This window comes from Rhopalosiphum padi, chromosome 3 (genome assembly GCF_020882245.1).
Source record: "Rhopalosiphum padi isolate XX-2018 chromosome 3, ASM2088224v1, whole genome shotgun sequence".
Taxonomy (NCBI): Eukaryota; Metazoa; Arthropoda; class Insecta; order Hemiptera; family Aphididae; genus Rhopalosiphum; species Rhopalosiphum padi.
The window spans coordinates 77,972,929-78,040,945 of NC_083599.1; the positions used below are offsets into that span (position 1 = coordinate 77,972,929).

The 68,017-nt window shown below is 30.5% G+C and overlaps 7 protein-coding genes across 7 annotated transcripts; 4 read left to right on the forward strand and 3 right to left on the reverse strand.

Annotated features, from left to right (window-relative positions):
• Nucleotides 1-14,914: 14,914 nt before the first annotated feature.
• On the forward strand, nucleotides 14,915-16,053 carry LOC132925821 (uncharacterized). Its single transcript, XM_060990184.1, has 2 exons — nucleotides 14,915-15,157; nucleotides 15,232-16,053. The coding sequence occupies exons 1-2, from the start codon at nucleotides 14,915-14,917 to the stop codon at nucleotides 16,051-16,053; spliced, it is 1,065 nt and encodes a 354-aa protein (XP_060846167.1).
• Nucleotides 16,054-16,330: 277 nt separating this feature from the next.
• LOC132925822 (uncharacterized) lies at nucleotides 16,331-17,791 on the reverse strand. The gene has a single exon (XM_060990186.1). It carries the CDS (start codon nucleotides 17,204-17,206, stop codon nucleotides 16,331-16,333), a length of 876 nt encoding a protein of 291 aa, XP_060846169.1. The 5' UTR covers nucleotides 17,207-17,791.
• Nucleotides 17,792-18,223: 432 nt separating this feature from the next.
• LOC132925823 (general transcription factor II-I repeat domain-containing protein 2A-like) lies at nucleotides 18,224-20,023 on the reverse strand. Its single transcript, XM_060990187.1, has 3 exons — nucleotides 19,852-20,023; nucleotides 19,016-19,707; nucleotides 18,224-18,712 (listed from the first exon to the last, which is right to left on the reverse strand). Exons 1-3 carry the CDS (start codon nucleotides 20,021-20,023, stop codon nucleotides 18,224-18,226), a joined length of 1,353 nt encoding a protein of 450 aa, XP_060846170.1.
• Nucleotides 20,024-21,682: 1,659 nt separating this feature from the next.
• Nucleotides 21,683-22,597, forward strand: LOC132925824 (piggyBac transposable element-derived protein 4-like). The gene is made up of 2 exons (XM_060990188.1): nucleotides 21,683-21,772; nucleotides 21,947-22,597. The coding sequence occupies exons 1-2, from the start codon at nucleotides 21,683-21,685 to the stop codon at nucleotides 22,595-22,597; spliced, it is 741 nt and encodes a 246-aa protein (XP_060846171.1).
• A 120-nt stretch (nucleotides 22,598-22,717) lies between these two features.
• On the forward strand, nucleotides 22,718-23,491 carry LOC132925825 (piggyBac transposable element-derived protein 4-like). The gene has a single exon (XM_060990189.1). It carries the CDS (start codon nucleotides 22,718-22,720, stop codon nucleotides 23,489-23,491), a length of 774 nt encoding a protein of 257 aa, XP_060846172.1.
• Nucleotides 23,492-25,770: 2,279 nt separating this feature from the next.
• On the forward strand, nucleotides 25,771-27,770 carry LOC132925826 (uncharacterized). Its single transcript, XM_060990190.1, has 3 exons — nucleotides 25,771-25,837; nucleotides 25,920-27,092; nucleotides 27,523-27,770. Exons 1-3 carry the CDS (start codon nucleotides 25,771-25,773, stop codon nucleotides 27,768-27,770), a joined length of 1,488 nt encoding a protein of 495 aa, XP_060846173.1.
• A 33,906-nt stretch (nucleotides 27,771-61,676) lies between these two features.
• On the reverse strand, nucleotides 61,677-64,006 carry LOC132927671 (uncharacterized). Its single transcript, XM_060992251.1, has 6 exons — nucleotides 63,512-64,006; nucleotides 63,322-63,435; nucleotides 63,138-63,263; nucleotides 62,635-62,980; nucleotides 62,388-62,550; nucleotides 61,677-61,854 (listed from the first exon to the last, which is right to left on the reverse strand). Exons 1-4 carry the CDS (start codon nucleotides 63,894-63,896, stop codon nucleotides 62,913-62,915), a joined length of 693 nt encoding a protein of 230 aa, XP_060848234.1. The 5' UTR covers nucleotides 63,897-64,006; the 3' UTR covers nucleotides 61,677-61,854; nucleotides 62,388-62,550; nucleotides 62,635-62,912.
• Nucleotides 64,007-68,017: the final 4,011 nt, after the last annotated feature.

The following is a 68,017-nucleotide window of genomic DNA, read 5'->3' on the forward strand; positions in this document are numbered from 1 at the left end:
AAATGTGATTTTTTTAGAAAAAATGAATTTAACCTACTGTTGTACTAATGTTTAATAATAAAATAAATTTACTACTTGTAATAATACTTAGTAATGTTGGAAACTACTATTACCATTCCAGAGAGTGAATTATACATGGTTCTGTATGATCTCTTGCACCAACTTCCATCCGCTACTACTGTAATCAAAGGCATTCCATCAACATCAACATCTCCTTCTTTTATGGCTAATTCTGCCTCAACTTTAGCTGCTTATTTCATTGTTTGAATCACTGCGTCCTCGTAACCATTGCAAACTAAATTATGTTCAATTTTATATGTATTTTGACTCATTATCGGTATTTCCATGGTGCACATAATTTCTTCTAATTGACTGAAACCACCTCCAATATTCATCACACCTGCTACCGCTGATGTATTAATGTTCATTAATTCTTCACTTTCCGTTGAAATGTATTTTTTTATATTACACATCGAACATTTAAAATGGAAAATAGGTTTAAATCCGAATTTTCTTTATCCGATTAAAATCATGTCTTTAAATCCACAATCAAATGGTTCGTGATTTTCTACGTTTTTACTTTCATTAAATAAATGTAATATATTTATTATTCTCCTACCAGTTACATTAATTTCCATCGAATCATTTTTTTCTGTCCTAGTATAAACTTCATTGACAACTTTGATTGGTGATAAACTAGTTACTAATGATGAACTTGACGGTGTTTGTCCAATATTAGGGGATGACGTAACTAACATTTTTTTATTACTGCCTATGTATGAATTGTCATCGATTACGCAAGTTGGTGGTAAAGCTAAATCCATATCACTCGAGGAAAGAGGATAAGAAATGTTCTCCTGAAGACCTACTGTCTTCGGTACTTGGAGTAATCAATAACTCAGAATGGATTCTATTTTTGTAAATAATAAAAAATAATAATAATAATAATTTAAATATTTATTTTTATATTTTAAAAACTTACTGTTTTGCATCATTTTCATCTCTATTATTTTGTTGGTTCGTGTTAGTATAGCCTCTTACAGCGTTAATGAAACTTATATGTTTTTTTCTTTTAGATAAAGGAATTTTAGTTTTTACTTTATACTTGGAATTCATTTTTCTAATTACAATAAATATTTAAGCCTAAATATTTAGTCTTTACAGAAAGAAAGCTGAATAGTGACTAAATAATAAATTCAAAGCGATCCTAAATTATCAATTTATAAAATAAGTATTATAATTCAAGAAAATATAATAAAAACATCTAATGTATATATATATTATTATCAGGGCACTGATTATATAGTTTTTGCTAATATTGTTATAGGATACTACGAATTATACGTATCTATTATATTACATTGTATATTATTATCATTATTAGATGTATGCGCGACACGGCGGTAGTGGTACGGAGGGTTACGTCGCACGCACTCGCACGCGAATGTCAATATGTAATATTGTCATCGCAAAATTTTTTTTTTTCATTCTAACATACGATTCTAATTCTAACAACACGTCGCAACGATTACCTCGATTTGTATTCTGACAAAATATTCTTTTTTTTCACAATATGTACAAGGGGTCGATCGAGGCACATTTTTAAAATTGTACTTGGTTAATTAAATATTTAAGTTTGAAGATTTGCAATTTTTTTTTAAATTTTTACAATATTTATTGTAATTTAGATTAAAAAACTTAAAAATGTGGCTCGATCATTCCCTCGTACATATTGCGGAGAATTTGAATATTTTTTCAGAATGAAAATCGTGATAATTGTCGACACATATTGTTGGAATTAGAAACAGTAGTTTTTGACAAAAAATCACGTGGTGACGAGGCCCCTTAAATTATAACAGTCTTCATATATCATTCTACATTATGATTACATAGTAATGTTTATATTTTGCTAGTATAGGTAGCGCTAGTCATATTTAAAATTGGTAGAAAATGACTAAAAACAGAAAGACTACAGCTTTCCAAAATTACTACAAGTTATCCACTTTAGACAATTTTTTTGATACATAAAAAACAAATAAACTTTTCGAAAAAAATATTTCTGAATAGATTTATAATTTATGTTTAAGATAATATTAATTAAAACCGGTTTTGGTAAATGGAAGAATTTTTATAACGAGATTTGTTGATGGAAACATTTGGTGCCAGCCCGATTTGGTGGATGTATTTTTTCAATCAATTTTATGACGTTTTATCTATTTACGTACAAACTATTTCATGTCTCTACATGCGTCTTATTTTTGTTTTTATTTCATCTATGGATTTTAAATTGTTTCCATTATTATCAGTACGTTGTGTTGTTGTACGAGTAAAGTATTGTTTATTTGGTCTCGTAAATATATTTTAATTCAATAATTTGTGAAAATGTCTAAATTAAATGAACATACTATTGCGGATTTGTTGGATTTTGAAATGGATGAAGACGAAATGTCTATACCTTCTGGGTCTGAATTTGCTGACCAAGAAGAGGACGAAGAAAATTTTTTCAGTGAGTTTGATGTACCAAATTATAATACTGATAATAATTGCTTCGATGACATTATGGACTGGCCTGTAGAATGTGTGGAAAATACAGACGTTCTTCCCACATCTACCAATAACATTCACGTAGATCAAGATCTTATTATTATAAGTGTCATATAAATTTAAAATTGTAAGTATATTTCATTACTTGATAATTCACCTGTTAAAACTCGATCAAAAAGAAATAGTGCCAACTCTACCGTCTCTACTCCGTCTTCGTCAGATCAAACTACACCTGTTTTTCATACTATTTCGATACCCCGAGAACATGGATTTCCGGTAAAGATAATGATTTTTGTGAAAACCCACCACCGTTTTAGGAGATGATAATATATCATATGAATGCGAAACGCCGTTTGAGTTTTTTATGAAAATATTTCCAGAAAAATTATTTATGAAAATTGCAATGGAGTCTAATATTTATGCTGCGAATAACAACCGCTCTAATTTTAAATTAACGGTTAATGAACTTAAAACATATTTAGGATTAAACATTGCTATGACTTACTTACGTTATCCGCAACTCAGAATGTGTTGATCGTCTGTTGAAGGTATAAAAATACCTTTTATAGCTGATAATATGACCAATAATCGTTTTGAAGAAATAAAACGTAATTTACATTTTGCTTCTGACGAGGAACGTGTAAAAGGAAACGGATACTGGAGAGTTCGCCCAGTTCTTGACATTTTACATTAAACATTTCATGAGGCAAATGATAATTCAGAACACCAAGCAATTGACGAAATGATGATACTATTTAAAGGTCAAAATTCTTTGAAACAATATCTCAGAAATAAACCAAAGAAGTGGGGGTTCAAAGTATGGGCTAGAGCCAGAAACTCCTGCTTTGTTATACCTGCTGGTTATATTTATTGTTTTGAAATGTACCAAGGAAGTGATAAATCTAAACTAAGTAAATTTAGTCCAATTGGTGATTCAGTTCTAAGACTTTGCCATGACATACATAATTTAAATATAAAATTATCTATGGATAATCTTTTTACATCGCTACCACTCTTAACCCTTTCAGACCCAAGGGTCATTATAATGACCTATCTTTTCAATAAGTTTTAACTTAAGAACAAATAATGGTAGAATTAAAATGTTAGGTTTATTTGATATCTCATGAGGAATATGAATAAAAAAAAATATAAATAATTTTAATGATTTTTAATATAAATATATATACTTTTGTGAAAAAAGAAAAAATAAATAAATTTTAGTCTTTGTTTCCATATCTCATAGAATATCCGTCAGAGAGCGTTGTTTTTTTTTGTACTTATGCTACACGATCATTAAAAATAGATTTCATGATAACCAAGTGTCGCAGTTAATTCCCCCTCCATCAAATCGCATTGAATATGTGGTACATTATAATGACCCGCCGGTTATCGCGACAGTAGCCGTCGGCGACACTTTATTATTATTTATTACACATTTACACTATTATTAGTTTTGTGTAGCGTTGCGCACGCACTTGTTAGTTGTTTGTACATTATAGATAGCCGATTTCGCAAATTTTTTTTTTTATATTTAACGTATTATATTGTGAATATACAAAAATGGCTCATAAAATATTATCTAGCCAAAATATAATGGACTTGTTAGACGGTGAAGAATCGGAACTAGATTTTTCTTATGATGAAGATGAATTCCCAAATGATGAACTAGACGAACTTTTACAAGAATTTAATAGTAATTATACTCTTGATACCGAAATAGATAATTCTAATGTTAATAATATTAATAATGTCCCTACTGATAATAATATATTGCCTATGATCACATAAAAAAAAATATAAAATGGATACAACAACCATTTAATACTCCTAATATTGAGTTAGATGATCTTGATATTACTGATCCAGTTATTTTTTTACGTAATCCGATCGATTATTTTATGCACTATTTTAATGATGATTTTTTTGAAACTCTTGCATTCAATACTAATTTGTACGCTATTCAAAAAAATTTAACCAATTTTAAAGCAACAAATCAACAAGAAATACGAGTGCTAATTGCAATACATTTAATTATGGGTTGTCTTAAATTTCCTAGGGTTAGGATGTATTGGGAAGAAAATTTTAAAGTACCAAGTGTTTTCAATTCTATGTCAAGGGACCGTTTTTTTCAACTCAGACAAAATTTACATATAATTAATAATTTAGACATTCCAAATAACAATCATGATAAATTTGTTAAAATTCGTCCACAGTACGATCTAATAAAAAAAAATGTAATGAATTACCAAAAGAAAGAAATATCTGCATAGACGAACAAATGGTACCTTTTAAAGGTAAATTATCTGTTAAACAATATATGCGCGGTAAGCCATGCCAATGGGGTGTTAAAATATTTGTTTTAGCTTCAGAAAATGTAATGATTTACGATTTTATATTGTATCAAGGAAGTTCTACCGAATTAATTCAAGATAATTTAAATTTATTTGGTCTTGGAGCATCAGTTGTCTTGCATTTCGTGCACACTGTAAAAAAAAATTCGCATTTTTTATTTTTCGACAATTTTTTCTCCACATACAATTTATTAGAGCAGCTCTACAATCTTGGTATTTATGCGGCTAGAACAGTAAGACCAAATCGTTTCGCTAAACCTCCTTTATTACTTGATAAACAAATGGAAAAACTGGGTAGAGGGGCCACGTTTAAAATAAGATCTGACGTTAAGAATTTATTAATAGTGCTGCTCACGAAAAGTGAGCGTTCAAGGTCAGTGGGATCAGCGACTCCCGTGGCAGTTTTAAATAAGTGATTGTCAAACCTTTTTGCCGCGGTTTTTAAAATTGTTGATACCAGTATACCACTATACAGCTCATACATTACAATAATATTAAACACATAATTTATATGAACGTTACGACTTACGATTAGGAAAAATTGCATAAACTATTTTAAATACAGATATTAAACATTTTATTTACAAAACTAATCATGATTTAATCATATAAATATATTAAAATGCACAAATATAAAATAATTTAAATTAAAGTAATTAGGTAATATATACATTTTTTACACAAATAAATTATATTATGTCGTCTTCCTCGTCGTCTTCATCACTACTTGTGTCACCTGGTCGTATTGTGAGAATAATAGGCTCCAAAATGACTTCTCTATGTTTTTCTTTTTCATAATCTTCGTCCTGTAATTTTTCGGCATGACGTACGCAATTTTCCCAATTTTTTTTTTTCACTGAATCTATTGCTTCGTTCATTAGTGTTTCAACATCAGCCATCTTGAAGGTTGTATTTTTAGATGCAACCTGTCTCTTTGCTTGTGCCCATATCATTTCGATAGGGTTGTACTGGCAGTGATATGGTGGTAGTCGTACAACTTCATGTCCCATTTTAAAGGCAAATTCATCCAGTTCGTATTTTTTTTCGGTCGGTATTAAAACTTTAACTTTTTCACGAAGCTCAGCAACTGTTTCAAGTGGAGAAAAATTAATTTTTTTTTTTAGTCAACCATTCTTGAATATCGGCTTTTCGGGCATTGCTTTTCGGAAAATTATCTTCCAACATTGAGTGGTATGGAGCGTTGTCCATAACGATGACACATGGTTCTTCAAGGGATTGCAATAATTGTTCGAACCAAGATCTAAAAACGTCAGCATTCATTTGACTATGGTAGTCTTCTGTATTACCTGATTTGCTACGAAAAATTAATTTTCCTTCCTTAATAAAACCATGATGACTTGAACCTGCGTGGCAAACAATGAGTCGGCCTCCCTTACCGGTAGGTACCTTTAAACCTTCAGTTTCCTCTTCATTTTGCCATATATAATTTTTGGAATAGTTTTGATTCACCCAGGTCTCATCTAAGTAAATGACTGGACGGGAATCGTTATTTTTACGTAGTGTACACATAGTACGTAAAAATTTACATCTCAAAGCAACAATATCGTTTCGCTCCATTAAAAATCTACGTCCGTCGTTACATCTTTTGTACGTAAATTTTAATTTTTTTAACAACCTTTTCATTGAAGCAAGACTACCTTGATAATTAAATTTTTGTTGTACAGAATTTAAAATTAATTTCGATGTAGGATATTCACCTTTTTCATAAAACTCATGAACCGTTCTTCGTATAACATCGCTATCGAAATCGTCCAGTTCTGTGGCATACTTTCTATGTTTATATGTTTTTCGTGGTGAGTTAAATGATGGTCCAGCTTGTGGCGAGTCCGAGACATCGTCGGTAGAATATCCTTCTGCACACACTCGTCTTACTGTTGTATAAGATACACCACACGCGTCGGCAGTAATTTTTTGTGTTTGTTTAAAATATTCTCGTAAAGCCATGTCGTCGGAAGAAGCCAAACATTTAAAGTAATTATACACATTAAAAATTACTTTTTTGGTTTGACTACGAGTGTCATTATTTTTAAAAGTGCAAAAATCCAACGTGCTCAAGAAACAACAGAACACATTTTTTTTGCAAGAAATGTAATGTCCACCTATGCTTAACGAGAAACAGGAATTGTTTTGAAGAATATCATACTAAAGTTTAAACATAAGTTATCAAAGACAACAAATTTATTTTATAATGCTACAAAGGTTGATTTATTTTATTTTATGCTACAAAGGTTGATTCACTTTATTTTATAATTAAAAATAATAAATATTTATTTTACTGGTGTTATTAGTTTTAAGAAAATGAGGATCTTTACGAATAAAAATAAATTTTAGATTGTTAATACATTTAAGATTTTAGATTAAATTGTTTGAAAATTTAATAAAAAAAATTAAATAAAAGTATTCTTTTGTGTCCTGTGGGTCATTATAATGACCCACTTCAGATCTTGGAAAATGTAAGTGCAAAAATTTTGAAAATTTGCAAAATGATTACTTTTAGGATCCTAAATTTAAATATTGAAAAAAAAAAAAAAAATTATCGGCCAAAATGATTATGGGTTTGAAATGGTTAAAGTTCTGGTAAAAGTGAAACGTATACAACGCTCAAGAGATGGCGTTGAATTTCATATCGCCGCGGCGGCGGTCACCCGTAACCACGCCCACTTTTACCAAAGAGGGGCTACGCGCAATAGTCTCAGGAACGGCACATTATTATTTCACGGACCGCCGTCTAGAACGTTTCGCGTCAATGCTATTTTGTATTTATATTACTGGGGTAATTTGAAATTTGAATTTGATAAGCGCGCGCTCGCTTGCACGTTCATAAACTAATTTTATGATATTATTTATCGTATTATTGATTGAAGTTTCTGTTCCCTAAATATGTATGGAAATACTTAAACTAAACTATAAAAGATATTTTACAACATATAGTTATTATTTAAAAAACTATCAGTAACAATTTAATAATACTAATAATTTATAAATTATTGCCATCGATTAGTATAACGTTATGAATAAAATATAATTACAATTTAATTTATAGTTATAAATATAATAAATGTACATACAAATTAAACAAATCAATATATTAATCACTACATTCAATCATATAAATAAATACATACATTATTAATTTTGATGGTTTTAAACCATTTCATGCTACAAATTTGGATAATTATTGTTTTTTTTTTATGGCACTGAAAGTTTATTATTTCTAACGCATCAAACTCTTGATTTTTAATGTACGAGTACCTATAGCTGTGTTTATGAGACCGAAGTATTAAATTATATGGGTAGGTAATGCTAGAAAAAAGTCTTGCCAAAAAGTTTGATACAAAAATGTGTCCACAAGTATAGTTAATATAGCTATTGCAACGAAGAATATCCCCATCATTAGCCCCAACATGCCGTAAATCAACCCCATAATTTAAAAAAATTTGTCTTCCACCATTTTTCCAAAAATGTTTTTGTCTATCAAATATTTAAATTGAATACCTTGGTATTCTCTGATACTAAACCTAAGAAAATACATTTTATTTATAAATATATGACCCGGAAATTCATGTATTAAAAATTAGTTAAAAAAGCATGAACTAATACACACTTAAAATCCTCAAAACATGTAGATAATAATATGTCTTTAATAAATATAGATATCGAATCGAATTAAAAAAAAAATACCTTTTAAATAATACGATTTTACTTTCAATTTATGTTTATTTAAAATGCAATATAATAATATAAACATTTGACAATTTTATACTTTTTACCTCGTACATTTAAAAAAAAAACTAAACATATTATAGTTGAATAAAAAATGTATAAAATAATATAAATGAATGTACTATATGTATTCATAAATTTATCTCAAATATTGGATACCAATAGACGAAATTGGTGTGTATTTAAAATATATCAAATCCTATTTAAAAAAAAAAAATATTTATTTTTTCATTATCTATCGAAATTTGGTAACAAAAATTTATTGTAATTGCTGAAAAATAGATTACCTATTATATACACTAAACGATAAAATTATTGAAAAATATGCAAAAAATTCAAAATAAAATGTCGTATTACGATTATGTTTGTCGTTTTATTTATTTACAGTTATAAATCTAAGTAGGTATGTAAATTTAATTTTGTCACATTTATTTTCTCATTAAATTTTTATTTTATTATGTTTATGTACGTATATGAATGTTTTTATTATTTTTATTTTTGTGTCTGTCATCACGTTTTAGAGTAGTAATAGTGCTTTGATTTTTGACTTCAGTCCTTCTTTGAAAAGGAAATTGAATCTAGTTGGTACTTTGTGGTCAAAAGTAAAATATGCTGTGTAGTAGTTTTCAAAAGCGTTAGGAAAAACCTTGAAAAAGTAACGGAAAAACGGGAATTTTTTTCTTGAAATATCGATAAAACAAATTCGGCTTTCAAAAAATCTTTAAAATTTAATATAAGGTTTATTATAAGTTGTTCTTATGGAAGTAAAAAAAAAAAATCAAAAATCGTTAGTCACATTTTTTGCTTATAAGCATTAAAAGTTCAAATGTTTACAAAATATATCAAAATTGCGAACATTTGCAAGGCATTTTGAAGTTGAAAATTCATAAAATTTTTGTAATAATTTATATCTAAGGTTAAAAAAATACAACAAAAGGTTATTCATAACTTTTTCTTCAAATAACTATAAAAAAAATTCCAGCGTCAATATAGAAAAATTTTTATGAGCATATGAAATTAATTTGTTTACGAAATCAAGTAAAATATTGTACATAACAATTATTTTTTTTTTTTTTTTAAACGAAAAATATACAATCTATATCATATTATGGACATAATGAGTATATTTGCTAAGAGAAAACAAAGAGCATGAAATACATAATTTGAGGAAAGGAGCCACCCAATGATGACACTTTCAATTTTGGTTTAGTTTTTCATTTTTTTTTTTATTTTATTGTTAATGCAGTAGATCTCTGCACCAATTACGTTTAAGTCGTCTTGGAGGGATACCTGGGATTGTGAGGGATGATAAATTTTTGATGAGAGGATTTGAATGAGTAGATAGGCGGTGATGAAATTTTTTATATAAACGTTTGGCTTCGTCATGAATAGATTTTAGATTACAATCTATGTGTAGAGTATGGTTTGAAATATATGGAGGGGCATTTACTATTTTTCTTAATGTCATATTTTAAAAAGCTTGTATCTTATTTAGATTAGACTTTTTAGCATTTCCCCAAAGCTGGAGTCCGTATGTCCAGATGGGTTTTAATAAGGATTTATACATAAGGAGTTTGATATTGATAGGGGTGACCTTGTTACTAATTAAATGTTTCAGCATACGTAGCCTATTGTTTAGGGATAATCTTTTTTCACGTATGTGTTGAGCCCAAGTTAACCGTTGATCAAGCGTTAGTCCAAGGTATTTTACTGTGGGTAATGAAGGAATAGGAATGCCATAAAGTAGTACATTTGGACACGGAGTTTGCCTAAGTGTGAAAGTAGTGTGTACCAATTTAGTTTGGTTTACTTTAAATTTCCATTTAGTGTACCAGTTTTCCATCAGCCCAAGATGAGTTTGCAAATGTAAAGAGGCCAAAAAAGGGTCATCATTAATCGAGATAATCGCTTTATCATCAGCATAGTCTGCAACTGAGGTGTTTGAAGATGTTGGTTGATCAGAGACAAAGATATTGAAGAGTATTGGAGATAAAATACCACCTTGAGGAACTCCAGCATTTATACTTGCTATTTCAGACGTAGCAGTTCCAAAGCATATTTTAAATGAGCGATCTGTGAGATAAGATTTGATAAGTGAGAAATAGGATGAAGGAAGGAAAGATTTCAATTTAAATAAAAGACCTTGGTGCCAAACACGGTCAACTGCCTGAGAGATATCTAGAAAAGCGCTAGTGCAGTACAATTTTTTTTCAAGAGAGTAGGAGATTGCATCTACTAACCAGTGAACTTGATGTGTGGTTGAATGAGAGGTACGAAAGCCAAATTGATAATCAGGGAGGATTTGTTTTTCAGCAATTAATGGTACAATACGTTTGAGGAGTAGTCGCTCTAGGATTTTTGCAAATAAAGGTAGTAGACTTATTGGTCTGTAGGAAGAGGTAGAGTCAGGAGGTTTATTTGGCTTTTGGATCATCATTATATTTGAAAATTTCAAAAAGAGCTGGGAAGTACGAAAGTCTGAGAATCGAGTTGTATATATGAGCTAGATGAACAATTGCTCTTATTGGAAGATTTCTAGCAACTTCAGCAGTAATGAGGTCAAAACCAGACGATTTGTTAAGTGGGTATTTGTGTATGAGATATTTTATATCATTAGGTGAAAAAGACTTAATTGGAGGCGAGGGTTGAATAGGAGTATTAAGATTCAAATTCACAATATTTGTGTTTTCTATATCTACAATATCTGAGTGTGGTTGAAATATCTCGGAGAGATGTTGTCTGAATAACTCGGCTTTTTCGGTATCAGAGGTGGTAAGACTCCCGTCGGATTTTTTTAATGGTAAATTTGAAGCTTTATATCTTAAGACTTTCTTAGTGGCTTTCCAAAGGCTGCCGTCTTTTTGAGTAAGATTTGTTAGATTATGAGTGAGAACTGTGTTTTTATGTTTAGCGATCAGTTTTGACAGTGAATTTGAAAGTCGATTGTAACTTTGTTTGTGAGAGGGTAGTCTAGTACGTTGATAAAGGGCTCGGGCTCCACGTTTTTCAACTATCTTAATTCTTATCTGTTCTGGGATTTGATTGTACTGAGGTGGAGATAAATTTAAGTTTGTAGCAGACCAGGCAGCTGTTTGTATGATTTTGGTTAGATTATTAACTGCAGAATCAATATCGTGAGGCGTTTTTAGTTTGATATTAAGTTTAATATTTTCATTGATAGTTTCTTGAAATTGGACAATATTAGTGGATCGATTGAATAGATAAAGGGGAGATTGATGAAATGCAGGAGAAGCGTTTAGAGTTAATAGAACTGCTGAGTGATCAGAATTTAAGTCAAGCAGATTGGAAGTGTGACAGAATATGTGATTGGGAAATTTTGTTACGAAGATATCTAGTATGTCTGGGTTTTTTTGAGGTGAAGAAGGCCAGAAGGTTGGCCCAGGAGGAGCAGAAATTTTAAATTTTTTTGTGTTTGTAAAGTTGTGCAGTGTGGTACCACGAGGGTTATTGGTACGGCAACCCCAAGCTTGGTGCTTGGAGTTATAATCTCCGCCAATAATGAAATTGTTTTTTATTGTATTAAAGTACTCGAAGAACTTAGTAAAGGTTATGTTATGCTTGGGGGGAGCGTATAAAGCAGCTATGGTGAAATAATAATCATTTAATTTTATAGCAATTGCACAAGATTGTATGTAGTCTTGAGAAAAACTAGGAAGAAGTTGGAACATAATATTTGACTTGATATATATAGCTACACCTCCGTGTGCCGTGTTGTCAGGATGATTGGTATGGATTAATTTATAACCAGGAATAAAAATTTTAGTATATTCAGTGAAGTGTGTCTCTGTAATTAGTGCAATATCTATACGTTTATTATTTAAAATTAATTCTAGTTCGTGAGCATGATTTTTTAACCCATTTGCGTTAAACTGTAAGATTAGGAGAGAATTGTTGGTAACAGAGTTAAAATTTTTATTATGAGAGTTAATCATTTTTCTTTTCCAGTAGACTTGAAATTACTTTGGTAAGTAATGATAAGAGTGGACTAATAAGAGATTTAAATTCCTCTAAGAAGCTTGAAATTATTTTGTTTACGTCAACATCAGGAGGGAAAGGATTTGAGGAGTGTGCATGATTGTTGGATTGATTAGACGTGACGTGAGCATAGGACTTACGTTGATCTGAATATTGGGGTTTGTTGAATAAAGTGTCATTTGGTGGGTGGCTACTTTGTACATTTGGAGACTTATATCTAATATTATCAGTTACAATATTACTTTTTGAAGTTGGTTTTTTTCGACGTTGTAGTTCTCTGAATATTGCACAGCCTTTGTAGTTCGCCGCATGATTTTCTGAACAGACTGCACATTTTGGTGGGGCGTCTCTTGGATTTGGACAGTCCGAGGTTTGATGGCCAGCTCCACAGCGTACGCAGCGAGGATGATAACCACAATAAGCCCTTGTATGACCATAATCTTGACATTTCAGGCATTGACTTATAACTTTGGATTTGTATGGTTCTTCAATTCGTATTTTAGAGTGAAGTAAGGATGATAATTCAAAGATTTCTTTTGATTTAGGCGTAGGTTCCAAATCAACAAAGAATAACGGAAGAGGATTTTTGTTTACTCTGTGAAGTACATTAAATACTTGTCTAACCTCAAAGAGTCTAAACTCAAGTTCTTCTTTGATAGTTTTAATGGGTGTGGAAGAATGTAAGTTACGTATAACAATTCTTAAAGGTTTATCCTCTCTGAGCTGATAACTGTGATATTGCGCGTTTTCGTCGTTGAGGTTTGTATTTTTAGTTTATCTGCAGAAGACTTACAGAAAAAATTGTCCACACCAATTATTTCAATAAGCCTAGCACACAGTTGAGGAAAATCCTCGACACCTTTTACAAAAACTGGCGGAGGTGGTTTGTTTTGGGTGTTGACGTCAGTGTCAATGTCTATTTGTTCTGTAACGGAATTTTTAACTTCATTTTCAATTTGTCTGAGAACTTCATAACGATTTTGCATATTTAACAGGTAATAAAATTAATTAGTGAGGTAATTAATTAATGAGAGCGCAAGACGCGTGCGTATCGAACGACTGCTATCGCGAGACTGTGACATAACAATTATTTAAATATAAGTTATCATACAATATATCCTATAGACTGACAAATCATCTCCGTACGTAAAATGAATATATTAAAAACAAAAACCGATATAAAAAAAAAAAATCAGAGTTCTTGAATGAGGACATTTTAGCAATTCGTATCCAAGACAATATTTTTATAAAACACGAATATTTTTTTTAATAATTAAATAAGGATTATATAATTTAATTCGTTTTTATTATAAAAAAATAAATGTATATTGGTGCCAACTAGTTTTGTCATATTTTGAAATGGCTTCAATTTGTTTATTTGTTATTATTAAATTTAATAAATAAATAATCTGTAATAGACGTACCTACTAATTAAAAATAATTACAGTATTTGACTGATTTATGTAAATAAATAATATAATTAGGGATTTAAATCACTTATTATTTAGACTATTATAAGTTATCGAGTTATATCGTAAGTACATTAATTACATTTGTCACTTTATTCAACAGGCTATTATTTATTCATATGTAACCGTGCAGATTGTAGGTATCTAAGGTGTTTTTTTGTTATATCGATTTAAATTTCATAATTTTTTTTTCATATGTGGTTCAGCGTAAATAAAATTAACTAAATTATCAAATTCTCTTCAAGATTATTCAAATCATACTTTTATTAAACAAATTATAATAATTTTATGATAACGTGAGATCTTTAATACGGCGTGCAGAATAAAAATACACGAAATATAAAATTCGATATCGGTTAAAATATTATTCGGTCACCAACATAATTGTTATCGTATTGACAATATTTATTTATAAACTGCGATATGAAAACCAGTTTAAACCTTAAGGTGCGTCCACACCTAACAAACGTTTGGGTAAACATTGTTTGTCAAACGTTTGTCGAACATTTTTTAAATATTTGTCGAACGTTTGTCAAACATTTTATTAATGACCACAAACGTTTGTTCATAATTTAGTTGTTCGCTATATGATTGCTAACATTCGTGACTATGTATGATCTAGAACAAGTCGCATGCTGCATTAGCGCTGCTGCGTTTGTTATAATGCGTAAGAACATAACATCAAAAAAAAAAGTTTTTAAAAAAAGAAGGTGGTGGGAAAGACAACTTTTTCAACGAAGAAAGAATTACAGTGGTGAGAATTTCATTTTAGATTTACATGACGGTGATTTATTTAATAATTTTACCAGAATGTCAAGTACTGATTTTGAATTTTTAATTAATTTAATTGGCCCAAAAGTCATAAAAGAAAACACAAATTTTCGGGATAGTATTTCTGTATCGGTGCGTTTAGCAATAACTTTACGATTCTTATCTACTGGTGATTCATATCATTCTTTAATGTATACGTTCAAAGTATCAAAACAATTAATATCACAGATTGTACCTGAAGTATGCGAAGCATTAATAACTGGCCTCCACACTTATATAATGGTAAGAAAATACATTTATTATATAATATATTTATAAACAATATACTAAATATTATTCTACTTTATTTTTTTTAGATGCCATCAGATATAAATAGTTGGCTCAAAATTGCTTTCGATTTCGAAGAAAAATGGAACTTTCCTCATTGTATAGGCGCCCTTGATGGAAAACATATTTTATTACAAGCTCCATTTAACACCGGAACCGAGTTTTTTAACTATAAAGGCCACTTTAGTATTGTTTTAATGGCACTTGTTGACGCGAACTACTCGTTCACATACGTAAATGTTGGCTGTCAGGGACGTATTTCCGATGGCGGTGTATTGAAAAATACTGACTTATGGAATGGTTTGATAAATAAATCACTAAATCTACCTCAACCTATAAGTTTACCTGGTAGAGCTATTTCTATACCATACGTTATAGTGGCTGATGGTGCATTTGCACTAGGTGAGAATATATTAAAACCATATCCAGGACACCAAATGAAAGGAAGTAAAGAGAGAATTTTTAATTATCGATTAAGCAGAGCACGCAGGGTATCAGAAAATGCTTTTGGCATTATGAGTTCTATATTTAGAGTACTTAGAAAACCTATGTTACTAAGTCCAGATAGAGCAACATCAGTTACTCTTGCATGTGTTTACTTACACAATTTTCTTCGCGCTAGTAAAACATCTAAAAACTCTTATACACCACAAGGAAGTCTTGACGTTGATAATGAATCAGGAGAAATTATACCTGGATCATGGAGAACACATTCAAAAAGTACATCATATTTACCTCTCTCACGTATTGGACGCAAGTCGGGAAGAGATCCAAAAGCTATAAGAGACGAATTTGCGACATATTTTACAAGTGAACAGGGAAGTATTCCTTGGCAAGATGAATACGCATAATTATAAAAATTAAATGTATAAGGTAGTTTTAGTAAATAACATATTTCTAATTGTTGAAGTACCACTTTATTAAATTAATTTTTCTTTTAATAATTATTTTATAGTTTTATGATTATATAATATTGTAAAATAAATCGCCAACTTGCGCGTGAATATACATATATATCTTAAAAATAAATTATAATTTACTATATTATAATTCTATAAATATAATAATATATCACGTAGAAAAATGAATATCAAATTAATATAACTTTTTAAAATTAAACAACATACTTTAATAAAATTGAACGTAATCTTGCATATTGAAGTCTTGTATTTGTGAAGATTCTCTTGCCTGTTGTGTAACTGTAGTAGTCGATGGTTTTTGTAATGGTGCATTCAATTGTAATGGCTGAGGCAGCGAAGAATCGTGTGTGTATTGATCCATTTCGGCTTTAAATAACAGGTTGTCTATTTGATTTTTCAGTAAACATACAGTTATTGGATTTTTAATTTTCCTTAATCTAAATTCAACTGATTCCCCATAAACTTTTAACTCGTCCCTTTGTTGGTTTTCTTGTATTTTCGAATAACAAGATTTCATAATTGCATATGCTTCTTTCGTTTGATCATCATCTTCATAATTTCTTTTTGAAATTTTCGGGCGTTTAGGCGATAAAAAAAGTTTCTTTTTTTTTTTATCGAAATGTGGTACACTTTGCTCAACATTTTCGGAAGGATTTTCAATTTCGACAGAATTCTGTTCACTGACACTATCCTCATTACCCGATCCTGTTTCAAGTAAATCGGAATCAAATAAATTGCTTTCACCATCTTCACTGGTATTAGATCGCGTAATTCTCGGAGTATTTTTCTTAGCTAAAAAGTGGAAATATTTATAAGCGTACCAAGGTGTTTTTACATCATCGCTAGACATTCCAGATTTTAAAACCAAAGACTTTTTTTCTCTACGATACTGAGTTAAAAGAGATTCAATTTTTTTTCTTACCTCTTGTTCCTCAAAGTTAAGTTTGTTAGCAATATCAATAAATGCATCTTTACGTTTTATCTTATTTTTATAATCGCAAGATTTCGAGTCCCATAAGCAACTGGCATTCTCATATAATTCAATTAAATGAATTATTTTTTCTTTGGACCACTTATCACTCATTTTGTGACTCGCTAGTCGGTATATTATTGAACACTATACAATATAAACAACACTATGAATAAAAAAAAGCTACCCGTGTGTGGTATACTGGTGTCACGCGAAAGACTGATTAGGTGTAGACGCAGCTTATTCGTTTAGTAAATAAGACAAAATATTTATTTATAAATGCGATATTATCGCATTATCTCCATATAGTCTGGAATAGTAATACACATCATAATATTTATATTTTGTGTATATAAATAGTTATATTTCAAAAATAAAACGAAAGCAAACATATATATTGTGGTATATTGTAATATAATATATATATTGTAGTCTGTCACATATTGATACTTCATGATAATAATATCATAATAATTAATAATTAAATAAATATATCGGTATACAAGTATAAACATACATGCAAAATGTTCGCTTAGTGAGCGAACATTTTTGTTTAGATTATTGACAAACAAATTAGTTTGGAAACACGTCTACATCAGACAAACGTTCGAAAAACATTCGACAAACGTTTGTCAAGAAATTGTTGGTGTTCGGCGAACGTTCGACGAATGTTTTTTAATTGTTTGTTAGGTGTGGACGCACCTTTAGGTGCGGTACAGCTGCAGTCGTGCGCGGGGTGGTGGTATGAACATTGTTCTCGAACGCTGCCGCTATACTTAGCAGAGCAGCACATGACGACTGTAAATTTATGATTTTTTAACCAAAAACATGCTTTCGTACTTCCCATTTTCCTCAGCTCTCGTTAGTCGTAGAAACATATTTTAAACACCAAAATAAACTTGAGTAGTTCCTCTAGAGCAGGGGTCTCAAACTCAAATTACCTACGGGCCATATATATTTACTTCACAGGTTTGCGGGCCAAACACTTTTTTTTACTCAGTTTAATAATAAATCTAAAATAAACAAAATAAATTAAGGAAAGATGTAATTATTTTATTGATTATAATTCTAACAAAGATGTACATTGTACAGTGTCTTGATTTTTTGTTTAGTAGTAATAATAGTTTCTTTTTATTTTCGAGCTGCACTTGATACTTGACATCTCTTATTTTGTACCAAACTGTCTATATTTGCACAAGAACTTCTGGATGCCAAATGTAGAACAGATTGCAATTTTAAATTGGAAATTTGATTGCGGCTTTTTGATTTATTCAACTTCATGAGGGAAAATAATTGTTCACATACATACGTGCTACCAAACATGGATAATATGTAACAAAAATGTTTTTGCAGTTTTGGATAATTGTTTTCAAGGTATTTAAACAATTCAGGAATTCCAACAGTTTCAAATTTTGTTTTTAAATTAGTATTACATTGCAAATCTATTAATTCTAGTTGGAGATCTTCCCTTACATTTTCAACATTTATGGAAAATGGCTCACTAAAAAGTAAAAAATCGTCTTTATACTTTTGGAAATCTACAAATCTACACTGAAATTCGTCTTTTAGTAATAAAATATGTGAAATAAATTTTTTTCCATCATTGTTTTCTGTAGATACCTGTTTTAATGTAGGAAAGTGTACCAAATTATTTGATACAAGTTGAGTTTCCCATAATTTAAGTTTCATAGTAAATGATTGAATCGAATCGCACATATTTGTGATAACTTTATTTTTTCCTTGTAATTGTACGTTAAGAACATTTAGGTGTGTAGTAATATCAACAAGGAAAGCTAAATCTTTAATCCAATCAATATTATTCAGTTTCGAAACAATTTTATTTTTAGATATCATAAAACAATTAATTTCTTTTAATAAATTGAAAAATCTTTGTAGCACTGCTCCACGACTAAGCCATCTCACTTCACTATGATATATCAAACAACCATACTGAGCATCCATTTCCTCAAGTAGTGCACTAAATTGTCTATTATTCAATGCATGAGATCTAATCCAATTAACAGTTTTAATGACTATATTCATAACATGTTCCATTTTCAATTTTTTCGAACATAAGGATTCTTGGTGAATGATGCAGTGAAAACTTTTCAATTCTACACCATAAGTCAAGGCTTTTGATTTTAGTCTAGAAACCAATCCCGCTTTTACACCTAACATTGCGGGAGCACCATCAGTAGTTATACTTGAAAATGTTTTCCAATCTACTTCTAATTCATTAAGACATTTCTCCACACAATTATATAAATCACTTCCTGTTGTAGTGTCAGTCATAGGAATTAAATCTAAGAGCTCTTCTGTTACATCAAAATTATCAAAAACTCCACGGATAAAAATAGCCAACTGTGCTGTATTTGTAATATCGGTACTTTCATCAATAGCAATAGAAAAATTTAAAAAATTCTTACTTTTTTCATGTAATTGTTGTTTAACATTACTTGCCATTTCTTCAATTCTTTGAGCAATAGTATTTCCACTTAAACTTATATTTAAAAATGCTTGTTTTTTTTCGGGACATATAACTTCCACCGCACTAACAATACACTCTTTAATGAACTCGCCATCACTAAACGGTTTTGAAGCACGAGCAATTTTTTCTGCTATGATATAACTACATTTAACTGATTCGATATTTTCTTTTCTTATATTATCAAACAATTTTGTTTGATGTAAAAGACTTTTTTTTAATTCTTTAAATTTTTCTTCACGTAACTTTCCAACAAATTTATCGTAAATCTTACCATGATTAGTGTCGTAATGTCTTTTAATGTTATACTCTTTGATGACTGATACACTTTGTTTACATATTAAACATATAGGAACAGAATTACAACTGGTAAAAAAATATGCATAGCCCCATTTTTCTTGAAAAATACGTCCTTCTTGACCGATTTTACGTTTAACACTTGACATTTTATTGAACGAGTAGCGCACACAAACTACATTCACGAACTGAGTATAATAAGAACCCGTACCTACACGTAATACACGTTAAATAATAACACTTATCTTAATAGATTAATTTTATCGCATTGTGCTTATCATGATCGAATTAAATTATTTTGGGAAATTCCTATTACGAATGTATAAAACAAAAAAATCAAACAATTTTTGAAGAAATAAATATTTATTGCGGGCCACATCAAAAGGGGTTGCGGGCCGCATGTGGCCCGCGGGCCGCGTGTTTGAGACCACTGCTCTAGAGGACTGCGTTCCACTTTTTTGATATCTTTTTTTTCTATTTTATAATATGATTTTTTAAAAATGTTAAAAATTTTGAAAATTTCAAATGCAAATATCTCTGGTTTAAAAAAAAAATTCAAAAATCTGGAACGAGATCATCTAGAGGAACTTCTCAAGTTTATTTTGGTGTATAAATCATGTTTCTACGACTATTGAGAGCTGAGGAAAATGGGAAGTACGAAAGCATGTTTTTACGGTCGATTTTTCGCTACCAGAACGACCTCTTAACCGAACTAAGAGACAATGGTATATTTGTTTTTGGAACTTTAAGATTAAATCGTGTCAAAAATATTCAATTATATTTAGTAGCGGGAAAATTATTACCACGTGGTGTATCTTCAGTCGCTACATCGAATGACAATATTTCAGTTGTACGTTGGGTCGACAATAAAGAAGTACATACAATTTCAACGTATGCTGGAGCTCTTCCTGAAGATGAAACTAAACGTTTTGATCGTAAAACAAAACAATTTATACAAGTTTCTCGACCATTTTCAGTTTAGCAATATAATATGTTCATGGGCGGAGTAGATATGATGGACCGTATGATTTCACATTATGCACATTTATTTAAAAATAAAAAATGGTACCATCGTATTTTTTTCATTTCCTAAATGTATCAATCGTTAACGCATGGATCATATATAAAAAGAAAACAAATAATAATATGTCACTACTAAACTTTAAAGCAGAAATCGCTACATCTTTAATTGCATTTAATAAGACTACATCAAAAAAACGAGGAAGACCAGGAGCTATAGATGAAAATATACCACTAAAAAAACGGATTGTTACCAAGACTTCAAACGTAATAAGGTACCTAATATAAAATATTTTTTACAACTTAAATTTTATTTAGTTAAAATAATTATGGTTTATAGATATGATGGATCTAACCACTACCCAAAAAAAGTGTCAACTAACCATCCACTAAGATGTCATGATGCTGACTGCAAAAGACGTACCCGTTATATTTGTTATAAATGCCAAGAACCTGTGTGTCCAGAATGTATGGAACATTTTCATACAAAAAAAATAATTCAATTTTTTTAACAAGTTGACTGCCACTCGCTGTGTTTGTCCCGTGTGATGTTGTATTTTTAGACAGATGTTAACATGGGCCATGGGTTTTTTTTTCATATTTCTTATAATTTTTTTATCGTAATTGTTTATTTAAATCATTTTAATAATATTTAAAAAAAAAATAAACCGATTTGGAGTGAGTATCATATATGGTACTCAATGCCTTTTGTATCATATTATTCAGTTTTCCGTTTATTTTCATTCGATTCATCGTCGAGTTGTGACGTTATTTATTAGTTTTGTACAATGAACGAAAACGAAATTGTTCAAGCTCTTTGGTCATCAGATGAGTTATCTGAATTTGATGATAGTGATGCAGATCCTGACTTTGCTTTGGTAAATATTGCCTAATTTATAATATTTTTTGTATATCGTTTTAAGTGTACAAACGTCAATCGTTTTATCATAAATATGTAGATAATGCATAACTTTTATCGTGTATGACCTTACTAATAATAGTAAATAATTTAATATAAAATATATATTACCTATTTCATTTATATAGTATAGGATTCTGATACTGATGATGATATTATTCCTTCGAATAACTCACATGAAAATTATGATGCTTCTACTTTAAGTTCGTCTGGTTGGGGTCCTATAAACAGTAATGCTTCTAGTCCAGTGTTCAATTCTGAGTCTTTTGGAATCAACCCAGACATTCTCGAAACACTTAATGATGGTACACCATATGACTTATTTTCTTTATTTATTGATGACGAAGTCTTAAATTTATTAGTTATTGAAACTAACAGATATGCTCGTGATTTACTTTCAACTCCTCGTGGTCCAAAATCTAGACTCAATAAATGGGTTGATGTTGACACAGTTGAAATTAAGAGATTTTTGGGAATAGTTATGTGGATGAGGTTAAATCCACTACCAACTTTGGCAAGTTATTGGAGCAAAAATGAAATGTATCAAACACATATTCCTAAGTATATGACCAGAAACAGATTCGAGTTGCTTTTGAGAACTTTTCATTGTTCAAACAATCAAATATGTCCTAGAGGTGACAGATTGTATAAAGTTCGTGGTTTGGTTGATATGCTAGTGAGCAAATATAAAGTATGCAACATACCAGGGGAAAATTTGTGTATTGACGAATCGGTGATTCCATTTGTTGGACGTTTGTCGTTCCGTCAATACATAAAAAATTAAAGGCATTGATACGGCATAAAAATATTTAAATTATGTATAAATGATGGGTATACTATTGGATTTAAAATATATGCTGGTCAAGAAGCTATCCCGGGAGTGGCAGTTTCAACGAAAATTGTAATGGAGTTAGCTGCAGATTATTTAGATGAGGGTAGAACCATGTTTACAGACAACTGGTACACATCAGTCAGTTTAGCAAATGAACTTTTAAGCCGATCAACAAATCTTGTAGGTACATTACGTTCTAACAGGAAGTTTAACCCAAAAGACGTAATAAACGCTAAATTAAAGAAAGGTGAAATAAAATCAAGCCAAAATGAAAATAATACCGTGATTATGAAGTGGAAGGACAAACGCGATGTACTTATGTTGTCAAAAAAACACAAAGACAATTTAATAGAAACAACTAATAAACGTGCTCAAAAATTATTCAAACCAAAAATGGTAATGGATTATAATAAGGCAAAAGGTTTTGTCGATATTTCTGATTTGAGAAATTCTTACCACTCACCACTTCGTCGATCATTAAAATGGTATAGAAAAATTGCATTCGAAATTTTACTAAATACAAGTTTATTAAATGCATTGACATTATTTAATACTGTGACTGGTTATAAAATGGGTGTGACAGAATTTAGAGAAAATATAGTTCAAGCTTTACTAATGAAAACAACCAACATACCAATGATATCCAAACCAACTGAAGGAGAAATTCATAAGATTGTTAATTCTAATCGTGGTAGGTGTTCAAATTGTTATTTCGAAATGGTTCAACAAGGTGGAAGGGAACACGCACAAAAAATTACACGTAAAGTACAAACGAAGTGTCCAGGCTGTTCTAAACATCTCTGTTTGGATTGTTTTTTCAAATTGCATTCAACAAAAAAAATATAATTTATAATTATATATTATATAATAATAATAATAATAATATTTATAATATATTTATGTTTGATTTTATTGATATTTTAACTAAAAAAAGCTTAAAGTGTATAATATGAATACAAGTTATATAACTTTTTTTTAAATATATTTATGTTTGATTTATTAATATTTTAACTGAAAAAGTTTTAAGTGTATACTGTAGTATAATATTAATACGAGTTGTATAATTTTTTTTTTCTTTTGGAGTACAAAGCTTCTAGCAGTTTTTTTTCTAGCATTACCCATAACTTTATACTCCGGTCCCATAAACAAAAATATATTAAAAATCAAGAGTTTGATGAAGACTCTTTGGAAAGAAAAAATGTTCGGCGTTATAATAATAAAACCAATATTTATCCAAATCTTCCGCTTGAAATGGTTTAAAACCGTCAAAATTAAAAAATAAAAAAATAATTGTACCCATTTTTATTTAAAAATATTTTTATCATATGTATTAATGTATTAATTAATATATTAAAATATTTAGTTTGTATAAAAATTAATTTTATATGTAACTATAAATATTGTTACAGATTGTTTTTTTGTATTACAACGCAAAATAAATACGTAAAATGTTAATTGCATAATGTTATGTATTATATTTCATTTTATTATTGTACACATAACTATGCACTTTTTACATAGATAATTTCATGTGTCATATAATATTATAGTACGTCAGTTATCCATTATCTATATGAACGCTAGCATTAATTTAAGTTATCAGTTTTAATAAATTGTCATTAATCAAAATGTTGTGTTTTAATTAATTATTATGTATCAATAAATGTGTTCTGTACATTTGTAAGTACCTACATAATTTAATTTTAATTTATATACATTATATGAACAATGAAAATGTTTAGTTTATATAGATTGTTTTTTTTTACATAAGGTACTGCAATTGCAATAATATAAATAATTATAGTATTACAGTAGGTATTTATTTAATAAATATTATGTACAACAATCAACTTCATATTTTATGTAGGTATTATGTTTAAAATTAAAATAAGTAAATACATCAATATTTACTAATTAGAACTATTTAAAATGTTACTAATATTTATTTAGAAGATTAAATTATCGTACAAAAATTGCTTCATGTCACTTCCCACACAGCATTTAGGTGCTGATTATATTTTTAAAATATTGTCTCGTCATAAACACGAAAATATTCTGACCAATTTATTTTAAAAATATTTTCTAAAAGTTTCAATGGAAATATTTTAAGTAATTTATCTTAGAAATATTTACTCATAGTTTCCTCTGAAATATTTTTAGTATTTTATTTTAGAAATATTTTTTTATCATTCTGACAGAGATATTATTTTTATTTTTTAATAGTTGCATGGCCGTTTTTAACGTTCCCGTTTTAAGTGCTCTATTAGTCCCCGTATAATATAATATGTCCCTAGAAATTATTATCCACCCCCCCCACTTTAAAATTCCTGCAAGAATGCCAATGATACCATTTATAATATATATGCTTGGTGCAGGTTAGGTTTTCGTATTTTCAATTTTTTTTGGGTGGAGGGGGTCCAATAATTCCGAATGATATAATTTGTATAAATGTATAATGCATTATATATTTATATATTATGCATTATACATTAATATTTACATAGTTATACAGTGCTCAACTTATTATTGATGGTGGTTACAGCAGGGGGGCAGAGTACCTCAACTACAATTGTTCAGAGATTTTAGCGTAGGTACCCCTATTATTATTTTTAAGGGGGACCCTCAGAAAAAGAAAAATAGCTGCCTACTATAATATGTACCTATTATAGGTATAAGCGAAAACGTCGTAAGTCCCAAAAAAATAAAAAATGAGGTTATAAACAAAAAATTATTGTGAAATTCGGCTTGTGTAGATGAATATGCCGTATGTCTGAAATATTACTCCAAACATATAATACAATCAATAATCAAATAACTTAAACGCCGTAAACCGTAGAAAAATGCATGGTTACTAGGTAATAACGCCGTAAAATCACCATACTAAGCATTAACGCAGTAAGTAATATTGAAGATACGGCATTTTATCTTGGTACATAGTACAAATTTTAATTGGCGGCATTTTGGCTTAGTAACACGGACCGGTTTACGTATCGCAAAGCAAGTCGACTATCGGAACATTTTATCTATAATAAACTTATTCGATATTTAATTATTTTTCTGCGGTGGAGTTTAGTTTACATTGTATCGTTGCCACGTTCAAATGTAATAATTTTTAAATTTTTAAAATGAATAATGAAAATGATGAACCTTTTTTTTACGATCCAAATCTTCTGGTTGTACCTGCCTCACCAAGTAAGCATCGGTTATAATTATGTTTTTTAATATTTCAAAACAAACTTTCAGAAATATATCATCTTCCTTAATACAATTACAGATTCAACTGAAACATTAGATGACCTTGATGAAATAATTGGTATTGCAGCGTTGCCCATGCACTTTGATGACGGATTCGTAATTGAAAATTTCGATCCAGCTCACGACAATACATCAACTTCGAACAATTCCGAAAATGAGTCCTATACCAAACGTGGCCAAATAAGAAAACGTAAGAAATATAACACGTCTCCTAAAACTCGTAAAGAAAAAAAAATAGAGCTTATGAAATATAAACATACTATTTTACCTGGGTGTGAACATGATAAATGTAGAAACAAATGTACACAAAAAATAACGGAAAATCGCAGAATAGAAATAAATAAACAGTATTGGGAAATGAATTGGTCGGAAAGAAAATCTTATATTTTAAATACTTGCGAACGTTTTGACGTAAAATTACATAAAAATAATGAAAATTGTAAAAGACTAAATAGTTTGAAATTATTTTTATCTGATGAATTTGATGTGCGAATGCAAGTTTGTAAGCCTTTTTTTTTAACTACTTTAGGATTTAAGAAGACTAATGATCGTGTGCTTAATGTTCTTGTTTCAACCCCCAAAGGTCAAATTACACCAACTTCTGATAAACGGGGTAAACATCCAGCAATTAATAAATTTAAATATGAAACCTTAGTTATGGATCACATTGAATCATTTAATCCAACAATTTCACATTATCGCCGTGAACACGCGCCAAACATTCGTTATTTACCGAGTGATGTCACTATAACTTTTATGCACCAACATTTTATAGAAAAGTTCCCTGAATTAGACCGTAATTATATTTCGTATGAATATTATCGATGCAAGGTAAAAGAAAAAAATATTTCATTCGCGCAGTTAGGTCATGAAGAATGTGAACTTTGCGAAAGCTTTAATATTCAAGAACACAAAACTCAAATTTTGCCCGAATGTGATGTTTGTACAATTTATACAACTCATATAAACAAAACTAAAAAAGCTAGAGATTTATACAAAAAACAAGCAGACATGGGATTCGACGAAAAAAATATTTATTTGTCCGTTGACTTACAGGAGGTAATTATGTTACCTCGTGTCGATTCTTTTAAAAATGTTATATTCACAGAACGAATTGTTGCGTATCATGAAAGTTTCGTACCTTTGGGGAAAAAATCTAAATTATTTCCATTCGCTTGTATTTGGCACGAAGGCATTAATGGTCGCAATAATTGCGCAAAAATTGATAAGTACATTTTATGCGTTTCTATTAAGTAACCGAGATGCAAATACAGTGACGATTTGGCTTGACAATTGTAGCAGCCAAAATAAAAATTGGTGCTTATTTAGTTTTCTTATTTACATAATAAATTCCGAAGAAATCTGTGCTAATGAAATAATTTTAAATTATTTTGAGCCGGGCCATACTTTTATGTCAGCGGATCACTTTCACCATCAGGTCGAGCTGTCACTGAAACACCAAAAGAAAACGTATGACTTTGATGATTTTGCCATTGCTATTGGCAACGCAAATAAATCTAAAGTTGTTGTTAAAAAAATGGAACACTCGGACTTTTTTTTATGGAAGGATTATAAAGCTCAGCAAAAATTGATCAAATCAACAAATCGTGTTTTACTCTAAGATGTAGTATCTGTTCAAGTTAAACGTGGGAAATTTATATTGTTCACTAAAAACGATTACGATGAAGAATATTCAGAATTAGACTTTTTAAGAAAAAATGTTATGAAAATCAATGGAATGCCGCATCCAACCTCATTAACGAAACCACAAGGGGTTTTACAAGAAAAACGCGATAGTATCTTACAAAATCTGTCTCAAGTTCTCCCAGCCAACAGAAAAATTTTTTGGGAAAATATTCCAACATGCTAATTATTATAAAAATTATGTATTATAAAGTATTTTTTTTTATTTATAAATTGACTTAAAAATAATATTGTTGTTTTGTGAATTCTTTAAAATTAAAATGTATAAATAATTTTATCATATCAGAAATTGTTAATTACGAGTTACGGCATTCTTGCTTTTGAATAGTGTAGCAAAAGTTTATACCAATACTAAGGTACAACGAGTAAAGTAAAATATCTTGTTAATTATTAATTTAATCATATTTATTATTGTTTCATTGCATTCGTTGGGTAAAATTACATAAGAAACCATATATCATATTTAAATAATTAGAATGTACAAGGTGTTATGATTTTATGAAAATACAAAATACAAAAACGCGTTTTTCTCAAAATCGTTTTTCGGTGACCTACGGCGTTTTCGCTTATGACGGCAGTATAGGTCCTATAGTAATAATTTATTGAAGAATGGTGGAGTCATCAAATTTATTTCTTGCGTAAGTTTTCGAGCGTTCGGCCGCGTCCGCCGAGTTCGTTAGCTACCTAATTTTAAACTGTTTTTCATAATTCATAAAAATATTTTGTTCAATGGTTAAAACTGTGTCCACAAGAAACCTACATAAATCGAGGTCTGCAAATATGTTAGAATTTTTAGTTAGATCTAAGAAATCATATTATATTTTAATTTATAGCCATCCTGCCAGGCGTTGCCCATGAAACTAGATTGTGATTATTATGCGTATGCCCGTAGAGGTTTTGGTTACATTTTTTAGTGAAGCGAATAAATATGTATCCCTCCCTCTCATAACAAAAATTAAACAGTAGGCACTAGGCACAAATGGAATTTAAAAACATAAAAATAATTATAATTATATATATAATAATACATAATATACGACATTATGACAATATAACAACTGATTATTTGTTTTGTTGTTGAACTACGTGGCACAGCCGTGGCTGTGGGCAGACTATATTACTATAAATATAATACCAAATACCACATCTATTTTTAGTATACAGAGGCGATGAAAAACAAGTCTCTCGATGATCATTACGCATGCCCCTGTGCCCTGTGGCCCTGTAATAATTATTATTTCGTGGATTTCTTATCGGTTTATCGATATTTTTGGTAATATATACCACCTACATGGAATGAAATACAATAATTTAATAAATAATAATTCATAGTAAAGTAATAATATAATAAACTAGGTAATATGATCATGCAGTAAGTTTATTAGGTATATTATCATGATTCATGATTAAAGTGAAATAAAGAAGAATTTTTTCTCAAATAAAATCATAAATACGTTAAACATTATTAGCAAATATATTAATATAAAATGTAGGAAATTTATGAAAAGTGAGTTGGTAATTCTGTTTTGGTCGTTGCCTCGTTGGTATGACGGAACGTTCCGTACGTATTTCGGTCCGCTCTGTACTGCATTGCCGCGATTCTCGATTTACTTACGTAGTACGTACTATTTATTATAGTACTAGTAATACTACTTATTATTATTAAGTTACGTACTACTGAATTTAATTTACACGCGTATGCTATTTGCTGCATCGTTAATCGTTATTCGTTGGACACGCCGACACGGAGACCAACACATAGGTACTGGATAAATGTGGACCGTGGAGTAATCGCCTACGCCCCGGCCATTTGTGCAGAAAGGTTTGTTTTTATTCAATAACTATTATTTTTATATTATTGTATGTATTCAAGCTGTGTACAACGTAAATCCAGCGAGTGCTTGCGAATTATATTTTGACCATGCTGTTCCGATGTAACGAAGTATAAGCTGTTTTGCTTTTCGCCGCACTCGCTGGATTTATTACGTTGGACACACTGCGTTATACCCGCGTGATTGCCATTTGCCATCCTTTTGTTCTTTTGTTATCGGGACAATTATCTCACTATTTTTATGATTTATTAGCCTTCTTAATACCTATTTATAAATACATAAGTATTTAAGGCCGTTCGGTATTTATCAATATTATTATTTTTCAATATATTTGTTGTATGCCTAGCGCAATAATTTTTGTTGTAAAAATCATTCACTTTATTAGCTAGCTGGTAACCTAGCTCTGTCCTCACACTGCGAGTCACAGCGTAATTTGTAGGAGCTGTCTCGAAAATAAACAATTATTATATATGATTAAGCTCTTTAATAAAATAAAATAAAATACAATCTTGTATTCTAGTTATAAATCTAGTTAAGAGGCCGTCGTGGTAAAAGTGTTACGTATACAACGCTCAAGAGATGGCGTTGAATTCCATCTCGCCGCCGTCGCGGTAGGCCGTAACCACGCCCATCGTGTACGCGACGGGGTCCGCGTGTTGTAATCGCGGGAGAGGTACATTATTATTTCACGGACGGTCGTGCTGAACGTTTCGCATCAAACGTCATTTACAGGCCGTTACGTAAATTGTCGCCCGTGAATTCTATACGGTGCGCTGGCTCGCTACTAGCTCGCAAGTCGCAAACCTATTTTTTAATTAAAGCTCCTGTTTGCTTAAAAATATTAACCAATAAATTAAGCCTACAAATTATTATACACCAGAACTCGATTTATATTTTTAACCCAATTACTTTTTAAAATACATGTGAAATAATAATTTCATTACGATTAAATAGATTTTTTAGCAATAGTGTTGCGTATTTTACGTTGTAACTCATAAGTGACATGAAACAATTTTTGTTCGATAATTTAATCTCCTAAATAAATATTAGCAACATTTTAAATAGTTTTGATTAATAAATATTGGTGTATTTACTTATTTTAATTTTAAACATATAATACCTACATAAAATTAGTATAAAAAATGTTATAATCAGGGCTGTGAATTTATTGTTTTAAAAATCATAAAAAATAAATTTCAAAAATTTTATTGACATTTATAGAAAATAACCTAAAAAGTTGGTAACTGAGTATATCAGTACACAACTCAAAACAAATCAAAATTTTTTGAAATTTTTTTCATGTATAGAAAATTCTAATATTAAAACATTTCAGTGAAAATAACCCTCATAAAAACTTAATGTGACTTTTTTGTAAACATTTTTTTTTTTTTTTTGATAAAGGTATAGACAAACTGATGAGGAATCTTGTATTACATTTTTAAATCGGAGATTTAAAAAGAAATATTTTTATGAATTTATAACTCAAAATAATTTGCAAATTGTTTTCATTTTTACGTATTTTGTTAATATTTTAATTTTTAACTTTAAATGCTTATAAAAAAAAAAGTGACTGGATTTTTATACTATAACAAATCAATATATTTTGAAAATTTTTTCATGTATAGAAAAGGCTAGTATAAACATAAACATTTAGTGAACATTTCATATGTTTACGATCATTTGTTTTAGACTTACACCAAAAACCAAAATCGATTTTATCAAAAATCGATTTTGCGTAAAAATTCTCGTTTTTTCTTAATTTTTATTTTGTTTTTTTGGGCGCTTTTAAAAACTATATTGGGAAATTAAAATTTTGACCTCCCAAAAAAAAAAAATATAGGTATATAAAAAAAACACATCATTGTAAAACCAATACATTAAATTCTTGCTCCGCTCAAAATCTAAAATTTTAAAAATTTAAATGTTCGCAATCAACTTTTATCAAGTATAGTAATTGATAAATATACATTTGGTTTACATTCCAAGTGTCTAAGGTTATTCGTTTTTCAAATCAAGTGAATATATCTAATGTCGTAAAAATTTCAACTTCAAACGCTCATAAAAATTTAATTTGACTTTCCGGTTATGATGGAGATAATTTGTCAGTCTAGGATTATATTATATTATTAGCTATATTTAAATTGTAATATATTGACATATCGTTATTATTTTACGCAATTTCGTAAAATATTTAATTTCATACGCTCGTACATTTTTTTCTACATTGTCGCTGGAGTTTTTTTTTTACAGTGATTTGAAGAAAATGTTATAGAGAACCTTGTATTGGGTTTTAGATATAATTCACTAAAACATTATGAATTTTCAACTTAAAAATATCTTGCAAATTTTCGCGATTTTGACATATTATTTAGTAAACATTTGAACTTTTAATGCTTAGCTTATAAACAACAATTGTGACTAACAATTTTTGAATTTTTTTTTTACTACGCTAAGTGCAACTTATTATAAACCTTGTATTAAATCTATTTTAAAAATTTTTTGAAATTCCAAATTTTTTTTATTGGCATTTCAAACAATAAAACTTAGATATAGGTACATCGAAAATTTCAATTGTCAATAAATAGCTTAAAAAAGTCAAAATATTTAGACTTGGTGAAAATTTCAAGTATTTAAAATGATTTTTTTGTGTTACAGCAAAATAAAAAAATCGATATTTTCGAAAATTGATTATGCTTAAAAATTCCCGTTTTTCCGTTCCTTTTTTAGGTTTTTATTAGACGTTTTTGAAACTACTGGAAATTTTAACTCACCAAAGTATCATTTAGATTCATTTTCCATTTCAAAGAGGGGCTGAAGTTAAAAATTAAAGCATTATTTCTACTCCTTCAAAACGTGATGACATAGACGAAAACAAGTTGGTGCATTGGGAAGGTCAAAATTAAAAATTCCTTGTAATTTTCTAAAGAGCAGGGAAAAACAGACATTTTCACGCAAAATCGGTTTTTGACAAAATCACAAAATCAATTTTGGTTTTTGGTGTAACTCTAAAACAAATGCCCGTAGATACAAGGAATTTTAACTGTTTGTTTGTTTTATATTATAGAATTTTCTAAGCACGATAACATTTTTAAAATACTTAAATTATTTTTTAACTATTTACTTTTTAAGTTTCCAATTTTTTTAGTTTTTTTTTCTATGAATGTCAATTAAATGTTATTTGTTGGGTAATAAAAACTTAAAAATTAAGGACGAGGCGCCTTATATAAATTATAATAATTGAAAAATATTAATAATACATTTTATACATAGTCAGTAATCACATTTTTTTTTATAAGCATTTAAAGTTCGAATTTTGACAAAATATAAAACACAAACAAATGAAGAAAATGTGCAAATTATTTTGTTAAAAATTCATAAAAATTTTTCTTTTTAAATATAAAATTTAAAAATTTAATACAAGATTCCTCGTAAGTTTGTCTAATTTTAAAAAAAAATTATCTCTACCAGAAACTAAATTAGAATTTTTATGATTGTTTGAATAGTTCAAATTTTTACAACATTGGTATTCACTCGATTTATCATGTACCTAGCGATTTTCTTATTTTGTTGTAATTAAAAAAACAAATAACTGTATCTAGATATTTTAAATAATTTACACTATATGTCTATTTTATCAATTGCTATACTTGATAAAATTTTCAAAACATTTTCACTCTTTCTGAGCTCTTTACGGACATTTTCAATTTTTTCAATTTTTTATTCCATAGTTATTAATAAATTAGTTATTAAATTTGTTGGGTCAAGAAGCGTGAAAATTTAATTCAAGGCTCATGTAGATAAATCTTTACAATAGCATTTGAAAAATATTAAAAATAAATGGGTACAATTTTTTTTATAAGCATTTTAAGTTTGAATTTTGAAAAAATTTGTCAAATTTTAAATTATTTTGTAGTTAAAAATATATATTATAATATATCAAGGTTGACTCTCCGTCTTCGATAAGATTGGTTTTTCTTATACAATGATATCATTGAATTCAAATTTAACACAATAATCCAGTAAGTATATAGTGACTCACTTGTAACCTACTGTAAAGCAGATCGACACCCACTTGCCTACCTTTTTTTACTTATACAGTTATACTAATTTAAATTTATAAAATTTCGTCTTGAATGTTAATACGCTAATTTTATAGAACAATTGTTTATAATTGAAAAAAAAAATTGTTTAAATCGTACGTTTTCTAGCTGATTTGTGAAAATTTTACGATATAGTATTATGTCGTAGTTCCATTTTGCGTAAAATACGATAGTAAATAAAATTACGAATTATAACATCGAAAAATAAAATAATATTATTTATTGACAAAATTATTATTTTTGTATTGACGTACTTGGCTATTTATAACCAGTGCGCGGCTGCGATAAATAACCAGTTTTGACCTATGGTGCGGTACGGCTGCATATGCAAGCGGGGTGGTGGAAGAAGTACTATTTCAGAACGCTGCCGCTGTAATCGCTTTAGCAGCACATGACGACGGCAAATTCGTAATTTTTTTGCCAAAAACATGCTTTCGTACTTCCAATAGTACTCAGGCCTCGTTGATCGTAGAAACATGATTTTGATATCAAAATAATCACGAGAAGTTGTACTAAATATTCTTGGAACAGATTTTCGATATCTAAATTTGCCGATTTTATATGATTTTTTAAAAAAAAGAAAAATTTTAAAATTCTGTTCCAAGAATATTTAGTACAACTTCTCGTGATTATTTTGATACCAAAATCATGTTTCTACGATCAACGAGGCCTGAGTACTATTGGAAGTACGAAAGCATGTTTTTCGGTCGATTTTTTTCTACTGCGACGGCCTCTTAATATAGATATATTAGGTACCTCATATCTTTTAGGTATTAAAAAAAAATGTACTTTTCAATAATTTAATTTAATTTAATTTTCTAAACGATTAACAGAATAATATTTAATAGTTATACTTATAATAATTCTGTAAAAATGTATACTATTATTAACGAGATGTCGATATATCATTAATATTAGATATCAGATATTTTTATATACACAAACAATATCTTTTGGTACTTTATAGTTTATTATATTATATGTAAAGAACTTCTGATACCCATCACATGTTTTCTTAGCTTTTTCTTTAGTTTTCATTTTTATAGACTTACACACTCAATATTAATAATAATAATAATAATCATAATATAATTCATGTTTCATAATAAAGTTTGTTTTTTGGCTTACAGGTGTAACAAAAAATAAAAAAAATAGTCAATTATTGTTAGGAATTATTTAATATCTATTTTATTTTCCATAATGACGAGCACTAGAACTAAACAAAGGAAAATAATGGAAGAACTTGATTCTTACAATTTTGATAATTTTGATAACTTGCCCACTAAAGTTAATGAAGAATTCAAAATTCACTCAAATCAGTTACCTTTAGATATTATTCCTGATATTAGTTCTTATGACTCTAGGAATAATCATGAATCTTTAAACTATATGGTTAGTTCAAAAAGTATCTTAAAAATACATATTTATAATCTAAATATTTAACCTGTTTTTAAAATAAATTTATTTTTATATATTATGTAGAACATATTTAGTATATAGTTAGGTAAATATTATTTTTATAATTTACAGCTCATGCTATTTTTAAATTAAATTTTATGCATACTTAATTAAATTCATAATTAGAAAACAAAGAAGTTTAGGTATAATATGAACTTATTTCCCAAGTATGCTTCTGTATGTACCTATTGACAATCTTATGAGTGATTATGAATGTATTTACATTTTTAGCTTTTTTATTCCCCAGTTTATTTTAAAACCAGGTTATTTGTAAATAATTTATTTTTCAATATATACATAATTTTGTATTATTGATTAAATTAATAGGTTGTAGATCAAATAGACCAATGTACAATGGCAGATATTCCTACTTTTCTTGCAAGTAATTTGTCTAATGTTTCAAATCATCCATCGGATTTATGTGATGAAATTAAAAAGAAATTAGCTTGTTGGGCTGTTGAATTTAATATTCCAAACAAAGCTCTTAATGTATTATTGCTAATTTTAAGAAAATTTCCAGGATTAACTGAGCTTCCTAAAGATTCTAGAAGTGTGTTGAAGACTAGAAATATTAATGAAACCACATGCCTCACCATAATCGATCCTGGTGTTTACCATCATTTTGGGTTAATTCCAGCTATTAGAAGACATTTTACTTTAAATCCAATCAATAACACAGATCAGTGGCGGCTTTGGGGGTGAGGCAAGTGAGGCGCCGCCTCACCTAAAATTTTGTAGCAAATAATACGCTAAAAGTATATTTCTTGACAATAACATTTCGCTAATAATTTTTAACATTTTTATGATTTTATTTGAAAAAAATTCTTCTTTACGAATTTTAATAATATGAATTATCATTTATTTTATTATAGTATAATATTATTTCGTGTTTATTACCAAAAAATAGCAATAAACCGATAAGAAATGCACGAAATAATAATTACGTAAGCCAACGCTCATATTTCAGCCGGCGGAAATATTCCGATGACGTCAGAGAGGCGACGTTGAACGTCGCCTCAGAATTGTAACTTGTGTACATTAATTACACACACATGCGAATGTACGCGAATGCGCGCGACTGTTAAATAAGCTGAATAGCGCATGCGCAATGATCTTAGTGAGGCGACTTTTTCATCGCCACTGATACTAAAAATAGATAGTTAGCCCGCAATCATGTCTGCGGCACGTTCAACAATAACATAATATAGATATTATTGCATAATCATAAACCGATAAACCGTTATTATTGTCACAGCGCCTAATGAAACCAATTTCATTATTAGTTTATTAGTTTATAATGTTTATATCTCGATCGTGTCGTCAGCAGTCGTCGCTCGTGTCGTGCTTTTTTGTTTAAATTCGTTTAAATTTTACTTGTGTTGTCAACTTGTGCTTTTCATTTAACATTTACGAATTCCTCAATTCGTTCAAACTAGATGGTCTTCACGTTTAAAAATTTTACATACAGTAGTTAATGAGTGGTCAGGGTTTATAAATGTTTTTGATTCTATAAGCAATGATCCAAAATCTTCATCTGAATCTATTTGTGGTGCTATAGGTCATTTAAAAAATTTAAAAACTTTTGAATTTGCTTTTTTAGCACTCATATTTAGTAATATATTTATATATACTGACAATTTATTTAACGTTCTTCAAAATAAGTCATTTGATATAAAATTTTGCTTAAGAAAAATAAATATAACGTGAGCTTATAAATAAAAAAAGAAATGAGTCTGAATTTTTAAAATTATTTAATCAAGCTATTACTCTTACAAAACCTCCAAAAGCTACAAGAAATGAATCTAACAATCAATCAAATTTTAAAATATTATTTTATGAAATAATTTATAATATTCTAATGCAATTAAATACTAGATTTCAAGACACAAATAAATTACTTTTTTTACAGTTAGCTGATGTAACTAAATTTAAAAAATATTCTTGTAAATTTCCAGAAAATGCTTTAAATAATTTGAAATTAACTTATTCTAATATATTTTGTGATATAATTAAATTAAAAGTTGAATTGGAGGTTTTGTATAGTGATGTAAAATATCAAAATTTATTACATATTTATGACATGGTTAAAATTATTGAACAAGATACATTGAAAGACATTTTACCTGAAGTTTATAAGTTATTTATTCTTATTTTGACCTTCTTATATCAACTAGTGTATCAAATGAAAGAAGTTTCTCTTGCCTCAAAAAAATTAAAACCTATTCTCGAAATAGTATTTCACAAATTCGTTTAAGTTCCCTCGCTATACTATCAATTGAAAAGTCCTTGATCTATCAACTTAAAGAGACAGAATCATTTTATGATAATATTATAAACATATATGCTAATCAAAAAGATAGGAGTATAAATTTAACATACAAAACATAATAGTTTAATATAGTTTTATTTAATTCATAGTTTCAGAACTTTGCATACTTAAAAAGTCTTTTTTAAGACTTGGTTTACTTAAAAAGTCTTTTTCAAGACTAGGTTTACTTAAAAAGTCTTTTTCAAGACTAGGTTTACTTAAAAAGTCTTTTTCAAGACTAGGTAGTAGGTAGGTATAATGTATACTTAAAAAAGTCCTTTTCAGGACTACCAAGTTTTAAAATGTTCACTTTATTATATTATTTACTATACGAAACAAGTATATTATTATAGTTATAACTTATAATTATTTTTATATTTTTAAATTCCATTATTATGAAGTTTAATTTTTGTTATGAAGTGGGGGGGGGGGGTGATACATAAGTCGCCTCACCAAAAAAATACCCCCAAAGCCGCCACTGAGTCACAGATGTAGTTAAAATAGTCATTGGCATTGATGGTCTACCTATTTCAAAAAGTAGTTCAAGTCAATTATGGCCTATTCTTGGATACATTCGTCCATTAGATAATGCAGTATTTCCTATTGGTATATATTGGGGTCACGAAAAGCCTAAAAATTCTAATGATTATCTTGAACAGTTTATACTAGAAGCTAAAAATGTGTTGTTAAATGGTGTTAATATTGATGGGACTACTATAAAAGTTGAAATTGATGGTTTTTGTTTAGATGCACCTGCTAAATCGTTTATTTTAAAAATAAAAGGTCATACAGGTTTCGACTCATGTACTCGTTGTAGAGAAGAAGGTGAATACCTCCAAAATCGAACTTGTTTCCCATTTACACAAAATAATTTACTAAAACGTACTCATAATGATTATGTAACTAGAGAACACGATGAACATCATGTAGGCAGTGCCATTTCAAATTTATCTATTTTACCAAATATTGACATAGTAGCCAATTTTTAACATGCTTAGGTGTGATGAAAAATTGATTCATTTGTGGATTGATAAAGGACCTTTAAATGTACGATTGCCAAGTTTGGTTACTAAACAACTTTCAATATCACTCTCCTCATTAGCACAATATATACCTTGTGAGTTTTCTCGAAAACCCAGACCTCTGGGTTTAAACGAACTATCTAGATTTAAAGCCACTGAATTTCGACAGATATTAGTTTATACAGGTCAAATAATATTTAAAAACTATTTAAGCAATGACTGTTATAAACATTTTATGGTGTTAAATATTGCCATGACAATATTACTAAGTAATGACATGGGTATGTATGTAGATTATGCACAGAAACTACTAAAATATTTTGTACAAAATTTTGAATTTATATATGGTAAGCACTTTGTGTCACACAATGTCCATGCTCTTATTCACATAACTGATGATTATAAAAATTATGGCCCTCTTGACAATATAAGTGCATTTCCTTTCGAGAATTACATGAAGACTTTAAAGAAAATGCTAAGAAAACATGAGTTACCACTTCAGCAGATTATTAAACGCTATCATGAAAAGATTAATTCTGTCATAGATAAGAAAACTGAAACTAATTTTCCTTTATGTAAAAACGAACATGCAGAAGGACCGATTTTAAAAAATTTAACAGGATCTCAATATAAAACTTTATACTTGAAAGATTTTACTATAAAAACAAACAATATTGCTGACAGTTTTTTGTTGAGTAAAAATAATAAAATTTTTCAAGTAAAAAATATAGTTGAAGTTAATAACACAAATACTGGTGTATACATAACTGGTTGGACATGAGTTTTTATCTAAAAATCCTTACTATGAACAACCTATTGATTCATCTATATTTAATATATATAAAGTGAATTGTCTGTCAAGCCAAATTACAGTTATTTTTCTTGAAGAAATTAAAAAAAAAGTAATGCTAGTAGAATTGAAGGATGGCATAAAAATAGCTGTACCTTTAATACATTCACATAATTGTTGATTTGTAATTCAAAAATAAATATATGTATATAAATGTAAATAAAAATTCAACTGTTTTTTAATGAAATAATTTTAAAATGCAAAGCTACTTACGCACTTTTCAAATATAAATATTAGTTATAAATTTATTTAAGATGCAATTCATTAGTATTAGGTAATTAAAAATATAATATTATTTTACTAATAAAATATAAGTGTGTTTCAATTTTTTATATCTGATTGATAATTTCAATAACAACAACAACATTTTTTTTTAGATTATTTTATAGTATAATATGTGGTCTGTTGTGAGCTTTGATGATGAAAATACGGTAGAATGCGTACCAAGCTTTTGGTTCAAAAATAATGCATGTGCTTGGCCGAATAAAAATTTAAAAAATTATAAGAAAGCTGTTGAACATCGTTACAACCCGAATAATTTTGAATATGACTATTTTAAAGCAAGATTATTATCCACTGATATCAGTACCTATATTATTAATTTTAAAATTAAATATAATTAATGCAATAAAAAACACTAATTTATAAAAAAAAAATATATTAGGAACTTTACATGAAGCTCGAATTAAGGCTAGACGTGCAGAAGTAACATCTGAACTGTCTTCTGCCAATGATGACATCGAAACCAGAAAAACAAGGCATCGAAAAATTTTATCAAGTACTGAAAAAACAATTAAGTTTCAAAAAAAAAGCAAACATTTAAGCCAGAAAACTAAATTCGATACTTCAATACTTCCAAACCCTCCTGTTTTTATAAATAATACTGTAAAAGGTAACTTTTAAAGTCTTCATTACAATTTGTAATACAATTTAATGATAATTAATTACATTTTAATTTTAGAAAGTAGTAGTGAAGTAGAAGATGATGATAAAGATACTACATATATTCCAAAACAGTCTATTGATATAAACTCAGAAGTAGCTAGTTTAAGTTCACCGTCAAAGAATAGAAAAGTTCAGGAAAATAGATATTCAATAAATAACAGTAAAAGGTGTTTAGACTTCAACTCTATAATAAATTCATCACCTGGTAATTGAAAAATAATTACTATTTTGTGTACTTCTACATCACTTTTTATATTTAAATTATAGGTACTTCTAAAGTCATTGGTTCTAACTCAATAATGAATTCTCCATCTGCTGGTAATTGGAACGTTATTGATGATTACTCATATTTGATAAATAAAAGCAAAAGACGTATGGATTTTAACTCATTAGGAAGTTCACCAGGTAATTTTTTTCATTAAATAATTTATAATATTTAGTATTTATATAGTAAACAAAAAATGTCTTTTAAAATATTATAATAATGTATATCTTTTAATTAATATAGGTTCTGCTAATGCTTCTAATAAAAAACATTTAGAAAAATCTACAGATGGTAAATAATTTTAATACTTTATAGTTAATTATTATCTATTATTATTGTAAGAGAGTTACTAAAAAAAAAAAATTGGATAACTAGTTTATACTATTTATAAGGAATGATTGCAGTATCAGGATGAAAGAAAAAGATTTAGATTCTGGTGAAAATGGTTTAACAACTCAAGTTTATTAAATAAAAATAATAAAACACTATAAATGCGAGCAACAGAGCAACGGCTGGACGCACGGAGCGGAACCTAGCCGTTGGGGGTGCCCGAAAACAACTACTGACTAATTACATTGTTGCCCTAGTCGCTATGACTGGTCAAACGGAGTTACCAACATTAGCTAACATTCGGCCGTCCTGCCGTAAGGGCTGTCTTCAGGCCTTAACAAAATGAACAAACTTGAAAGAAGAAAAAAAAAAAATTTAAACAATTTTAAAGTTTATAACATAAACATTATATAATAACAATTTCAACCCTATTGTGCTTTACTAACTTATATGACACACAGTCAGCATATATATATAAAAACAAAAAAAATTGCACAGATAACTATTGTAACAGATTGTAACAATAGCATAAAACACAGTTAAAAGAATAATAACATTTTACATAAATATTATTAATAGTGTCATAGGATATAACGAATCTTACAACAAAATTTGACACAAAGTCAATAAAAAAAAAGTAATAACATTTTACATACATAATATTAATAGTGTCATAGAATATGATGAACCTTACAACAAAATTTGACACAAAGTCAATAAAAAAAAGTAATAACATTTTACATACATAATATTAATAGTGTCATAGAATATGATGAACCTTACAACAAAATTTGACACAAAGTCAATAAAAAAAAAAGTAATAACATTTTACATACATAATATTAATAGTCAATAAAAATAAAATTAATATCAATATCAAATATATAGTGCTTACCAACTCACAAGTCACATTGTAGTTATTTTGTTACATAATCAGCTAAATAACCTGGAGGTTTCTTAACTCTGCTCGGCCTTACTGGTATTGGAACTTTCGTGTTGGACAGGTCACGTTCAGGCAGGTCTTCAATGTAGTCCGCCTCGCTAGAACTGTCATTGCTGTCATTGGGTTCGTCAGTAGTACCCTCCTCCCGCAGTACCTTCCATGACTTCAGTTGGGAGATATGTGCTGTCGTTGCATATGTAGGCTGCCCTTCGGGTGTAACCTCCGCAACCCGATAGGTGTCTCCTGGCAATTTTTCAATCACTTGGAGTGGTCTTTCCCGGTATTTTGATTGGAGTTTTGTTGGTTGTCCCTGTGCAGGGGCGCGTAGCATCACCACTATTTCACCTGGCTCGAATTCTTGGCCTTGATAGTGTTTGAGGTTATAGTTTTTTGTCATTGACTGCTGTGCATCGATTATGGCATCCCTCACCTCCTGTTGCACGACGGACGGTTCTCTCCACTCGTTGGTGTTCAGCGACAGAGATCCTAAAGCACCGGTAAGAAAACGTGGTTGGTACCCGTGTAATGCTTCAAATGGTGTCTTTGTGGTCGACTTGTTTTCAGCAGTGTTCAGTAGTCTTTCAACTTCTTGTACTTTTGTGTCCCACCGTCGTTGGTCTTCGGACGACATACTAAGTAGAGGCACAATCGTGCGGTTTGCTCGTTCCACTTGCCCATTGGCTTGTGGGTGTCGTGTTGAATTAAGAATGTGACGGATTTGGTGATTTTTGCAAAATAGTTCAAAGGGGTGCGAAGTGAAGCATGAACCCCTGTCGGTGATCATCCGTTCTGGTATTCCCCTCATTTCAATAAATTTTGTTATACAGCATATTACGGATTTGGCATCCGTTGTCTTACATGGAAATAAATGTATATATTTAGTCAGATTATCGACTATAACTAAAAGGTATTTGTTTTGCTGAGCCGATGTCTCGAACGGCCCCAAGTGGTCGACGTTCACTACTTGAAACGGCCTGTTTCCGGGTGGTATCGGGTGAAGCAGTCCAGGTCGCTTCCCCGACGGGCGTTTATGCGTCAAACAATCCAGACACATATTTATATGTTGGCGTACATATCGTCGCAGACGGGAGAACCAAAAATGTTTGGTAATTTTCGCCACTGTTCGGTCCGTCGTGAAATGTCCGCCGTAGTCGTGAGCGGCTATGACAACGCCTTTGCGCATGGGGTTCGGTATTACCAACAACAGTCGTTCATTGTATTTGCGGTATAGCAACACAGCGATAACTTGAAAAACTTCTAAATCCTTATGAGCTTGTTTTGTCTTCGGTCCGACGGTTTCGAGTTGGAGTATGCGTTCCCTAGTAGAAGGGTCGCCCTGTTGCATGAAACAGACTCTATCTTGTAACGACATAGCGACAAACACGTATGCGCGTTGCGAAAGTACGGTGTCCACGGATTCGTCTGGTGCGTCGTCGTCGCTGGTCGCACGACTGAGAGCGTCGACATGTGCCATCCGCGATCCTGGACGATACTTGATATCGAAGTCGTACTCCTGTAGGATCTCGTACCACCGTGCAATTTGAGGTTTAACCGACTTGTGGATGTTCAGGTATATCAAGGCTTGGCAATCGGTCACCACAACGAAACGTATACCCAATAAAAACGGCCGCAGACGATTAATAGACCAGATAATTGCATACAGTTCTAATCGAGACGAGTGGTAACGAGACTCGGCGTCGGTGGTTTTTTTACTAACTGCGTAGACCATATGTAGGCTTTTAGACGACGGTCCTTGCAGTAATATCCCGGAGAGCGCTCTACTACTGGCGTCGGTATGTAGTTCAGTGATCGCTGCGGCTGAACTATACATACGTACTATGGGTTCTGAACTGAGCAGGTGCTTGAGTTCGTTGAAGGCACTCCTTTGCCTATCGTCGCAAGTGAACGGCACGTCCCTACCTGTTAGACGTGTTAGCGGTTCCGCGAGTTCCGCATACTTCACGATAAAGCGGCGAAAGTATCCGGTCAAACCGAGGAACCTTCGCACCTCGTGTGCGTCCTTAGGCGTAGGAAATTTATCGATGGCTTCCACCTTACGTCCTGGTTTGATAACACCCTTCGAGATTCGATAACCGAGATAGTCCAACTGTTCAGCGCCGAAATTGCATTTAGCGGGTTTAAGGGTCAACCGTGCTTTTACCAGTACTATCAGTACTTTTTCTAAATCTCGCAACATATCGTCCCAACTCGTTGAGGGTATTATGATGTCGTCAAGGTAGGTCTTGACTACACCAGATTCTTTCAAATCTTTAAATACGATGCCCATAAGTTTTTGGAACGTACCGGGTGCGCCCTTCAATCCAAACGGCATCCTTTCGAACTTTGCGGTGATGTTTTCGGTAACGAACGTGGATTTTTCCTTCGCCTCTTCCGTAAGTGGTATCTGAAGGAAACCGTTGGATAGGTTGAGCGTCGTAAAAATTGTCCCACCCGCCAGGGCACTTAGCTGCTCATCGACGTCTGGCATAGGGTACGGTGGCGCGACGGTTTGGGCAATTAGTTTTCGGTAATCGACACAAAGTCGTTTATCGCCCGTTGATTTTCTCACTAGTAATACGGGGCTCGCGTATGGGGAGCACGAGTCACTAATAATGCCAGCTCCTTTCCACTCATCCAAAATCGTGGTAATTATCTGCCGATCCGACGGTGAGGTACGATACGGGCGAACGTTAACTGGTTCCGATCCAGCAGCGACGACGATGTCCATTTTAAGTACGTCGGTACAGCCTAATTCGTATATGTTTTTCGCGAACGCATCGCGATAACGATTTAACAAAATAATTAGTTCATCGCGTTGGGACGCGGCCCATTGTGGCGCAATCACGACGTCTTCGGTACGTATCGGTTCGCGCTCTTTTCCCAACGCGTTGTCAGCAGCATACGCGTTCGGTACATTATGCTCTAATGATTCGACCGCCACGTAATTTGGTACGTCACTGCGTGTCTCGAATATCAGTTCTGTATCCTTTTTGTAGTAGTTCACGTGCGGTAATACGAGCCAAGTACGGCCAACGAGAACGTTCACAGGTATCGTGTGGTCCGGAACGACGATAACCTCGTGGTCATATGCGACGACGCCGTCAACGGTCACGTCTAGAGTGGCCTCTCCAATGGCCATAGTACCCGGCTGTGTAGCGTCGCCTACGGTAAACAGTGGACTAGGTTTCGGGCGAAACTCGGCACAATACTTTTGAACCATGGACTGCCGTATAAGTACATTGGAACAGCCAGAATCGATGAGGCCGGATACGGGCATCCGATTTAACAGAACGGTTTTCGAAAATGGGTTAACGTACGGCACTGCAACTGTCGAGTCCGCACGATAGGCTTCCCTATTTCCGTTCGTCGGCGGAATCGGGTCAGATGTCGCTTCCGGACATCGCCCACGAGTATGTTGATTCGACCCGCAGTTAGAACACTGGATGGGTCTCCGGGGTTTCGGACAATCGCGCGAGATGTGACCGGTACCTCGACAATTATAGCAAGTAATCGACGATCGGTCTGCTATCGGTTTATAATACGTTTTTGGTTTATCTACTTCGGAGTTTTTCGCGGGTGAACTTGAGGTTGACGTAGACACCTCCGCAGCTTTCGGCCTTAGAGTCTTGGTTATAGGCGAGTTCGGAGCGTTTTTGGCCGGGAAATGGTCACGGCGCAATAATCGCATCCTCTCCCAGTCACGGAGATCAGACAAAAAGCCGGATTCTGTCGCATGCGAACGTCCCATAGCGAAAATGGCCAACTCACGGGAGCGCAAACCTTGGATCACATGATCACGAATTTCATTGAATGGAAGTTTTAGAACGCGACACAGTCTAACCTTTTCATAAAAATAGTCTACTAAATGTTCGTCTACCCCTTGGTTACGTTGGTTTAACTCATTCCACCGATCGGACAGTCGAATTATTTGTATGAACGCATCGCGGAACTTGTTCTCAAAATCGGGCCAATCGACGAACTGTTCCGACAAAAACCAGCTCCTAGCCGCACCAGAGACATGTGCTCTAACGAAGTGCAAGCATTGCGTACAATCCCAGTTGTTCATGTCTGCTACGCCTGTGACGGAGACGATCCAATCATCTGCAGCGAAGTTGGACTCTCTACCAGTGAAGATCGGTACTGAACGATCTATGTCTGGTAATACACGGTAATCAACTTGTGCACGCGGCGGTGCAACTTGTACTGGGATTGACTCGCGTGACGCTTCCGTGAACACGCGCAACTGTTCGCGAAGCGAATACGTAATTTGGACCAGTTCATTGTATGACGGCGCCTTGATCGCTGACGAGTTTTCATCGGATCGTGATTGAGTATCACTCATATTGATAAACGGCAGCTGACGTTATCAGTCAACAACTTTATCAACAACAACAACAACAGATAATAATCAGATATTATCATACGTTGAGATAACCACTGTAACGGTAACGCAAATGCACAAATGATAATGGCACGCCCGCACGCACGATAAAAGATGGCGGCATAAACACGACGAAGACTACACACGCACGCGCAATACGGAACGCGACAAAACGCAACCACGTGTTTTACGTAACGGACAGACCATCAAACGAACGAAACGGCGAAAAGAACGACACGATTTACAGGAACGGTTTTCCGACGTTACGCACACGACTTAGCGAGAATCGGAACTATCCCACTTCTGAAATGTAAGAGAGTTACTAAAAAAAAAAAATTGGATAACTAGTTTATACTATTTATAAGGAATGATTGCAGTATCAGGATGAAAGAAAAAGATTTAGATTCTGGTGAAAATGGTTTAACAACTCAAGTTTATTAAATAAAAATAATAAAACACTATAAATGCGAGCAACAGAGCAACGGCTGGACGCACGGAGCGGAACCTAGCCGTTGGGGGTGCCCGAAAACAACTACTGACTAATTACATTGTTGCCCTTGTCGCTATGACTGGTCAAACGGAGTTACCAACATTAGCTAACATTATTAACTTGTTGAATTTTTTTTTTAGAAAAATTAACTGTACTTCTTCGAGCAGTTACAAATTTAAAATATGAATTAAGAGACTACGGGGTTAAAATTGACAGAATAGAAAATGCCATAATAAATAATAATTATATTAATAAAATTAATGAGGAAAACAACTGTTCTGTGACAAGTGAACATTTATATGACTTTCCAATGAAAACATTAGAAGATTTGAATATTTTTGAAAACAAATTATTGGAAAATACTTTTAGGCTCAAAATGGTGGGTAGATTAGGTTACTAGTAACTTAAATTAATTATAATGTGTAATTAATCCTATAATTTCTACCTATTATCATAAAGTAATAGTTGTCGTCACTGAAGTGGAATCTTTAATTTAATGAGAATAACCCCCTACTTAAAAAAAAAAACCGTTATTGCAATAATATCACCTATAAAAGATATTCAAAATTGAAGCAAATTTATCCTGGTCTTGATCTGCTTTTACTTAGGGACAAGTATAGCTTCCTTAAACTATAATATTACATTATACTTTAAGTAGGTAGTTATTATTACTAAACATTATGATATTGAGTCTAATATAATCTACTGACATTCAATATTTTAATCAGAGTAGGTTGTAATTTGTATTATATACACTAATAGTATGTGTTCTTTAATAATCTAAATTGTACATACATTTTATTAAATATAAACTTTATTGGCTAGAATTATTCTTATATTTTTACCAACATAGTGTGTATCATTTATTATTGAAGAAATATTTGATTAATATTTTTTTACAAATTTTGTTGTTTCAAAAAAATCTTATTATTATTATTTTTTTTAATTTTCAGATTAATTATCTTTCTAGATTAGAACAGCCTAAAATATCTGATATGACAAGACATATTATGGCAAAACTTTTTCACAATAATTTACTCTCAAAATATTCTTATTTCGGCCAGAAAAAAAAACTGATATTTTCTGTACTTCGTTCATGTTTATTAATATTTGGTAATTATTAATTTCTAACTTCATTCAATTTATATCGCCTTGAAATACTAATATTATATTATACCTAATTAATATTTTTGAATACATTTTTAATATTTTTCAGATACTATAAGGAACATTCCAAAACATAAAAGTTGTACAGATATGGAAATTGTTGGACCTTTAAAAACATTTTTAGCAAATGCTAAATTTCGCGAACAAAAAAAACAACAACTAAATAGTTCAAGGAGTGTTAATACTAATAACGAGTAATCAAATCAGTATTTTTTATTATTATTTTTTTTCTTTTTTAAACAATTTATGATTAGTGGTCACTATTTGTAAAAATTATGTTATGTTTTTTTTTATTAATAAATCAATAATACTAAGTTTGGTTATTATATTTTTAAATTTATATTTTTTTGCTTTTATTTTGACACTGGAATAGTTTCTTGTTAAGCCAGTTACAATTATTATAATATTATATATAATATATTGTTGGATTTCTCATTTACATAGCTATACATAACTCGATTGGAAGTTTTATAGGTTTCTTGTATTAAAGCAGTACATAATCATATATGTAGACTGGTGTAACATCATAGGTGCAATTTGGGGGGGACTATTTTAATTTGCATGTATGTACTGTGTGTATGCTCTCTGTAGAGATATATAAAAGTGGAAGGAGATATATATACAAACCATATTTTGAGGGATAGTTGCTTATCTCCCCCCAAGCCCCTTCAATTTGCTCTAATATGCGTAATATATATTATATACCTATATTATTGTGTATTCTAAGCAGCTATACAATAAAAAAATATACATTTATGTTTTCTTATTCATATTATATAATAGTATAGTTATACTATATACTACCTACAACTGAAATATTTAATTTATTATTAAATTAAAAAAAAATTGAAAATCACAATTTTATATTTTTAAAATACTTAAATGAAAATATTTTCAAAATAATTGTATACATATTTTAATAATATAAATACGATATTTTGAAAATATCCCAGTTATATTTTGATGATGCTAATTAGGTGACAAAAAATATTTCCAAAACATTTTTAAAAAATATTATGATCATTTAATAACATTTTGAAAACATAATATATTTCCTAAATAATATTTTAAAAATTATTTAAAAATATAATTTTGCTGTGTGTTATAAGTTACAATATAAAATACGCAATACTTTTAATAAAAAATCTATTAAATCGTAATGAAATTATTATTTTACATGTATTTTAAAAAGTAATTGGGTTAGAAATATAAATCGAGTTCTGGTGTATAATAATTTTTATGCTTAATTTATTGGTTAATGTTTTTAAGCAAACAGGAGCTTTAATTAAAAAATCGGTTTGCGACTCGCGAGCTAGTAGCGAGCCAGCGCACCGTATAGAATTCGCGGGCGACAATTTACGTAACGACCTGTAATGACGTTTGACGCGAAACGTTCAGCACGACCGTCCGTGAAATAATAATAGCCTCTCCCGCGATTACAACACGCGGACCCCGTCGCGTACACGATGGTTACGACGTTCGTGAAGTTAGCCTTTACACTTAATTAAAACAAGTTTTGCATAGTGCCAAAATTTTGCAAGTAATTAGCAAGAATTTGCAAGTCCAGTCCCAGAATTTGCAAGTCTATAACAAAGAAGTTATTAGGGGTGGAACCAAAGAAGGGCTAACTTCACGCAGCCCTTACTTGTTGTCCGAAACCATCGAAACCGGTATCAAAAAATTCGTTATAATTAGCAAGAATTTGCAAGTCCACTCCCGGAATTTGCAAGTCAAAAACCTCACCCCTACGAATTTTCAAAGTTTTCACCACAGCCCTTACTTGTTGTCCGAAACCTTCGAAACCGGTATCAAAACACTCGTTATAATTAGCAAGAATTTGCAAGTCCACTCCCGGAATTTGCAAGTCTAAAACCTCACCCCTACGAATTTTCAAAGTTTTTACCATTGCCCAATGTTAAGTAATTTTAATTGAATTTTTTAAATCGAACCGAATTTTAAATTATTTTTTCGAGCTCGAACCGAACCGAACCTTCATATTTTCTACCGAACCAAGCCGAACTGAACCTAGAATCATTTTAAGTCGAACTCAATACTTTTTATCATTATTATTATAAATGGTACATAAAGTGCCCATTAAAGCTTATAACTTTCTATCGCCAATAGTCTAATTATTTCTAAATAATGATTATCAATTTTTATTTATTTTTTTTTATAACTTTTGAAAAATTGTACAGTTATTTGTTGTTGAACTATCGTGGCCAGTAAGTCTGGTTTGACAAATATATCCAAGTTCGATTTTTGAACAGTAAAAGATGTTTGATAGTTCGGTTCGAATTTTGAACCGAACTGAACATCAAGAATTCGGTTCGGTTCGGTTCGTGATTCGAATAGTTCGACCCATCATTATTATTTACCAATATTATCTCCGTGGAAGATAAATATATTCAAATGCGATTTATACAATTATAAATATGGAAACTCTGATTGAATAGCATTCAATTTTTTTTTTCAAAAATTTAAAAATTATTAAAATATTTTTTATGTAATTAGGTGTATATATAAATTATCAAATTAGCTATTTTGTTGATCGTATTTTTTAAAACATTTCAAAATAAAAAAAAAATATTTAATAAAAATCGACTTTTTACTAATTAGACAATTATTATGAGAATAATAGTCTTATTATTATGTTTACATAGCAAAATAATTGCATAATTTAATCAATCTCGATTGGAATGCTGATTTTATTTTTATGATAATCTGTAAATATCTAATTATTAGTAAAGCTTTCAATTAAGAGGTCGTTCTGGTAGCGAAAAATCGACCGTAAAAACATGCTTTCGTACTTCCCATTTTCCTCAGCTCTCAATAGTCGTAGAAACATGATTTATACACCAAAATAAACTTGAGAAGTTCCTCTAGATGATCTCGTTCCAGATTTTTGAATTTTTTTTTTAAACCAGAGATATTTGCATTTGAAATTTTCAAAATTTTTAACATTTTTAAAAAATCATATTATAAAATAGAAAAAAAAGATATCAAAAAAGTGGAACGCAGTCCTCTAGAGGAACTACTCAAGTTTATTTTGGTGTTTAAAATATGTTTCTACGACTAACGAGAGCTGAGGAAAATGGGAAGTACAAAAACATGTTTTTGCTTAAAAAATCATAAATTTACAGTCGTCATGTGCTGCTCTGCTAAGTATAGCGGCAGCGTTCGAGAACAATGTTCATACCACCACCCCGCGCACGACTGCAGCCATGCCACACCAAAGGTTTAAACTGGTTTTCATATCGCAGTTTATAAATAAATATTGTCAATACAATAACAATTATGTTAGTGACCGAATAATATTTTAACCGATATCGAATTTCATATTTTGTGTATTATTATTCTGCACGCCGTATTAAAGATCTCACGTTCGTAATAATTAATAAACCGTACGAATGTTCGTTTTATGATATGTTTGTACACTATAGTGCGGCTCACGAAAAGTGAGCGTTCAAGGTCAGTGGGATCAGCGACTCCCGTGGCAGTTTTAAATAAGTGATTGTCAAACCTTTTTGCCGCGGTTTTTAAAATTGTTGATACCAGTATTATACAGCTCATACATTACAATAATATTAAACACATAATTTATATGAACGTTACGACTTACGATTAGGAAAAATTGCATAAACTATTTTAAATACAGATATTAAACATTTTATTTACAAAACTAATCATGATTTAATCATAAAAATATATTAAAATGCACAAATATAAAATAATTTAAATTAAAGTAATTAGGTAATATATACATTTTTTACACAAATAATTTACATTTTTTACATAAATAAATTTACATTTTTTACACAAATAAATTATATTATGTCGTCTTCCTCGTCGTCTTCATCACTACTTGTGTCACCTGGTCGTATTGTGAGAATAATAGGCTCCAAAATGACTTCTCTATGTTTTTCTTTTTCATAATCTTCGTCCTGTAATTTTTCGGCATGACGTACGCAATTTTCCCAATTTTTTTTTTTCACTGAATCTATTGCTTCGTTCATTAGTGTTTCAACATCAGCCATCTTGAAGGTTGTATTTTTAGATGCAACCTGTCTCTTTGCTTGTGCCCATATCATTTCGATAGGGTTGTACTGGCAGTGATATGGTGGTAGTCGTACAACTTCATGTCCCATTTTAAAGGCAAATTCATCCAGTTCGTATTTTTTTTCGGTCGGTATTAAAACTTTAACTTTTTCACGAAGCTCAGCAACTGTTTCAAGTGGAGAAAAATTAATTTTTTTTTTAGTCAACCATTCTTGAATATCGGCTTTTCGGGCATTGCTTTAATTCACTTTTCGTGAGCCGCACTGTAGACATTATCCAATAATGAGCTGCTATCAACGATGAAATCAACTGTGGTCCGGCATGAAAGTAAGTTAGATGGAAATGACGAATAATAAGTATAGTCAACGCACTTGACTTTAATAGCAATATTGGATTTTTTGATTCAGCGGGTAAGGTAGCATGTCGAAGCCGGCCTCCAACACGTATAATTTTGTTTTCATCAAAATACGAATAATTGGTACCATTGCATCCATCACTTCTTCATGGGAAACAAGATCATTAAAAAATGGTGATGGTAACTTACGCGCATGTTTTATAAAACGATAGATGATGACCACGACTCTTTGCATACGGCGCAGCGATGAAAACCGTGAGAACCATTCAACTTCCTTCTCGGGCAACGTCACTAAACATGCTTTCGTCGAATCTGAATATTCCGGCAAATGTGAGGCTGGCATGGGTTGAAAACATGTAAATGGCCATTCAGATTCAGGTAATTTTAAAAATTGGGGCCCTGCCAATATAGATGGTGGTTAAGAACTTGAGATGGAAATAGCCCTCTTGATACACAATCCGCGGGATTTGATTCAGAGGCAACATGCTGCCATTAACAACTTGGTATAAGTTCGGCGATTTTAGCAAGTCGGTTTGTAACAAATATTTTGAAACTCGAATGAGGTGACGTGAGCCAAGATAGTACTATGCTAGAGTCTGTCCAAGCTTGTATTGCCGAAATCGGTATATTATTCTGAAAGGTATTCATTAAATGATGTAACACTTGTGTCAGCAATAACGCTCCGCATAGCTCCAAACGTGGTATCGTTAACGTTGTTTTTGTTTTACTTATTTTAGAAGGCGAAACTTTTGACTTAGCGGTTATAAAATGTACAAGTATACGCCCATCTTGGTGAATAATTCGCAAATAAACCACGGCACCATAACCCTTTTCCGATGCGTCAGCGAAACCGATGAGCTGTGCGTTACAAGGTTCTTTAGTGGGAATATGACGACAAATTTTTATACTTGAAACCATATGCAACTCTGAAGAATATTGTTCCCACAAGTCAGCTAGGTTTGGCGGCAATTTATCATCCCAATTAAGGCCCCCTTGCCAAAGTAATTACATGAAGCATTTGGCCCAAAATATCATAGGAGCAAGAGCCCCATGGGGATCGTATAGTTTTGCACAATACTGATCTTTTTGTATAAATTGGAGGTATTGATGCAGTATGATAACTAAACGTATCCGTGGCTGGTTGCCAATGTAATCCAAGTATTTTTATTCCAGCATCATCCTTAGGATCGAATGATAAACTATTAGCTTGGTCGTCAGAAGGAATTTTAGACAGTAGTTCTTTAGAATTTGACGACCATTTTTTAAGTTCAAAACTACCTCGAAGTAGTAGCTGTGTGACTTCATCTTGTAATTTAAGTAAGTCTGTGATACTATTACGACCAATAAGGATGTCATCTATGTATGTCTATGTTGACTAAACATCCTTAGTTGACGGGTAAAGATGTCCATCGTTTTGTTCTAATTCATGCAGCACACGAATCGCTTGAAACGGAGATGACGTGAGTCCATAGGTAATGGTCGTAAGTTCATAGTCACGTAGAGATTCTAATGGTGTTGCACGCCAAAATATATGCTGGTATTGACAATCTTCTGTATTAATTTTGACTTGGCGGTACATTTTACAAATGTCTGCCGTAAATATGTATTGATTGAAACGAGAGCGGTGTAACAAATCAGTTATATCTGTCTGTAGATTGGGGCCAACATGGAGCAGATCGTTCAAGGACTTACCTGAAGATGACTTGGCAGAAGCGTCGAATACGACTCGAAGTTTCATTTTTGATCCATTTCGCTTTACCACTGCATGGTGAGGAATATAATATTTTCCAGGCCTTGACGCGAGTTTCATATGACCTAGTTGTTCGTATTCCAACATAAATAAACGATAATGATCGTATACTAACGGGTCTTTCAACAGTTTGCGTTCCAAGTTATAGAACCTCGATATCGCCATATCATGAGAGTTACCGAGACAAGACGGATCGTTGTTAAATGGTAATTCTAATGAAAACCTACTCGTACTATCTCGAGTAACGGGATCTAATACACGAGATGCAATATAAAACATAAAAAAACCGGGGAAATCGTCGACTTCAAGTGCCTTTAATGCTGATATATTTTCCTGGAATGTAGTTAAAAAATGTTTTAATTCCACGAGCGATTCGGTTTTCATAGGAGAAATTCGAATTAGTGCGTCCATATGTGCACCTAAAAGGACACGTTTATTGTCGAAACGATCGTTCAAACTTTGCCATACAATTGGATAATTGGCGTCGGTTAACGGAACCGATTTAACCATTGCAGCCGCCGAACCAGATACGGCGGACAATAAATAGTGGAATTTTTGAATCAACGATAATTGATTATTATCATGCACTAACGACGTAAATGTATCACGGAAAGATCGCCATTGTAGAATTTTTCCATCGAACGACGGCAATTGTATTTTTGGTAATTGAATATTATGTGTAATAGGGGTTGGAGTAATGTTACGATTGTTTATACCAAGTTCAGCACTTATAGCCTTAATAGCGTAATAGTGTTCCAACGCGATTTTCCCTATCGGATTGTGTACTGCCGGGAATTCACTATCACGGTCGAGTTCGATAAGCTGGTCTAAAATAGCCAAGGGCGGAGTGGCCCGCCGGGCAACCGGGACAATGCCCGGTGGCCTGGCTTGCTTATATAAGAAGTGGCCTGGTTCTAGTATGATAAAAATAATTAATATTTAAAATATTTAGCTATTTTTGATGACTGTAAAAATAACGAAAACAAATTTATAATGTGAACCACGAATTATAAATAGTAATTACTCGATGTTGCGATAACTCTTTTTTTTACATACTAACGTCGTCTTATTATAACAATAGACAAGTAAAATACACAATCTATAAATAGTTATTCAAACGGGTTATATTATATTGAAATTGACACAAAACAACATAGTATATGACTATGATTGTAAATAACATCACAGGCTTGCATTTTTATTTCATAATACCAAATACCACAGATTATGTTTGTAGTTTGTATAAACTGCGATAATACGGTCATACGGACTAAATCCAAACAAAACCACAAAGTTATAATAAGTTAATGTGCAGTTTTCAATTTGTTTTTTATTTTCAATATGCATAAAAATACCAAAACCAAACGAAAAGGAGGACATGAGAGGGAACAAGAGAAAAATTTTATTTTTATTTTTTTTTATTATAATATTATGAAATGTTTCAGCACACAGGGTGCTATTACAAGTATTTTTAACGGTTAACAATTAATTAATTAAATTAGATTATACTAGGTACATGCATTATTTACATTGATACAAATGAGTTTATTATAGTTATAAGCTTATATAATATAGTATAAGTGTAAATATATTTTCTATGGGTCTTCTGATGATGAATCTTCGCTATCCGTTAGGAGAATGTCTTGAGGGAGCCGTGGACGCAGACGTCTGTTTAGTGTTTTTTTCCCTAGGTTGTAGTAGCAGGCTCCGTCCGAATTTTTAAGATTGGTGTGAAAGTTTTGGAATTGTGTCTTTATCCATATGTTGATAAATGGTATACCCGTGTCATTGTGGGTTTGGCTGTTTCTCATAAACCATGGAGCTTTGAGGCAAATGCTCAAAAATTTGTTTTGTAAAATTTGTATCTTTTTTATCTTAGTGGGTGACGCAGCTGCCCATACAGGACAGGCGTAGGTTATCAAAGGCCTTATTATTGATGTGTACAGAAGGAGTGACGATTTAATTTGCAGTGTTGATTGAGCATTGACTAGGGGGTATAGCATTCTCATTCTGGCATAGCCCTGTGTGAATTTTTTATTAATGTGGATGTTCCATGTAAGCTTTTCGTCAAGAAAAACACCAAGATATTTAACCAAGTCATCTTTTCTGTTCCACTGTATGGCCTGGTTGTTAATGTAGATGCTTTTAGGATCTTTGTACCTTTTTAAGGTGAATATTTTAGCCGCGCTTTTAGTCGGGTTAAGGTTCAGCTTCCATTTTTGGAACCAGGAAGTGATTTCATTTAATGAAGATTGAAGTTTTTGTATCGATGTGTCTATAGAGCAGTCTTGTGTAATGATTGTCGTATCATCAGCGAACATTGCGAGTTGGGAATTGGGAGGGCTGGGAATATCGTAGCAGTATATATTGAAGAGGGTTGGCCCTAGTACTGATCCTTGTGGGACTTCAGATTTTATTTTGTGTCTTAGTGATAAGTCTGTGTCTATTCTGACTTGGAACGTTCTGTCTGTTATGAACGATGTAATGGTTTTAAGTAAATACGCTGGGAGATCTAGTGCTTTTAGTTTTTTTTCCAGTCCTTTATGCCAGACCTTGTCAAAGGCCTGTGTCAGATCTAGGAAAACTGCTGTTGTGTATTGTTTGTTTTCAAACCCGTGTACTATTATTTCCGATATGCGTTGTATCTGGTGGCATGTTGAATGTTGTGTTTTGAAGCCAAACTGATGTTTGGGGATTATGTGTAGGTAGGGTTTTATCCTTTTCAGTATGATCCTTTCATATATTTTGGATAGTGTTGGTAAGAGGCTGATAGGTCTGTAACTTAAGGGAGAGTTGGCTGGCTTTCCAGGTTTATGAATGGGGACTATTATTGCGTGTTTCCATGTGGAGGGAAAAGTGGCTATACGCATGGCTGAGTTAAATAGAGAGGCTAAGTATGATAACGCTTTGGGAGTTAGGTTTTTAAGGATTTTATTTGTTATTAGGTCATGACCAGGACTTTTCTTGCTTGCTAATTTAGTTATAATTAATCTTATTTCACTAGGAGATGTTGGGGTGATGCAGGTATTTTGTTCGGTTCTATTTGTTGCTTCTTCTGGGATTTCGTTTTGTTGTGCGGTGTCAGCTTCTGTGGTGAAGCATGATTTGAAATATACGGCAAAGGCTTCAGACTTTTCCGCATTAGTGTCATATTTGGCTATTCCGTTTTTTAGTGGAGGAATAGGAGAGTGCTGCTTAAGTATTCTCTTTGTTGCTAGCCAGAGACTTGAGTCGTTAGGATTTACTTTTTCAAGATATGCGCGGTAAGCATTATATCTTAAGTTATCTAGCTCCCATTTTACCCTCCTAGTTAGCTGGTTTAGTTTCCTTTTAACTCCTTCATTTCTGGTTCTCTGCCATACTTTTCTTGCTTTGTGTTTATCTTTTATTAGGTTTTGCACATAGATTGGGAGGAAATCGTCAGACTGTATAACTTTTATGTGTTTTTTAGGTTTGACCTGAGCTTGCGTAATTGATATTTTTATTGTTTCAGTTATATGCTCGATGCTCTTAGTGATATCGTCTATATTTTGATACCGTTTATGATTATTTAGGTTTTTGTCTAATTTTTCTCTGAAGGCTTCCCATATTATGGGGGCATTAATTAGTTTTGGTATTTTGTGGTTAGTTTTAGTTTGTTTGTATAGGGTAGAGATTACAGGAACATGGTCTAAGTCTAGTTCGTCTAGGACTTGGTGATGTAAGTCAATAGGGAGATTCGAGATTAGAGCTATATCTAATATGTCTGGTTTTCTTCCGGGTCGTTGAAAAGTTGGTTCTGAGGGGGGTGAAATTATTATCCGTTGTTCCGATGAGATCTTGAGTAGTTTATTACCATTTGGGTTTGTTTTCTGGCAACCCCAGGTTTGATGCTTAGAGTTGAGGTCCCCTAAAAGTATGGTTGGTTGTTCATTAAATAATTCGGATACGTCTTTGCTTTGGATTCTTTTATTCGGTGGGTTGTATGCTGAAATAACTTTTATTTCGTGTCTATCTGTTGATAATATTATAGCAACGGCTTCGAGGTTAATCATCTTGGGGATGGTTGATTTGTGGTGTTTGATGCTTTTCTTTATTATTATAGCTACTCCTCCTGAGGAGGGAATAGAATCTCTGTCAGTTCTATAAATGTTATAGCCATTTATTTTAAATGGTTCAGAGTTTTTTAGGTGGGTTTCGGTGATGCAGGCTATGTCTACTTTGTGGCGTGATAAAAATTCTATTACCGTGGATTTTTTGGACTTTATGCCGTTGGCATTCCAGTTAACAAATTTGATTTCATGCATGTTAATTATTGACATTATTATTATTATTTATTAAATTTGTTTGGTTGACTGATAGTTGGTTTGTGATTGAGTTAAAGATGGAGGTTATGATAGTTTGTATGTTTTGGAGTATGTTTTCAATAAAATCTTGTATGGTTTTTTGTAGATTATCATTAGATAGCCCATTGTATATTTTATTTGCATGCATATGGATGGGTGTTGATTTTCCTCTAGCAATATCTGCATACGAGGTTATGTTCAATGTTTCAGGAAGGTGGTTGAAAGTGTAGGTTTGTTTTATTACGTTTTTTATTGGTTGGCTTTTAGTTTGGGCGTATTTTGGGCGTTTGTAGATTTTTGGTTCATTATATTTTTGAAGTATTTACAGCCTTTGTAATTCGCAGGATGTGGTTCGTTGCAGTTTACGCATACTGGGGGTTCTTTAGTTTTTTTAATGCATTTAGTGTAGTGATGTGGACCATTGCATTTTACGCATCTGGGATTGAGTTTGCAGGATTTGTGGATGTGTCCATATCTCTGACAGTTTGTGCATTGAGGGGGATCTTTGGATTTTCTGCGTTGTTCCGTGATAATAATACAGTTAAATAGCTTATTTAGCTTGAAGATATCTTGGGATATGGGGCTGTTGAATAGCTGAACTGCTATTAATGAGGTCGGTGTTTTATCTTTGCTATTTAGTCTCGTCACGGATTTGACTGGGAATTTCAGATTAATTAGTTCTTCCTTAATTTCCGTTTCGGTAATTGACAATGGCAGGTTCCTTATTATTGCCGAGATCTCTTTTTCATCTTTCAGTCTATACGTGTAGTATTCGTATTTTTTATAGTCTAGGAATTTGGTAAGTGCTCGAAAGTCATCGATTGTTTCTACGTTAATTTTTATTTTGTTTGATCTAGCTGTGGCAGTAAAACCGTTCAGTATCGTTTCTGATATTGCTTGGCGGAACTCGGTGAATTGCGTTATATTTATGACGAATAAAGGTGGTATTTTTGGAGTAGTGTTATCTTCATTAATTTGCGATTGCGTTGCCATTCAACAAGTATGATGTTGTATTAAACGAACATTTAAATAAGGTCATAAAGAAAAGTAAAAAAAAATCATGATAATGATTCAAAAGGCCGTGGAAATTTGGTTACATTTCTTAGTCATTTTACTATAGATAATATTATATCCATCATTTCTAATTTAATTAAATCAACAATAACAAAAAAAGTAAATGAAGCAAACATGTTTTCGGTGTTATTAGACACAACACAAGGTATATCAGTAATAGATCAATGCTCTATTGAGTCTATTGTCTTACGATTTGTAACTGATGGAATGATTAATGAAAGATTGATATCTGTAAAATTATGCACTGATTCTACTGGTAAAGGTATGATGAACCTTTTACAAAATGCATTGGAAATGGTTGGTTTGGATATAAAACATTGTATTGGAAATTCCACAGATGGTGCCGCTAATATGAGAGGGGCATATAATGGATTTACATCTTGGCCAAGTGTAGCAGCACCTGAACAAGTACACATTTGGTGCTATAGTCATGTTCTCAATCTTGTAATTAGCGATGCAACCAAAAGTCCAATTGCAGTAGCTAATTTTTTTTCTTTAATCCATTCTTGTGCTGTTTTTTTTAAAGAATCATACCAAAGAATGAATATATGGAAAGAAATTAGTGAAAAAGATAAGTATAATAATTACAAACGATTACAATCAATAGGTGAAACAAGGTGGACAGCCAAACAAACAGTATTAAAAAGAATATTTGGTTCATATAATAGTACTGATGACAATGGAATGTTGACTAATCTTATAATTGCTTTAACAAAAATTGAACAAAAACCAAATTTAAACCCAGATATAAGATCAAAAGCCAGTAATTTTATTTCATCTTTTCTAAAATATGAAACTATTTTAATAGCTCATATGTATATGAAAATATTTCAAATCACAGGACCATTATCAAGATATTTACAATCAAGTAAACTAGATCTTTTAAAATGTCAACAAATGGTAACAAGTGCTTTAGAAAGTCTTAAAAATATCCAACGTAGTATGGAAGATGTAAAAAGGGTTAGTGATAAATATATAATTAATATTAATAATGAAATTGCAACTATGGCTGATTGTTTTAATTTAACTGTTGAAGAAAATTCAGTCAGAATTTCAAATTAAAAGAATATCTAAGAAAAAGAAAATATTTAATTATGAAAAAGAAGTTCTTATTGCTACCAATACTACCCCTGAAAAAAAATTTACAACTGAAGTATATAATATAGTATTAGATACAATAATAAATAGCATGACTACTAGATTTGTAAATAATAATTCTTTATATTTTGACCCATCACTATTATCTCCAAACAATTTCCCTCTTAATGATGTGCCTGAAAATGCGTTTTTAACATTGGCTAAAAAATTAAAACCATTTTTAAATTATGATGATGGAGATAATCTTAAAGAAATAAGAAATGAACTCTTAGATGAACTATTAAATTTCAGCAAATCGTGGAAGTATTTGAAAAACTCTAGAAGATGAATATCATGTCCATAGTTTATCAAATAATATGAATGATGAAGATGAAAATCAAGAAAAGGAAGACTTAGAAAATCAATTAAAACCTTGCCACCTTACTTGTAAACATTGTGCAATTTGTTGTTACAGATTACTAGTTAAGTACAACTTATTTTCTAATGCATACAGCTTATTAACTCTAGCTTATAAATATCTGTTGACGCTACCAGTTACTCAAGTGTCTTGTGAGAGATCTTTTTCATCATTGAAGTACATAAAAAATAGACTACGAAACTCAATGACTAATGAACATTTAGAAGAATTTATGTTAATGTCAATTGAAAAATCAATACTCATAGAATTGGATAACGATGTCATTACCAATGAGTTGGGTAGTAAAAGTAATTTACTAAGCAAATTGTTATTGTAAAATATTATTTAATAAATTTCCTAAAACAAGAAGCTTAAGTGTTTTTATAATATATATGTATACAAAATAAATTTCTATAGTAGTGATATATTTGTGTAAATATAAAATAATACCTGTGTATTGTTATAAGATTACTTAGAGGGAGTTTTTTGGTTTAAATACTTAATATAATGAATAAACATTTTTATGGTTGATACTACTTTACAATAGAAGCTAGGAAGAATATAAACTATGTATGATAATAAATTTATAATATCTTCTACCAATATGTAGGCCAAATAAATTGTTTTATACTTCTCTCAATCAAAAAATGGTTAGCACGCATCTAGCAATAAGACAATAAATGGTAAAAAATTTAATTTGAAAAAAATGGCCTGAAATAAATTTATGTTGCCTGAAAATATCTGTTTGCCCGGTAAGAATTGTTGAGCCACTCCGCCCTTGGGAACGCCTAATTACATGTGAAATATGAATATCTCTTAATTATATTGTTGAACGTAATGATACAATTGTAGCATTTAGGAATCATTAGTAATCAAGTAACACAAATATTAATAGTATAATAAAATCTTTTTTTTATTCCTGTACACTTGCTAATAAATTTTAAATATAAAAAATATAAAATTATGCCAACTACTATTTTGAGGATTCCATCTGTAAAGGTGATTTCTGATGTTGAATTGGACGGCAATGTTTTAAAATATTTGAAATTATTTCTCTAAATACCTTGAGGTCTTGGATGGTATTTATCCAACCAGAAAGTGATTCTAAAATACATAAATTCAAAATCAAATGATTAAAACTCAAATAGGTCAAAAAAATGAAAAAGAAGCCAAATAATTAGACTACAATATTTATTGTAAATATATATATATAAACAATAAACATATTGAAATCATATTTTTGGATCTAAAAAAGAATAATCTGTTAGCAGATGCCACATTATAAGTAGGTAAAACCAGCTTGTAAATGGAAAATAAACATACTGAAGTCAAAATAAAAAAAAGACTATTGAAAAAATGAGAGAATTAAGTGTTTGTTAAATAAATGAAGCATGGTAACAAACAAATAAACAATTTTGAAGTGTATATAATATATTATATTATTATAATAATTAAAGAAATTATGCTATTATCGTAATAATTTACAATATACAATTTATAACTTTATTGACAATATTGTATGATTGTTTAATACTGTAGCACACCTATGTGATATAGCCTATATATATTTAACTACATTATTATAAATAATTTACAGTAGTATCTAGTATGTATTGGTATTAGGAAAAATGAATTACCTGATAACACTTTGTATATTTCAAGAGCCACAAAAGATTTCTTTGTTTTGCCATGGAAACTAAATTGCTCACCAATTTCTCTTGTCATGCATAGATTAAAAGCAGTTTTAACTGCAAGGTTTATTGAAGTCGATGCATTTACACGAAGTGATACATATTTTTTCTAAAAAAAAATTAAGAAAATTATATCACATGTTTATAATTGTAATATAATGTATATAGTATAATATATCTATTATTATAATACCAATTCTTCTTTATTTGCTTGAGAATATTCGTGGGTTGATGATATAAATTTTTCAACCATTTCAAGGTTATTATTTGTTGCAATAGGTAATAAACCTAAAAAGGGTGCTGGAATTTTTGGCAATGGAATTGCAGAGCTACGGAGTTTCTTATCACTTTCTAATATTTTGTTATTTTTTTTATCCATTGATTCCAAATAATTACAAACTTTTATTTGATTTGAATTATTTAACAAAAGTTGTGTTAAAATTTGTTGTTGGCTCTTTTTAATGCTTAATTTTATTTTTTCAATTCATCATTGCAATAACAATTGTGTTTTGTTGATTCTACAGCTGATATATTGTAATCTGTAAAAATATATTTTAATATAGTTATTGTATACATAAACATAATTATAAATAAAAATATATTACAAATATTGATACTATTAAATTATATTGTTAATTTAACACTATTTTACAGTCAATAGAAATTATTTATATAAAATTTCAAGATTTATTTTACCTGATGCATCATTATCATATTGTATCATTTCATTTCCATGATTCGACGGAGATCCAATACTCACATTGTCGTGATGCTCTTGCTCTACAAAACTACCTAATAATTCCTCCAATTCCATTGCATGATCTATAAATATAAATATAAATTTATTTGATTTATAAAAAATAATAGTTGATAATAATACTTGAATCAATTTCTTGCAGGTCATTATTCACCATTTCGAAACAATTTATTTGATTTGATACACTTTTATCTTCAGCATTTGTTGAAACAAGATTATTGCATGTAGATGAATCGACTAATAAAATAATAAATTAAAAACTAATAACAATAAATTATATATAAAAGCTAGGTATAAAATAAATATAATTAACCTGAAAAAATATCTCGTTTTTCATAACCATTTGTATGATTAGTATCTACATTTGAATATAACACTGCATCTTTTGAAATTATTGCAGGCAATAATTCACTTGTATTTTCAGAGCTAGGGCTATTTACTACATTATGTGTAAATGTTGATGGACCACTCAAAAGTGTTACTGCTACAAAGTTATTATCTTTTAATGTACTATCCTTTTCTTTATATTTATAGTTGGTTGGATGTTTCTTAGATTTCACATTATAAGATGTTCCTGTAATTATATCAGCAGCAGTATCACTATTCTCTGAATCTGCTTGTCCAAAATCACTACCTTCAGAGTCCTGCATTGTCTCAATATCATCACTGTCATCATTACCAGACAAAGATTTTGCCATTTCTTTTGCTATTTTTTCTTTGCCTAGTAATAAACAATTAATATATATTAGTCAATATTCAACTAGACAAAAGTGTTTAGAAACTCACTAAAAGGACCAGACATTTTTTTATTATTGAACCATTTTCCATCATTTGTGTTTGGAGTGTAACAAACATGTATCATTTTTTCAACTTGATGGGTTTTAAAATTGATTTTAGAATTGGAAAATTCTGATTTCGTAAAGGGAAACCAACATTTCCCAACTTTATGATTTTTATTCCTCTTAAATTTAAACCATTTTGTGGGTACATGTTGTACATTGTTCTCGTCAGAAAATAGAACAACTATCCAAGACCTAAATCACATTTTATTGTTACTAAATAATATGGTGTATTTTTTAAAGTATTACTTGTAATGAATATTCAATATAGGTTAGAAAAATAAAATTTCTTCATCTGAATTATTTAGCAACAAATTTATGAATTTGTATGCCTTCTAACTAACTTATTATACTTTATATACATTTTATGGTTATTATACAACTTTTTATTATAGTTCTATAGACAATATTAGAAATAAGTAGAATAATGAACATTTTTTTTTATTATAATTTTTACTATTTAAATTATAAGGCAATAAATTGAATGAAATATAATATTGAAAAATAAAACTGAGCATTAAGATGTTTTAAATATGTACATATAAATATAAAATAAAATAAATAAATAATAATATTATTTTAAGTGTAAAAATGGCAAAATAACAGCAGAAGAATTACTGTTATCTCCTAAAGGCAATCGTACAAGTTTTTCCTTAATATATTTTAGATACCAATACTCTAAAGGGCTAAGATTGGAGACTTTATAAATTTCCAATATTGAAGATAGATATGGTTCAGTAAAAAAATTTTTCATCTTTTCATAGCGACGTCCAATTATAACAGTTTCATTATTGTCTTTTAATGTAGCTATATTTTCTATTATAATAACTGATCCATTTTTCAATTTTACACAATTATTAGCTGAGTTAATTTTCACTGTAAAACTTTCAAAACGCCAACCAGTATAATGAGGAAATCCAGTACCAGAAATTAATGGTCTATCACTCTGACAAACAGCATTTATTGGCCCTTCTTTACAGAACTGAGTTTGATTAATATTTAATTTATATGCACGACGCTCTTCATATCGATGGATTAATTGTTGTAGAGGCTTTACTCCAGTTCGCACATCCCGTTTTAAAGGTTGCATACAATTTTCAAACGGAAAAGCTGATATTGTTTCCAATGATTCATACTTTTTAGCGTCTTCAGCCTGATGACATAATGCATGGATATTGTGAGATATATATGATTGTCCATATAGACTTTTGAAAGTTACTATAAATTGTCTAAGTAACAAATTTGCATAATTATTGAATTAATCAGTGCATTTTACAAGAAGTATTCTTATGGCTACTGACAGAACTACAAAATGATTATATACTTCTTTTTTTACAATATTTTGGAATACAACTATTCCTGTATACAATAAACATTGTCTTAATTCGGAAGCCTTCCATCGGTTAACATCCCTCATCGGATGCATTCTTGAGTATTCATTGGTTTTTTTTTGAAATTCAACAGGTATATAAGATGATAAAAATTTTAATTTATTATCTATAACAGTTACTAATTGAGATGGCAAATTAAGATCATGTTTTTTGTGTACCCAAAACAACTAAATTTTTTTCAGAACGCAAATACAATTTAAATGCTTATAATCATATGGAATAGAAGAACTGATATTAATTTTTGGAATTTTTGTAAGTATAGTTTCTCCTAGATGATACATTTTATCTTCATATGTTATAAAACTTTGATGTGATCTCATAGAACAATCTAAATCAGGAAAACAAACTCTTCTTTTAGACCATTCTCCAGTTATAGTACATCTTACACATGAATTTTTTCCAGTATGGCCTTTAGTGTTCAATACAAATGATTTTGCAGGTGTGTCACAAATTAATGCATATAATATTAAATTGACATGGTTATTATTAAAAGTAACACCAGTATAAAAAAGTTCATTCATCTCATTAACAAACTGTAATAAGAAACTATTTGAATCGCTCGGTTTAGTTTTTCCAAAATATGCTCCTATTATGAATACATTTGGTCTTTTTTCCTTGACATTAAAAAAGTAACCAAGAATTGGCCATAGCTGACTAGGAGGGTTGGTTGTTAAGTAGACCATCAATTCCAAAAACTAATAACAAAGTCTTTGGTGTCTTATTTTCGTTATCATTTTGGAGTAACAATTCAACTTCAGACTTAATGCTAAAATGATAATAAGTACCATTACCCATATCTTGTACAGATGTAGATTTTGGTGTATTCAATAATGTACGTGCATCTTTAGGTAAGTGCTTTGTTGAAAAACTAGGAAATTTCTTTAAACTTTTCAATAGTTCACTTAAAGCTTTATGAGAAATACGATAACGTAGTGCCCACAACGCAATTGTTAAATTTAAGTTTTCACAGTTATTTTCAAAATCTTCTGGTTCCGAAGTATTACTATTCAAATCGTCCTGACCGTTTTCTAGTAAGCTATTATTCGTTGTATTTAAATCACTTTCAAATGAATTGATTGCGTCTGATACTGATATATAATCAAGTGATTGGTCAGAAGTTGAAAACATTAAATTATTATGTTCTACTGTAGGTGATTTAATTTTAAATTCAAATTTATTGGATGAATTATCATACAATGATGATGATGTTCCTACAGTAGAATCATTTAACAAATTCAAGGCAGCTAAAGCAGCTTTTTTTCGATTGCGATATCTAGTACTTTTACATTTATTTAATTTTACAATTTTTGAATTAGGACGTTGATTTTCCATTGTATATAGACACTGAGAATTTAAACAAAAAGCACAATATAAAATTTACTTATTTTTGAACACTAATAAATTATAATTTTTATACTTAAATTATATAGGTATCTGGTATATAGAAAGTTTTTAAATGATATAAACCCAGCCTTTGAAGTATAAGTGAAATTTAAAAAAAAGTCAATTAATTGTGGTAGGAATCTGCTGCATACAAAATAAAACATTTAATATTAAGAACAAAATGTCTATATAATATGTTTAAAAATACTTAAAATATAAATAAGATATGTGTTTTATCAATGTTATGTTAAAAAAAAATCTACCTACTTTTATAATTAAAGTAATTACAATTAAATACTGAAACATGGTACGATATATTATGCAATTACATATACCTATACATATAAAATTTCATAAATAAAAAGTAAATGTCCATTCAGTCTTAATAAGGTTCAATTAATTATACTAACTTAAACTACTTTAATGAAATGAAATAAACATTTATTACTTACATATTTAAATTTGTATTTTTATTTGATTTGAGTTTGTTATGTTATATTTATAATTATATTACAGCTTGGATATTATAATATTGTGTATGATAATAACTGAAAAAAATAAAATATACAATACATATCTAAATTAATTAAAACTAATATTAATTAAAGTATACACTATATAGATGCATTTAAGTATATATGTAAAACAGTGGCGTACGCAGAATTCTTTAATGGGGGGGTTACCATATTTTATAAATAGATAATTTCGACTCATCTGACGTATGTGTTCGTTTAAAATAATTAGCAATATCATTATCATTCATACTTAGTTTACTAACCGGGCTTTTTTCTTTATTGTTTTCAACGGGTGTTACAGAATTTGAATTATTAGATTCGTCTTCGTCTTCACTCGTTTCCTTTTTTTTTTTGAAAAACATCGTTAGAGTGGTGTTATTTAATTTTCTTTTCTTATCACTCATATTGAAAAATAAATAAAAAAAATGAATTACGTTTAAAATATTAAATAATTGTATAAATACAAAAATATTGAACACAGAACGACTCGTTCTGAACGAGAGTTCAAAATAAAATGAAATTGAGCCAGTATTCTGAGTATTCAAGTTGCAGATTAGTGTAATCGACTAGTACCTTATCGTCGATCGGTTATTTGTAGAATAGTTTAGATGGTATATAATATTTATTATTATGTCAAATCACATGATTCAAAGTAGATAGCAACGATATTACGATTACAAAATATTATCTA

What these genes read in the sequence shown, in the direction of transcription:
- LOC132925825 (XM_060990189.1), top strand. Translation starts at nt 22,718, where the DNA reads ATGGAGTTAGCTGCAGATTATTTAGATGAGGGTAGAACCATGTTTACA.
- LOC132925823 (XM_060990187.1), bottom strand. Translation starts at nt 20,023, where the DNA reads ATGTCAAGTGTTAAACGTAAAATCGGTCAAGAAGGACGTATTTTTCAA. An exon ending in ACATTACGACACTAATCATG is followed by an intron (nt 19,708 to 19,851) that starts GTAAGATTTACG and finishes ATATCATAGCAG; the next exon opens with AAAAAATTGCTCGTGCTTCA. An exon ending in GTTTGATATATCATAGTGAA is followed by an intron (nt 18,713 to 19,015) that starts GTGAGATGGCTT and finishes ACATTAAAACAG; the next exon opens with GTATCTACAGAAAACAATGA.
- LOC132925822 (XM_060990186.1), bottom strand. Translation starts at nt 17,206, where the DNA reads ATGAGTGATAAGTGGTCCAAAGAAAAAATAATTCATTTAATTGAATTA.
- LOC132925821 (XM_060990184.1), top strand. Translation starts at nt 14,915, where the DNA reads ATGTCAAGTACTGATTTTGAATTTTTAATTAATTTAATTGGCCCAAAA. An exon ending in GCCTCCACACTTATATAATG is followed by an intron (nt 15,158 to 15,231) that starts GTAAGAAAATAC and finishes TATTTTTTTTAG; the next exon opens with ATGCCATCAGATATAAATAG.
- LOC132925824 (XM_060990188.1), top strand. Translation starts at nt 21,683, where the DNA reads ATGAACGAAAACGAAATTGTTCAAGCTCTTTGGTCATCAGATGAGTTA. An exon ending in CAGATCCTGACTTTGCTTTG is followed by an intron (nt 21,773 to 21,946) that starts GTAAATATTGCC and finishes TATATAGTATAG; the next exon opens with GATTCTGATACTGATGATGA.
- LOC132925826 (XM_060990190.1), top strand. Translation starts at nt 25,771, where the DNA reads ATGAATAATGAAAATGATGAACCTTTTTTTTACGATCCAAATCTTCTG. An exon ending in GGTTGTACCTGCCTCACCAA is followed by an intron (nt 25,838 to 25,919) that starts GTAAGCATCGGT and finishes ATACAATTACAG; the next exon opens with ATTCAACTGAAACATTAGAT. An exon ending in CGCTTGTATTTGGCACGAAG is followed by an intron (nt 27,093 to 27,522) that starts GCATTAATGGTC and finishes TTTTACTCTAAG; the next exon opens with ATGTAGTATCTGTTCAAGTT.
- LOC132927671 (XM_060992251.1), bottom strand. Translation starts at nt 63,896, where the DNA reads ATGGCAAAATCTTTGTCTGGTAATGATGACAGTGATGATATTGAGACA. An exon ending in AAAACGAGATATTTTTTCAG is followed by an intron (nt 63,436 to 63,511) that starts GTTAATTATATT and finishes TTATTTTATTAG; the next exon opens with TCGATTCATCTACATGCAAT. An exon ending in CCTGCAAGAAATTGATTCAA is followed by an intron (nt 63,264 to 63,321) that starts GTATTATTATCA and finishes TTATATTTATAG; the next exon opens with ATCATGCAATGGAATTGGAG.